General features: G+C 32.5%; 4 protein-coding genes and 2 long non-coding RNA genes across 6 annotated transcripts in view; 4 read left to right on the top strand and 2 right to left on the bottom strand.

Moving 5' to 3' along the window:
* Window positions 1-6,514: 6,514 nt before the first annotated feature.
* Window positions 6,515-7,563, top strand: LOC142528057 (uncharacterized). The gene is made up of 3 exons (XR_012815593.1): window positions 6,515-6,727; window positions 6,801-7,280; window positions 7,360-7,563. It is a non-coding gene; the product is annotated as an uncharacterized LOC142528057 (long non-coding RNA).
* Window positions 7,564-11,831: 4,268 nt separating this feature from the next.
* On the top strand, window positions 11,832-14,308 carry LOC142526955 (uncharacterized). The gene is made up of 3 exons (XM_075631651.1): window positions 11,832-11,938; window positions 12,857-13,005; window positions 13,977-14,308. Exons 1-3 carry the CDS (start codon window positions 11,866-11,868, stop codon window positions 13,992-13,994), a joined length of 240 nt encoding a protein of 79 aa, XP_075487766.1. The 5' UTR covers window positions 11,832-11,865; the 3' UTR covers window positions 13,995-14,308.
* Window positions 14,309-16,576: 2,268 nt separating this feature from the next.
* Window positions 16,577-24,161, bottom strand: LOC142527107 (uncharacterized). The gene is given in 7 exon segments (XM_075631822.1): window positions 16,577-17,226; window positions 17,866-17,946; window positions 18,040-19,426; window positions 20,659-21,242; window positions 21,244-21,749; window positions 22,841-22,941; window positions 22,943-24,161. Coding segments are annotated over 7 exon segments (3,903 nt in total). The 5' UTR covers window positions 23,590-24,161; the 3' UTR covers window positions 16,577-16,629.
* A 17,082-nt stretch (window positions 24,162-41,243) lies between these two features.
* LOC142527350 (uncharacterized) lies at window positions 41,244-43,214 on the top strand. The gene is made up of 2 exons (XR_012815452.1): window positions 41,244-41,389; window positions 42,966-43,214. It is a non-coding gene; the product is annotated as an uncharacterized LOC142527350 (long non-coding RNA).
* Window positions 43,215-53,346: 10,132 nt separating this feature from the next.
* On the bottom strand, window positions 53,347-55,616 carry LOC142526531 (DCD domain-containing protein NRP-B-like). Its single transcript, XM_075631001.1, is given in 6 exon segments — window positions 53,347-53,680; window positions 53,772-53,882; window positions 53,967-54,050; window positions 54,171-54,271; window positions 54,594-54,842; window positions 54,845-55,616. Coding segments are annotated over 6 exon segments (1,146 nt in total). The 5' UTR covers window positions 55,404-55,616; the 3' UTR covers window positions 53,347-53,638.
* Window positions 55,617-71,792: 16,176 nt separating this feature from the next.
* LOC142527046 (auxin response factor 9-like) overlaps window positions 71,793-72,089 on the top strand; it is a 4,632-nt gene continuing 4,335 nt past the window's right edge. Inside the window, exon 1 of the mRNA XM_075631750.1 lies at window positions 71,793-72,089. This exon is cut by the window's right edge and continues 61 nt beyond it. The gene's annotated coding sequence lies outside the window, so the exon portion shown is untranslated.

The raw sequence follows: 72,089 nt of genomic DNA on the forward strand, positions 1-72,089 counted from the left end.
CATACCATGTAATTTCCTTTTCGGTATGTTTTTGTTCTCCCCCTAACATTGGGAAGATTTCCTCATTAAAATGACAATCAGCAAAACGTGCTGTGAACACGTCGCCTGTCTGAGGTTCAAGATATCGAATGATTGATGGACTATCATAACCGATATAAATTCCAACCTTTCTTTGAGGTCACATTTTCTTTCATTGCGGTGGTGCAATAGGCACATACACCATACATCCAAAAATTCTCAGATGAGAAATGTCTGGTTCTTTACCAAATGCAAGCTGCAATGGGGAGTATTTATGATATGCACTTGGTCTGATGCGAATTAATGAAGCAGCGTGTAAAATTGCATGTCCCCATATAGAAATAGGGAGCTTTGTTTTCATAATTATTGGTCTAGCAATCATTTGCAGACGTTTAATCAATGATTCAGCCAATCCATTCTGTGTATGTACATGAACAACATGATGCTCAACAATGATTCCCATGGACATACAATAATCATTGAAAGTTTGGGAAGTAAATTCAGCAGCATTATCAAGTCTAATTTTCTTGATTGTATAATCGGGAAATTGATTCCTCAATTTTATTATTTGAGCAAGTAATCTTGCAAATGCAACATTTCGAGTTGACAATAAACATACATGTGACCATCTGCTGGAGGCATCAATCAATACCATAAAGTATCTGAATGGTCCATATGGTGGATGGATTGGTCCACAAATATCACCCTGAATACGTTCAAGAAACATTGGTGATTCAGTTTGGATTTTGGCTGGCGATGGTCTTATAATAAGTTTTCCAAGAGAACATGCTTTACATTGAAACTTATTATTCTGAAAGATCTTCTGGTCTTTCAGTGGATGACCATGTGTATTTTCTATAATTCTTCGCATCATTGTTGAACCAGGATGTCCTAATCGATCATGCCAATTGGTTAATATTGAAGAATTGTCTACTACCATGTTTGATTCAATGGGACTTATATGTGTATAATGCAATCCAGTAGGGAGCATTGGTAGTTTTTCAATCACATATTTCTTTCCTGATTTATATGTGATAAGACACATATATTTCTCATTCCCTTCATTCATTGTTTGAGTATCATACCCATGGGAATATATATCATTAAAACTCAACAAATTTCTTTTCGATTGTGGTGAATATAAAGCATCATTGATAAAAAAAATTTGTACCATTAGGTAACAAAAACTGTGTTTTACCACATCCTTCAATCAAGTCTACAGGACCTGATATTGTATTCACCGTTGTTTTTGTTGATTTTAGTTCCAAGAAATATCTTTTATCTCGGAGGATAATGTGCGTTGTACCACTATCGGGTATGCAAACTTCAGCTTTGCTCATAGCATTTTCCATATTTGAACTTCAAAAAAAATATGCAATGAAATAAGATTACTGACAATACATATGTAAATATAACACACATCATAATTGTACAATAAAACATTATTATATGAATACATGAAAAATAAATTATTGTACATTTATATTCTACCATTATATTGTTCATTCTCAGAGAAATCATTGAGAAAATCAGTAGCATCAATATTGTTCATTTCTATCCCACCAACATATTGATCATTTCCAGAGAAATCATTCATAAAATCAGCAGCATCAAAATGAGTTGAATCACTCAAACGGTCACTGCATTCAGTGAAGTTGGTCTCTTTTTCTTTCCCCTTTATCGATTCTTTATAGAGCTTGCAAAGGTGCTCAGGGGCTCGACAAATACGAGACCAATGTCCTGGAGTGCCGCATTTGAAACAAGAACTTTCAAATCTTTTCGAGTGATTTTCATTAACACTCATGTTCTCATGATGCCTTTTCTATGGGTGGTTCGTGACGTCCTTTTGAGATGAGTTATAAAAATAACTATCTCTATTGTTTTCAAAACCACGGCCTCGACCACGACCACGGCCAATTCCACGTCCACGACCACGTCCTCGACCTCGACCTCGACCAAAACCTTGTCTTTGAATTTGATTTTGGTTTCCAGGTTTAAATTCATTTTTACTCACAGCATTTACTTCTGGAAATGCTGTTGATCCAGTGGGTCGGGACTGATGATTTCTCATTAATAGCTCATTGTTATTTTCCGCCACAAGAAGACAGGCGATGAGTTCAGAATATCTCGCAAATCCACGCACTCTATATTGTTGCTGTAAAGTTATATTTGATGCGTGAAACGTGGAAAATGTTTTTTCAAGCATTTCCGATTCTGTAACCTCATGTCCACAAAATTTTAGCTGCGAGATTATTCGATACATCGCTGAATTATAATCACTGACTTTCTGAAAATCTTGGAATCTTAACATATTCCATTCATCACGGGCGGTCGGAATTATAACTTCCCTTACATGTTCAAATCTTTCTTTCAATCCTTTCCACAGAGCCATGGGATCTTTTTCGATGAGATATTCACATTTTAAACCTTCATCGAGATGTCGACGCAAAAATATTATAGCTTTTGCTTTTTCTTGTGATGAAGATATACCATTTTCTTTAATGGTCTCGCTTAGACCCAATGACTCAAGATGCATTTCTACATCGAGAGTCCATGTCATATAATTTTTTCCCGTGATGTCGAGCGCAACAAATTCGAGCTTTGTCAAATTTGACATGGTGGTACTAAAAAATTACGATGCATTTTATTAGTTAATGAATATTGCAATACAAAGTAATGAATAAACAACAATTACAAGCATTTGTAAAAATAAAGAAAACACACGAGGAGGATATTCTCTGATAAATAAAAGACTCGTGAGTATGATAACAAAAATAATTAAAAATAACCTTGAGAAAGTCATCTTCTTTTTTCTTCGAAAAATTTGATGAAGAATAATTTTTAGAGAATAGAAGAAAGTTGGAGTGATTGAAAGAGTTTGTGAGATCATATTTATAGGGCAAAAACTATCCGTTTTGTTACCGTTTATGACCATTGGTGTACAAAAAAATAAATGTATGTATTTATATAATTTTATGGTAATAATATGGTGTATATAATATTAGTCATGTTTAAATAATTATGTATATCATATCACATTATTATAATGATGTGTCATAAGTTATTTTGTTTAAAAATCTTATAGGCTTTTATACTTGTCGTATCCCTTACCGGGAGTGTGGGATGTCGTCTTAACATCCTCCCAGGATTTATAACAAGTTTTTGAAAAATTTATTTTTATTATTTCTAATAATAACATTATATTATATATTAAATATGTACACAATAAATAAATAACAGTAAAATAAATATTATCACTTTTGTTACCTTTTTCTTCTGTTTGGAGCTTGGAAAAGTACGAAGGACTTTTAGAGCTTCGTGCTGATAACGTGTTGTGAAAAGTAAATTTATGGTAAAAAGTAAAAATCTCAAACTCTTAAAATTTACCAAACTACACACTTTATAATATTTTTCTCTCTACTCAATTGTGAATTTCTTCACAAATGAGAGATCTATTTATAGGAAATCTTTACAAATAATCCAAAAATAAAATACATCATTACCTACATCATCACACACTAATTTTCAATATTTACAACTCTTATTTTCAAGATTCAAATATTCAATACACACATTTTAAATATTATTTTTCAACATTTAATATATTATTTTCAACAGAGAGAACATATATTTATTGTTAAAAATATATTTTATGTTATATGGTAATTTATTTTAAAGCTAGGTAGTGAAAAACATATCTTTCTTTTAAAAAGACTCGTATGGCCTCACATTCGGTCTGTCGACAGGTCTACATCCCAGCATTAGTAGATACTTTACTATAAAAAGGAAACCCTATCGATGTCCCCTCCATTCGGCAGCTGCCATCCTCCCATCCCCCTGTGCTTTTTGAAAACCTTCCTCTCCCATCAAGAATTTCCGACGTATTTTATTCAGTCCAAGGCTAGAAGTCGATTCAAAGAGTAAGAATATCTCAACCTTGCGAGTAAAAGCAAGTTTAATTTAATTCTTGACCTATCATCCAAGAAATATGTTAGGATCGAAAATGGATTCGGAGGGGGTAAATAAATAATCTCAATAATTCTGAAAATATTTCGGTTGGATTAGTAACAATGAAATGGAATTCTTGTCAGTTGGGTATATAAGTAAGTCGCTAGTTTATTACTGTAGGTAAATAGACTAACTGAAAATGTTTTAACACAAAATGATTCTAGGTAAAAATAAGTTGGGGCTATCAAACGAAAGTAAAAATAGACTACTGAAATGTAAATGACACAAGTATTGTAACATCTACTTTTTTACTACTACTGATTTTTTTTTTACTATGGCCGAAAATATACGTACTCATATACATACATATAAGTCAAACCATACGATTTATAAGGTCATCCAACTACTGAATAAAAATAACTGCAGTTAAAAATCTCAGAGGTGGCTTCACTTATAGGTTATTGTTTAAAAATAAGCACCGACCTACTACTAGAAAATTGTCAACCACCAAAGCATAAAAATCGTGAACACAGTTTTAACCATGTCTCAAAAATAATAATGTGCAGAAGAAAAGCAAGGTTCTCGGGTTTTCACGTGTAACCCCAACTCCGCCTACTCAGTCTTCAGCGTCTCCAGTCTCCACATCCTCATGATCACCTGCATCAATCACACCTAGTGAGTCTAAAGATTCAACACACTTGAACCGTAATAAAAGTACATATACATATCATGCAACAATGAAAAGTACTGTAAACAAACTAAATTTCATGGTCTTCAAAAGCATGAACAAACATATTCATATCAAATCATGTCATATCGTATCATCATATACGTATTCATTTTTCCTTCATTGAATTCAGATCATTAGTTGTGATTTTCATATCGGCTCTAGGTCAATGGATCCATCTACGTATAATCGTGGTACCCGACGTCGGGGATTCTGTGTTGCATCAGTAGTAGTATGGACGATGTTAACATACTAAAACCAACCATGAAGATTTTGATAATTAATAGCTCTGATTACTTGTTTGGTAGTAATAATTCGTGCTGCTTTTTTTTGTTCTAGTTACTGAAACTCCAATTTCAAAAAAGAAGTAAATGCGTATTTTTTTTTAAAAAAAACTCCAATTGCACTAATATTCCAATTAAAGAATTATGCCTACAAGTCTCGAGCATTCTAAGAAATATCCGTTTTTGCATCGGTTGGCTCCCAAAATATTTGTATTATATGATTTTATATTGTAGTATTTGATTATTGACTATGATAATCAGGTTTTATATTCTTTATCTGCTAAGAAGTTTTTAATATAAAAAATTTACTGTTTTGTTAATTATATACATTTAATATTTATTTTGTGCAATTTTTTCATTATTTTTCAGGTTTGATATTAAATATGACAAATAGAAGAATGCGAAAGTTGCTTCAGAATATAAGTGGACGATCTCGTAGAGATGATACGGGTAATAGAGGACACGAAGATGAACCCGAGTCACAAATCACTTCATCATATCCACTATTAGACCCACGAAACAATGCAACTCAAAACAATACAATGGAGTCAAGACAAAACGAGGAACATAATCGAGGAAGTTAAAAATATTTTTTGAGTATGAATTGTTGGTTATGTTTATCGCTTGAAAAAAATAATTATATCTTGAATATTTTTTTAGGTCACAACGAGATCACACATTCATCCCAAAGCCAACGAAAGAAACGTGGGAAAACTATTATGAAGGATGTTCATTCCTTAGCACCCGGTGACCGTTTAGTAGTAACATTTAATGAAAGAGGTCAACCTTATGGAGAAATGCAGTCAACGCTTGCCAATTTTGTGGGAACCATTGCTCGTAATGGAAATATTTTGCCCCTTGATTTTTTAGATTGGAGAAAAATGCCTAAGCATTGCTTGGATGATGCATGAGAACGTTTAACAATAAGTTGATAAATATTATATTTCATACTTAATTCAAAACATTATTATAACTTTTTAAATGTTCACAGGCAAGTTTTGATATCCTCGATCAACATAGAGCTAGTGAGATGCAGATGATGGGAGTTTCATGGAGGCGATGGAAGACCCAAGTTAAAGCTACTTCTTACAATCTCAATATTCCATTAAGGGAACTTGTGTCAATTCGTCCCATTCCCCATGACCTTACGCCAGAAGTATGGCAAGCTTTGTGTCATTACTGGAAGTCTAATGAGGTTGTTCTTATATTGACTGATTTTTTTTATATATTTTTGTTATGGATAAATTTGATATAATTATATTTTTCCAGAGGACTTCAAGAATAAATCGAGAAAATGAGAGTAAAAAAAAAGGATACATGCACAAAGACGGACAAATATTGCATCTTTGGAATATAAGTTTGTAAGTATTAGATCATAAAATCTCTTCACGAATGTTTTCATACTATCAATTTATTATATTGCATGTTTCTTTTAAAAAAAAAACTTTTGGCATGTATATATTAGATATAAGGGAGCTATTGTTGAACGTGGTAGTCAATTTTGTTAAGACATTTTCCATGCTTAGTATTTGAAAATATTATCCAAATTTTATTGTTGTAATGATATCATTCAATACAGGTGAGTCTTGGGCTATTATAACTTTTGCATATTTAATCAAAAATATTTTTTTTCTATGTTTAGCTTCAAGAAAATGGCAGAAAACCAACTCGTATTGAAATATTACATTTGAGTCGACAAAGTAAAAAGAAAGGAGGAGCTCTTGTTGATGATGAAGCAATACGAGTTGAGGTTATAATTGTTTCAACGCTTTGAAATAGCTTCTCAATATTTTTTTATTTTATTGACAAATTTTATTTGTTAGGATTTACTAAATGATGCGGTGCAGCGTCACCTCCAAGACAAGCCCGAAGGAACACAACCAACAGAAGTGCATGAAGAAGCATTTCAGTGATAGTCTATTTAAATTTTATTTTGCTTTTTAAATATAATTATACATTGTACAATACTAATTATATGTATATTTTTCAGTGAAATATTTGGACTAGAGCATTCTGGTCGGGTTCGATGTATAAGAGCTGGTGCATTACCTAGCCAAGTTTTCCCAGATCAGTATAAGTCTAGATTATTTTTAACACAGAATAATCTCCCCACTTCTGATGTTACTAATAAGTTACGAGAAATGAAAGATAAAATGAAAAGTATGGAAGAATAAATGCAAGAAGAAATGGAGCGGATGAGACAGATACATGAACATCAACTCCAAAATTTTACAAGAGTTATTCAAAGTATGATAACTGGAACTGGTGGAGGATCTCATGAGCCTGAATTATTACCTACACAGGTAGCCACATATTGAATACTAATGAATTGATTCTAAAGTACTTATTTATGCATAGTATTAAATTAATTTTTTTTTCTAGATGGCAGCTATCATGGCAGATATTATGCAGCAACAGACAAATACTCCACAAAATACACATGAAAGTCGAAGATCTCCATCAATGTCAGAGTCGGGCACTTCTTAGAAGAAATTTGAAAAACACGTTTATTTTATATATTGAATTTGAAATATTTTGGGTTATTTTATATTAGAAATTGGACTATTATTGGTATTTTCCGTGAATAATAGTGCTTTATTAATTAATGGTAACATATATTTTGTGAATTGAAAGATTAAATATGAAGGTTTTTATTGTTTATTTGATCAATATTTATTTATCTATTTTTATTGGTTGATGAATTGTTTGGAAATAATGTATATTTGTTTTAAATAAAATACAGTAAAAGAGTTTGCTAAATTGGATTTAGGAGCAATTCCAAATAATTTTATTAAAATCATTTTAAATTATCGGCTCAAACATTGCTTCTATCTTTTGTTTTACGAACGATTGAGACAACTCTTAAATTCACTGGTTGAAAACGGTCCTATATTGCTCCAAATTTATCGCCACATAATTGGTTTGAAAGTGTTTTTAAAATTATTAATTTCAAGAATGATTGGAAACCGTTCTAATATTCTTGGCTTCAAGAACGGTTCCAAGAAGTTCCTACATCCAGTATCTTTTCAAAATTGGTTTACAAATGTTCCTAAATTCATTTATTTAGAAATGGTTGAAAACTACTCTCATATCGATAACGTATAGGAACGAAGGAAAACCATTCTTATTGCCAACTGTTTCCAAAGCGGTTTGACACTGGTCCTATATTTATTGCTCCTATATCGATGACATATAGGAGTGATTTGCAACCACTCTTAAAGTTGTGATATGCACGACGTGTATGATCGGTGTCAAACAGCTCTTCAGTTGCTACCATCAATAGCGGTTGCAAAACACTCTTATATTGATGGCGTGTAGGATCGGTGAATGACCGTTCTTAAACCTCACTCTTTTTTGAAGGCTTTGAAGTGGCTTCTAAATGCACAGCTATAGGATCGGTCCAAAACCGTTGTAATATTCACAATTTGTACAATTAGTTTCAAACCACTCTTTAATTGACAACATCAATAGCGGGTGCAAATCGCTCTTATATCCTTGGCATGTAGGAGCGGTGTAAGACTGTACTTACACTTCACGTCTTTTAGAACACTTTGAAACTGTTCCTAAATATACAACTACAAAAAAGGTTCGAAACTGTTGTAAATATGCGTGATGGGTACAACCATTATCAAACCGCACCTAAAATAAACAATAGAAGCGCTTCAACTTGTACCACCGGTTGAAAAAACCGTTTCTATAAGATATAAGGGCATCAATAAGAGGAGCGCTTTTGCAACCGGTGGTACAAATGCTAGAGCGGTTAAAAACCGATCTTAAAATTGAAAAAAATCGCTTCTCTAAGAGTTTTTTTTTGTGGTGTTGGTCGATGACGAATCAAATATCATCGTATTGTGCAGTTAAGTGAGCCTGCATTTTGATCTTCCAATCATCAAAATCTTCTTTGGAAAACATTGAAATCTTATTGAATGATGCCATGATGAATTTTTGTTTAGGGACAAGAATGAACAGCTCTGATACCACTTGTCAGGATCGAGATAGGAAATTTAGAGGAGGTGAATATATTTTCTTCCAATAGTTTCGATTGTTTTACCAAAACTGAATTTTCTTCTTGTCAATACAGTTTTCAGGAAGTCTATCAGTATCAATTGTACGAAGAAGACTTCCTAAAACCTTTTTGAACAAAAGCCTCTTCAGTTGGGTGGTTAATAGAATGTAGACTGAAAGATAAATGAACACAGAAATATTTATGGATGTTCGGAGAATTAAATACTACTACGTCACTCATTCTTCCACAAAAAAGGTTTGTACTAAAAGTATTTGGTAATTACAAGTGATTTGGAATTATCCACTCCAGTTAGGATTTAACACTGCCAATTTGAAATTCGTAGTGAAACTTAAAACTTAGACAACTAGAGTTCCTTGCTCACAATTTATCAAATTTATGCAGATGAATTTGTGCACAAATATGGTTCTTTAAATGACCAGATAGATAATTAATAAGTTTGTGCTTATTTTATCTGATTGTGATATATCTAAAAAATATTCTTGGCTTTTTCTTTTAAGTAAAAAAAACTTCTTATGGCTGTTTCAACTGATATTATATATAGTCTCAATTTTCAACGGTAACATGTACAAAAAAAAAAAAAAACATGTTCATGACTACATATGTATTTGTTGTCTATTCATCTTTTTTATGGTATCAGTTGACTGCTGACAGAAACTGTGACTATGATCGTTACGACTAATTGGTATAATAAAAAACTGTTTGACTTCAGGTTCTGATCATTAATCAATGATCGAAAAAGGTCTTTGAATCTGTCTTGAAACAAGTGATAGCCTGTCGGTTTGAATTAACTTAGAAGTCTCTTAATCAATTTGAGCTAGCGATAAGTTAAACTATCTGATTTTAGTTTCTGCTTGGTTGGTGATAAGCTAGGTTATCTTTTATCTATCAAACACCAAAATTATATGTTCCAACAAGGACACATTTGTTTTTTAGATGAAAATCGGTACAAAATATTGAAAATATAATACAAATATATATATTTGAATACCAATTGTTTCAGATTTGATATTAATATATGATTTTGTAATATCCAACCATGTATATCAAATGCTGATATTAATAAATTTATTCTTATTATATACTCAAAATAGTATCTTTTGTAACAAGTCTAAAATAATTTATACTCAAATATTCATATATTATTATCATATTTTCAATGATTTGTATCAATTTTCATCCGAAAAGACAAATTTTTCATTAATACAAATATTTGTTATACATGTTTTGATAATATCGAGTGTAATTTGCAATAAAGTTAAATAAACTTTCCATTGCAGAGTTTAACAAAATAACATTTTTCAAATTAAGAAAGTCACGAAAAACTTAGGGGGGTGTATTCATTCTATACTTTCAAAGATTTTTAATGACTTTTTTTAAATGATGGACTTTTGTGGAGTTGATAGATTTTTATTGACTTTTATGGAATCTCATAGAATTGTAAAACAAATTTCATAGACTCTTATAGACTTTTTTTCAAGATTTTTGTAGACTTTTATAAACTTTTTCATAGAATTATGTGAATTTTGTAGTTTATAATTGTGATTTATTTTTATTAATTTTTTTAAAATAATTATTGGACATAGATAACCTCTTCAATTTTAAATTATTTTTTTTATTTATGAATTTAAATGAATTTTACTTACTTAAAAGTTAAATCAATTTAATTTGTAAAAAAACGACAAATGAACTATCCAATTTATTGAAATCAAAATTTCAATTCTTTATGTCAATTCAACATATTAATAAATAATATTTTTATAAGTTCATAATAAAATTTTATTAAAAGAACACTCAAAATAATGAGTAGTCTTTTATAAAAAAAATCTAATCATTACTGACAATTTGATCAACATCGTTCTACATTCCATTGGCTATGATATCCCTTCATGCATTAGCATTTGCTCGTTGTTGTTTTTGAGTATTAAATAAATGATCAAAGTCATCACATTCATAAACTTGTGCTGATGAAGACAATTGAGCTTCATTATCTAGTTCAATTTGAAATTCATCAAATTGACACTTCTTTCAAAGAAAATTGTGTAATATAGCACATGTCAATACAAGCCCTGTTAGGGGTGGGAAAAAATACCGAATTTTCGGTATACCGAGATTACCATAACAAAAAAATATTGAATTTACCGAATTTTAAGTATACCGAAGATTTCGATACAGTACGATAACAATGCCGAATTTTTCGGTACGGTAACGATATCCAATTTGAAAATTTTGGTATATACCTGAAATACCGGAAAAATATACAAAATTTTATAATATATAATATTTTAAAACAATAAATTATAAATTTTTTTAAAATGTAAGGTTTTTTTGGTTCGGTATACCGAAAATTTTGGTATAATATCTGTATGAATTTGCTTATACAATAATTTAATATATAGATTAACTAAAATTAAAGAAAATAATTAAAAATAAAATGTTATATAATAATTAATAAAAAATTTAAATTTTAATTATTTTTTAAAAAGTATAAATAAAAGAAAAAATAAATAGATGAGAAAAGAACGAAAGTTTGTATTGAATATGCGAGATTTCTCAATTAAATGTATATCCAAATCTTTAGGTTGAATCAAAGACTTTTGTTGATATTTTATTGTTGTACCTTAGGCTATAATTATTGTACTTAATAGAATTCGTCATTAAAAGTCTATTGACATTTTAAATACCTATAGACTTTTGTAAAGTTTTTAAAAATTCAAGTTTGAATAGCACGTGATTTTTAAAATTCTACCAAAATTTACTTTGAATATCATTTAAACTTTTATGAAATATAGAAAAGCACGTGACCAATGCATCCCGTTAGGCCATTCTTTCACGAGATTCTTCAAAAGCACGCAGATTTCAAAATGGGCGGTGCAGGGCAGGCAATGAAGAGGATTCCGCGCATCAAGTTTCCGCAGCGGCATCCCAAAGTTTCTGGTAATGCTCATGCCACCTGAATCTGTTTCTTTTTTTTGGTGAAATAGATGTTTGTGATGTGATTAAGATTTGCTTCATCGTTAATCTATGTTCTTATGTGGTCATCCCCTGATGTAATTGTCCCTATGTGTGTTCTTTAATTTGAAGAATACCCTAAATTCTCTAGTCCATATCACAGAGATGCCTGTAATTTTGATTTCGTCAATCGCTTCCTCCTTACGTAGCTGCCACCAATAGTTTTGGTTAGATGACTGGCTAATATATGAAATGATTCATCATCTAAACTTTAGTTGAACCATTTCACATGTTGCATACAGTAATGGTGTTCAGTTTATGTTTGATAGCACCTGATATGGTATTGAGTAGTAAGGAAGCTTGTGCAGACTTGGGAAGCAAAAATTGTTAGCTTTTTTCGATTTTTAATATACAAAGGAATCCTTGCACTGTTATGATCGTGCCCTGTCTTATGGATAAGTCTGTTGATTGGCCTTATGTATAAACATGCAATTTCTCTATTTTGGTTATTCAAGTTTTCCAGAAAATATTGATAAACGTTAAAGTGGATATCCTAGAAATGTCTTACTCCGAAATCACGAGAAAATTACCAAAAAAGTAGTGTATGTAAGTCTAGACTTCATATCAGTCCAACATCGAATGATATTGAGCAATGCTAACGTGGTAATTACTTGTATATTTTATATCCAACTGATAGTAGGTTGAATGACATGCTCTTTTTGTCATCTAACAAATAGGCATTAATTTGTGATACTTTCGAGTAAGGTGAGTTGATGTTAACAATCTGTTAAACAAATTTCTTATCATGGGTGGGTTTGTTTTACTTGTTTGAATATTAATTGATGCCTAGCAATTGATTGTTCGACTTTTTTCAAACATTCTTGATTCATCCTATCTAAATAGCAACATCCCAGCATAAAGAGATGGCTACAAATGAAGCTGTTGGGCAGGCATTTTTTTCGAGGTCTCCGTTCAACATGTCTCTGGGAGGAAAGGCTTCTGATCAACCAAAAAGAACGCCGGTGTCTCAAGAGGAGATTGAAGCTATCATGGTATGTAAGAACATGTGATTTGAAAATTGAAGTTGATGAATTTATTTTTTGTCTGAAATTCTTTATGAGGCTAGTGGCTGCTATTATGAAGTTTTTCCTATACCTTCCTATACCTCGAATCATTTAATAGTCCGTTAGAGTCCACTATCAATTTATTTTCTTATGTATATTATATCTCAATGTGTTGTTTGACATTCTTTTAAATCTTTGTAATTATATTAAAACTGTTTTGAAGTGTTGCATATGTTTAAGGTCCTATATGAGCATAGCTTAACTACTTGTGTGAGATTACTTTAGAGCCTTTTGAAATGGAAAAAACCAATCATTTTTTTCTGCCGTAGTATCATAATCATTAGTAGCCAACAAGGTTTGCAAATAGGCTCAAACTTTGCACGTAGATGCAAACCAAGCACGAGCTTTGCTCCGAAGCGCCTTTAAAGTGCATGTTAAATGTAGTGATGGTGGCTTTAAGTTGAAAAATAGGTAATAATTGTTCGTTTTTGCTTATACAATGATGAATAGATGTCATTCAAGCCTGTATGTATTGCATATGCTGGATGATATGTGGTGAAATTTGCTATAAATATTTAAATTTTAATATTTTTTTCTTTAGTGTTTTTCACTTGGATAAGGTGTTACGTCGCCTAATATCTTGTGCCTAGACCTGACAGTACCTAGGCATTTTAATGTGCCTCACATCTCTAATAACTGTGATCACTATGCTACAAAGTACAAAATGCCAAATTTTTGGTGGGTTATCGTTGCTGTCTGTGAATAAATGATAACTGAGAGATGCACAAAGAAAAGAATTCCCCACGGGTACCTCTTTCACTGAGCAAGTGTTATATCGGTCGTGATGACCAATAAATGATGTTTTGGTCATCTTTTCTCAAATAAAATGTGTTTTTGAGACTTTGGAATCGTCTGTGTTTTTCCAGCAATTGTTAATTGGTTGTTCTCTCTTTGGACAGTTGGGTGGCTGTATCTGACCCTCGAGAAGAACATTGTTGATACTGATACAGGGATACTCATGGATTATTTTCAACAGCCATCGTTGACTTTGAATGAAGTTCATTTTTCCCCCATATCAACTGAAAGTAAATATTTTGAATTGTCTTGCATCTTAGTTGGACTCACTCTCAACGCAACACATTGTGTCGTCCAAATATGAATTGACGGTGCTGAAATTTGTGTGTGTTTCTTTCTTTGTTTTTTATCATTGTATTTACTTTGAGCCGCAATACATATGTATTCCTCCGAAGACAAGGCTACATTAATGTGGTTTTAAATCAGTTTTTTATAACCTGGTGTATGTTTTATTTGGTTTAGTTTAAGCACGAGAATGCAAGTCGAAGACAGGCCGGGAGGGTAAATAGTTGAGGTAGGAGTTTTAACTTTTCTTCTTTTTTTTTTCCTTGTGTTGGGGTAAGAGATTGTTAATTGGGCTTTTTAACTCGAGATCTCGTCTCAAATTTCAGACTTTGATGTCAGATAGACTACAAACCATCAGCTGGAGTTTAACTTTGAAACCTTATAAGTTGGCATTTGTGAAGGATGTTGGAGAATGGCAGATTAAAAATTGACTCGAATTTTGCCAAGTAGGTTTGAGTGAAATACCAAGACTTGAGCGGAAACAAAAATGAATATAATCACTTACTGTTATTATTTTAAAAAAATAATATTTTCATAACCCCTTAAACAATGGTTCACACGCGCCGACGATTGAATAGACTGTGAGATCAAAAAACTGTTATATTATATAAAATAATAATATAATATAGTAAATAATATATTTTAAATTTTAAATATATTAAATGTATATATATTAATCATGTTTAAAATTTAAACAATATACATATAATCAAATATAATTAAATATATATTTTTAAAAATTAAATAAATTAAAATAATGTCTAATATTACTAAAATAATATTTTGAACAAAGTTTAAAATTAAAATAATCATATACATATAACAAAAAATAAAATTTTAAATATAAAAAATTAAGGAAAATTTTTTTTTGAAAAAAAATTTTATGTACGAACTGGTCGGACCTGTTCTTGACCATTTTTGGTCGGTTCTTGCTAGTTTTAACCGATCATGAATATAAAAAATGATAAAAAAAAAACATTTCTTAAAAAAATGATTAAAAAAAAGTGAAAATCAGTTTATTTTATCGATAAGAACCGAATTCATGGAAATAAACCAAAGAATCAGGATTTCAAATTTTGGCAAAATGAGTGCCACATTTAACCAATCTACCACTCACAATATTTTCACCACCCAATTTAAGTACTTAAAGAAGAAATTAAGAGGATGTTTGACTAACTTTTTTTTAAAACAACTTATAAGCTCTTACATTTTATAAGTTGTTTTAGAAGCTTATAAAATATAATATATTATTTTAAAAATAAGTTGTTAAAGTGTTTGGATGAATTTATTTTAAAAAAAACTTGAAGAAGATAATGTGTTTAGTATCATAAGATCTTTTAATTGTCAAAATCACAAAAAATTATATAATATTATGAGTTAATGTAAGTAGTTATATAATATATATGAAAATAATTTTATAAATTTAATATTTTAAAAAATAAATATATTTTAAACTTATATTTACAAAATTTTGTTATTTGGAGGAAAAAATTTATTATTATTTTTAATTTGTGTAAATAAAATATTGATTTAAAAAATTTACTCATAAAATATTAACACTTGTTTTTTATATCTTAATAAAATGATAAAAGAAAATCGTATTTTAAATTTGATAGAAAAAATAAAGTAATAAAATTAAGATTTAAGAAGTTAGGATAAAATGTATATTTAATCATATATTTAAGGAAGGGTATTTTAGATAAATAGAATTTAAAATTAAGATTTTTTTTAAAAGTGGGTATCCCAATTTTTTTAATCTTATAAACTGTCAAACAACTTGACTAATAAGATGTTTGCAACTTTTTTGTACTAAACAAACTATGACAACTTATAAAATTTAAAATAACTTATAAACTCTAACTTGCACCTTCTAATTTGTCTTTCGATCAAAAGGCTTAAAAGATGTTTGCTATGAGAGTTTATAAACTTTAAAACAGTTTATAAGCTCCATCACACTCTAATTTATCTTTCGATCAAAAGATTTGCATATGAACAAATGAGCTAATCACACTAAATGAAAAAAAAAAAAAACATTTTAAATATGAATAAAAAGATTAAAATTTGAATTCCAAAATATCTGAACAAAATCACAAATATAAGAAAAATTGAATAATGAATTTGAAATTTCTTGATTTGAAATCTACTAACTAAACATGAACATCATTTCAGATGAACAAATACGCTGATTGTAGTATGTTTTTAAAATTTTCCCCGTATTCTTAATGAGTTTTTCCCCTAACAAGTTGATGACTCGGTTGGTGACATTCAGCAGATATTGTTTTGGTTTCCAGTCCAAGTAAAAAATGCGAAACCAAAAGGAATTGGTTTCCCTTCTAGCCAGAGAAACTTTGAGAAAACAACAGTACAGAACATGAAAGTTATATATATTAGAGTACATAAGCAACAAGCAAAGAGAATATATGATAAGAAAATAGGATACGCATTTTAAAAAACATAAGAATATAAATCGTCTCAATGTGTACTTTCTGGAGAATGATGTATCCGACTTAAATTTACTGACCCAGACACCAAAGACTCCGGCATCATTGCCTCAGATACATCTGAAAACAAATCAGAATTAAGTAAGGTAACACATTCAGTACCATCCAAATTCAGTTCTTCAATGATACCTTCATTTTTCATGTTTGCAGGTAAACTAGTATCAAATCCTTTGTTGCATTCCACAGACAGATGCTTCTCTTCAACAATATGGTCCTGCTGAACAATGTTAGATGCCAAATCAATCTGCATGTTAGACAGCTCTAAAGTGGATACTGGCTCTTCGGGTTTCACTATTGCGAGGGCAACTTGTAGAATGGGCTTTTCATGGGTGGTTTCAGTGCAACCTTCCGCCTTTAGGAAAGTATTCATAGGATTAACCTCTAATTTAGGGTTGGCAAGGGCAGGGGCTTCCTCGGCACTTAAGATATCACCGGTAGAAGATTGTTTCTCAGCTGTATTGTCTTCTGCGCCCAGATCCTCTCGATGGGACTCGGGTTTTGAGAATTTTTCCCCAGCCACAACTTTACCAAAGTTATCCTTTTGCCTTTCATACAGAGACATTGCTCTCTGGAACACGAGGGACGAAATCAGTAAAATAATGAAGGAAACAAAACAATAATGAGATCATGTGTGCTCCACTTTATATCAACCAACTTGCCCGAACAAGGAAAATAAATCTTAGAAAAAAATGAATCTGGCTTAAAAATTGAAAAATTAAAAAAGGGGGAGATGGATCATACGAAGACAACCAATAGAATAAATGTGAGAACAAATATCCCTAACGAGGTACCACAAACAGTTGCTTTTGTCCCAGCTTGTCAGTAACAGAATTCGTGACTACATTATTTTATGTAGAACCAAAACCAGTTCAACGAAATTAATGATTATGCTCAGTTATTGGTCTTTCTTTCTGTGGACATATACTAGCAGATGAGGATGAAAGCACCTGACGTGATTTATAGAAAACATAATTACATGCATTAGTTAGTAATTAAATATGCACACAAATTTGTCACCAAACCTACAGTTTTATTACAGTGATAAACTTGCACAAGATCGACTCCACCTTTCTGCACTAACTAAGGATGGATCATCAATGCATGCGCGAAATGAATTTTTTTATATGCGTATCATATAATGAGCTTCTGTGGATAAGATATTATGCGCACATTTTTCATCATCAATAACAAATGCACCAAACTATACCATGAAAACAGAATCGTCCTTTGGGGTTGAAAGAAAATATCTTAAAATTTGGTGAGATTCCACTTTAGTTTCTCCAGATTCCTGTCATACAAAAAGGAAAATATATCAAATTTCAGATTTCAAAATCCCGGCAGAACACTAAGATGAAGTTCATAACTGGATATTCAATTTTACCTCAACATATAATATTTTAGAATCATGTATATTAGAAACTATGATCTGGTCCATCTTACAAAATCCTGAGCACTGATTCAATAAACCAGGTTCAGTAAGATCAGCAGAAATGTCAAGCTTGGAAAGGTAAACATGGCAAAGCAGAGCATCATCCTTCTTTGATGTTTTAGCGGCATCACTAGTGTCCTCAGGGATTTGGGGAGCCTTAACAGCTTTATTTCCAGAGCCAAAGTTTGATTGATTGACATCACTGCTCTCTGCCTGCTGGCCAGGAAAATTTTGTTCATTCCAAATCGTTTGAATGGACTGAGAAGCCGATACTTCGTCTGCATTCTGTGCAAATTTATTCTCTTTCTCAGAAGATGACATATCCAAACTCGCAGTTCTATTCGGCCCCTTCCACGAATCTCCAGTCGTATTCCAGCCTCGGCCATCAGGCAGGTTTCTAGAATGGTCCCAACCTGGCCTTCCATAAATGTGAGATTCATCCCTCAATGAAGCATTACTTGCATCCCAAGCATGCAACGGAGGACAGGGGTCATCAACAGGATTATGCCATCCCATTGAGCGTCCAGGGCCAGAATATCTGTCAGCATTTGGTATATGGTAAGGAGCAGGATGGTTCATGTCCACTGATGGTCTAATGCCAAACATTGGCGTAAACGGCTGCATCACCGAATGAAAATTAACAAGAGGAGGAGCATGACGGAAAGGCATGAAGCCATTCACAACAGGAGAAGGCCAGCTTGGAACACCTCTCCAAGCATTTCCGTGAACTCTTCCCATGTTAGGGTCACCACTCCTTCTGCGATGACTGTTTGACTTAAATCTACTGTCGTCTTCAGCAGAACCTATCAATGGGCTCTCCACCCCTGTCCGAAAGTTAGGAGGAGTTGGAAAAGACTTGGAACTCCCAGATAAATGGTTGTTTCTCGTAAAAGGAGAAGACACGGACAGAGTATCAGCATCAGCTAGTGAAAGTCCATTGCCAGGAAACATATCAATGACCGAATCATGCCGTCCCCTACCTTCCTTACCAGAGTATTCATTCACATCTCGAGAACCACCACTCCTCTGAGTTGATTCTTCAACATCAAAACTCCGCCTGACATCAGACATACTAAATTGTCTCCGATCAATGCTGGTTGGTGGAGATTTTTCTGTAAGTTGCGTGGGTGATGAGCCACTATCGGATTTCAAACGCCTTTCAGCAAAATCTCCCAAATGGCCATCTTCTTTTTGATCTTGTTTCTCCATTGACCAGGATAAAGAAGTTTTCTCAGATCCTCCAACAGTACTAATATAATCTCTAGTAGAAGTTAAATGGTGCCGATGTCTCTCTTCATAACCATAATCCCCGTACTTGGACTCATCTTGCTTTGAGAGTCTGAGCAAAAGAATAAGGATGTCTAAACACGTGTTTGATCAGAACAGTATAGATAATGACATCCTTTTTTCAAGAGATGTATAGGCTACAACAAAGCCGGAAAAAGATATAATAGCAATTTCAAATGACAAGAACTATAAAAACCAGAAATTTCTAAATTGGTAGGGTTAAAAAAATGGGTAGTTAACGTCAAAATGCCAAGTTGGGAATCAAGGATGTGAAGGGTAGCATTACGGCCATTGGTCCAAAGAACAATATTAATACCAAATACAGAAGCAATTCAATGCCTCACTAACCCACCCATAAAATTTCACAAAGAAGAGTAAAAACACCACTGTTCTAACAATAACATGAACCTTGCATGTACAAAAAAGACACCAAAACTTTTTCCTCATTTAATAAATACAGTTAAGAATCATATGACAGCAGAAGAGACACTGCAACTAGGAGCGTAGAGAAGGCTCAGTAATAGGTAAGTATCAGGACAATAAAAACCAAAACAAATACCCCATTATTAGATTACATTTATAACCTTATATTGAAACAACATAAGAGAAGCATCATGAGATTTGATTCAGCTAACATAGGCATCAGAGAAAACAACGGAAAGCCAATATATTAGGATGGACAAAGTGAAACAAGTAGCAGAATCTGATCCTTTAAAATCTTCCATCCATTCATATTATTCCTTTAAAGGCTTCCAAATTATTGTGGTTGGTTGCTGCTTTAAACATTCATTACAATTTATACATGATAACAAATTTGTAGAATCCTTAAAAGTTCCAAAAAAAAAAAAAAAAAGAGCAGCACACACAAACAATAACAGGTTTAAAAATCTATTGTTTTTTGCCAATATTTCTTTTAGAACATAATGATTTAATCAGCGGAGAAACAGATTTTGCATGTCAACTTAAATCAATTTCCCTATTCATTAACTTATGATTATCCTCAAGTTCTTGATCAAAGTATTATCTTGATCACTAAAACCATCTTTTCTCCATATCATGCAACTCAAAAATTTCAAAGGCAGCATCTTCTACTGCTAGCATCCTACCTCATTCAAAGAGGACAACAAACATTATAATCCAGTCCATTCAAGATAACAGACATCATAATTATTAAAGTTCAAAGAATGCATTAGAATTATTCATGCTCGTTACTCGTTCAGAGTTGTGTCAATGTGTTAGATAAATTTATTCAAAAATATCATTCAAAAAGTTGATATTGCATACCTATGCCGATCCCTTGGAGCTAGAGAACTTGACCTTGGTGAACTGCGCCGTCTACTATGGCTGGAATTAATCTCTACATCAGCATTCCTAGATGTAGACCGCCCCCTATTAGGGGTTGAATGTATTCTTGCACCACTTCCACCTTTTTCTGCATCGAATCTTTGATCGTTGGTACTTTGGGATCTAATACCATTATAATCCCCTTTTTCATTAGGCCTTCTCATGCCTTGATCATCTCTGTTCCTAGCTGTTCGTTCATCATGGGATGGACTATAACTGTATGCACTTGATTTTCTAGAATGATAATCAGCAGCATAACCATCATCAATTGAATGCCTAAGGTCAGATTTATCAACAAAACGATCCCCAGTGGCTCTTTCATCCCTGTACTTTGATTCTCTAAGGCTCTTCCCTCTATCAAAATCACTTCCTTGCTTACCATCGTTACGCAGACTCTCTCTTTCAACATCTTCTCGGTGCTTTTCTTCCTTGTGTCTGATATCTCTATTGGCATATTCTTTATGATTGTTGCTCCCACGTCTATCTTTGTCACCATCTTCATAATATCTTTCATCCCCACGTCTTACCATTTTTTATACCATCTTCATGATATCGATCATCCCTGCGTCTGCGATCCCTGTCACCATCTTCATGGCATCTAGCATCCCTATTTCGACTGTCTCTTTCAGTGCCCTCCCTGTACTTGTCATATGTCCACTTGGTACCTCTCTCTCCATCTTCCCGATGCTTTTCATCTTTAGTTCTATTTTCTCTATCATCATCTTCACGTTGTCTATCGTCTCTACGTCTGGCATCTTTCTCACCGTCTATTCTATGCTTGTCATCACGATATTTATTATCTTTGCTGGTTTCTTTGTGGCATTTTTCATCCCTTTGCCTGTCATCTTTGTAGTCATCTTCATCCTTGTGTTTGTCAAGGTCATTTCTTGATGTGAATCCTCTCTCCTCACCATCTTTAAAGACATCATGATGTTTACCCCCATCACTGGAACCTTCTCTTCTCCTTCGTGTCCTCTTCTCGACTTCTTTCTCAAATTCAGAATTTCGTGACTCGTCTTGTGCAGGAAAATCTGCCGAAGGAAAAAACATAAACAATTACAATGCTGCCAACTCCTTTCCAGGGTTAGTACTGCTACAAAAAAACAACTCCTTTCCAGGGTTAGTGCTGCTAAAAAAAATTAGTCACCAGGGCCCTCAAATAATCATTTTTGCATTACTCTATGACTGATGATCCTAAAATATATACTAAAAAAATTGGAAGAGATTTTCTCGAGCCTCAGAACAAGTCATTATAAATAAGTCGACTGGTTATAAGGTCCCTTCCCCAAAAAAAAGGCCACAATCAGGAAAAATAAGAAAGAAAAATCCCCTGCCATGAAATGTGCATATATAAAAGGAGAAATTGTGACAAGAACAAAACATGCCTTTCAATCGAGAGCAAAGATCCACCATTAAGCAAAACTTAAAATGTTTTTGACCAAAATGAAATCAAAGCTAAAAGTAAAGTCCAGAGAAGCAATTTTCAAAAGTGCAAAAAAATGAACAATCGAGCAAGAAGAGTTTCACAACTATAGAAGAGCATCGATTTTGGAAACCATATCAAACTTTTTTCTCATGCTTCCAGTTCATCAATTTAACATTTTCATCCTATATCAACTTAATGTTAGGTATCCAACATGCAGCACTTGACCGACCCCAAAGGGAAGTCACAAAAAAGGGGCTTTTGAGATCTTCAGAAGCTAAAGGGCCCAAAAAGTACCAAGCAATGTCAACTAGAATCACCCGGCTATAAGAGAAAATAACCTCAATTATCAAGGGAAAAACAGTGTACCTCGTTTACAAAGAAATTCTAAATTCACTAGGCTCATCTATGATAAGGACTTGGATTGGACCAAATACATGCTCCAGAAACTCAAAAGTACAAACACGAGCTCAAAAAGCCCACTCGTTCAAGACAAAGAACAAATGACCAAACATATCTTCTAAATTGAACGGTGGTTGAATTTATAATGTCGTTAATCGACGAAAAAGGATAGAATGAAAAATCAAAGCTCCAATCATGTTCCGACTTAATGTTATCACGAGAATTAAGCATATATACAGGGAATGGGACACCAACAATCAGAGTTTTCATTCACATGTTCATGCCACCACACCTTACCAGAGTTTTCTCGGCCCCGTTTAAACTGTCTCTCTACAATAAGATCCACCTGTTGCAACCCCATTCGCTTGGCAACATCGACATCTGCTATTTTTGCCTTCATCCCCTCGGTTACTCTCCGGACCCTTCTCCTTCTCCTTCTCCTTCTCCTTCTCCTTCTCCTGCCTGTGATCCTTGTCCTTACTTTCCTTTCCTTCTTTTCGAACAGAATAATCCCTCTCCGACTTCCTTTTGGACTCAGTTTTACTCTTGTCCTCCACAACTACGGAAGACAAACTCTCGTTTTTCTCTCCCGCACTTCCACTCTCATACTTTTTACTCTTGTTCCTCAAACTTTCACCTTTATTGCTGAATTCTTTTGATTTAGATTCCACTTTAAAGCCTTCCCCTTTGATCGTTTCATTTTCCATAACCCTGTCACTCTTCCCCATCTCGTCATCACCCCCATTCCACCTGTCACCGCCAACACCAACACCAAAATCAGAATTCTCTTTTCGGCGTTTGGATGAAAAATAATTTTCAGAGGCCCCACCATTCTCATGCTCGATCATATATTTAACTTCCCTCCCTTCTCTAACCTGGGATGAACTTTTGCGCTTCTCGCCATATGCTGAATCCCGGTTAACCTTAACCAAGTTCTCATCTTTACTGCTTTTGTCTTTCATCTTTACATCCTCTTCAGAATCAGAATAATCCCTCGAACTGTGTTTACTCTGTCTATGAGATTTGTGCCTCGTACTCCTGGGCATAACTGTAACTTCCTTCGCCTATCACAAAATTCAAAATTCAAACTCCCAAGCCCTAGCTTTCCCTCACACTTTCGCCAAGTAACAACAAAACCACCCAAAATTTATAGCAGGATACTTTACCGACAAAGTAAAATCAAGCGGATACCAGTGATGAGAGTAAATTCGCCACACAACTGCAAAGGAAGAAAAAGGATTACAACAATTTCCCACCAGTCGAATCTAATCAGAGAAAGACACCGCCTTTGAAATTCTAATCAGAACCTGAGTTCCCGGCGCCTGAAAATAGAACTCTTGACAATCAAAATACTTTGAGCCCCCACCCGGATCGCCCAATTCAGCCGGAGAAAACGGGAAACCTATCCGAAAATACACCAATCACTAGCAAAAAAATGCATTTTCCAGCATGTAAACTGGAAATCAATTACATGGAAAAGGAATCGTACAAGAGGACAGTAAGCGCGAAGAACAAATTGGAAAATTATAGAAGACGGGGAGATCGGAGGCCAAGTCTCGTGTTCGGTAAAACGAAACGTGAACGGTATTGGGGTACCGCAGATCGTAATTAATATTATATAATAACCCTGAAATGTACGACCCGAGATATGTACCCACGTCCGGACAAAATCCTCTCAATACATTTGAACCTTGCTCGACTTTATTCCAATAAGAGTAAGTACGATATTAAGAATTTATATTTGTTAGATACGCCAATCTTACTGAAATTTACGATAAAAATAATATTCAGTTTGATATATAGGATAAGAAAAAATTGATAAATAATCCTCCTTATCTTATATTTGATACATTTTTTAAAAGCTCATGATAAAGCCCATGACTTGATAAATAATATTTTAAAAGATAAAATGTCACTTCTATTAAGTGTGATAATTTTAATTTAATGATAAAATACACTACAAATGACTTAATTGTCCTCAATTTATAAATGATTTTTATAAATCTATGCTAATAGGTAGAAATTAAAATCAAATAAATATTTTTATTTATTTTTATATATTATATATTATGATAATTATATAAATGAATTCGAGATAATTATATAAATAATTTTTATAAATATCAATAAAATTAGTATCAATCAACTAACCTTAAAAATTGATATTTGGCTTGACTCACAAAATCAAGGGCTCAATTATCATATTATATAATATATAAAATTAGGTAAAAAATCATGTAAACACTATCGGCGCATGAACAGATAAAAAATATGAACTCAAGTAACAACTTTGAAATTATAAAATTTATTATGATAAGGTTAATGTTGTCATTACAATCTAATATATAAATTTAATCACTCTTATTAAAACCATACCAAACATTAAATATAATATCCTACATATTATTTATCCTTAACTTATCCTTATATTATATATCACATGATTATCCTATCATGTGTACCAAATTACGCCTTAGTATAAAAATTAATATTTTTCATGGATGACTCAAATAAGATATTCGTCTCATAAAATACGATTTGTGAGACCGTCTCACACAAGTTTTTGTCTTCAATAATCCTCATTCTAAAAATTATGTAGTAAAAAATTAAAATATTTAATTTATCCATTTTTCAAAATAAATCGACAATAAATTATATCACAAATATTTTAAATGATTAAAACAATATAATGATAATTTTTAAATTACAAAAATAGATTAATAAAATGTTTTGTATTTGATTTATTTTATTTTTTTGTATGTATGATGTTTAGTACATTTATTTTTTATTAATTTTTGTAAAAAAACTCATTTGAAAAAAAATATAACACGATTTAAAATACCAAATATAACGTAAAATTTTGTCTCTCTTTACTCTGTTGTGGAATGAGTCGGGGGAGGGGAGCACTGAGCCGCACTTGTTTGGTGAAATACAAAACTCTAGCGAATTTTTTATTAGGAACTACCGTCATGTTCATTATATATTATATATAAATAACATATTTATAATTTTTAGATAATTAGTTTAGTTATGATTTTATATTAAAAAAATCTCAAATAACTAACTTAATTGTAATTTATTGTGATTTTTACATCTAAAGTAATATATAAATTATTGAAAAGTTATTTATCATATTTATAACAGTTTGTTGATAAAAATATGGAAAAAAAATACTTAGAATTACTAATATATAGATAAAATCAAATTTATATATCTATATAATATACGGATTATCTTGGAAAATTTTGTGTTTATCCAATGTGATCAACTATTATGCACACTATAATTTTTTCGAGGACATTATACATAGGGGTGTATAATTTTATCTATATACATAAAACTGAACCGATTTAAAATCTCTTAGTTCAGCATATTTCAAATAAAAAATATTTGATTTCTTTTAAAATGTAATACAAACTATATTGTTTTATATTTTTGTTAGAATCGATGGAGATGCTTTAGAGAAAGGTGAATAAAAATCTCACAGATTTCTTCTGATTCCAAATAATTGGTGACTTCTACTTATGTTAATAGGAGAAGTTTGATCTGGACCTTTAAATATTAATAGACGATTGATGTGCAATGCGTAATGAGTCTACTGAAAATCTGTGAACAAATGTAAAAGCGATGAAGCTATAAATAAGATACGATGATTATTTCTAAAAGTTCGAATAATAAAAACCTTCTACATCTCTCGTTCTTATGTTTTCAGAATATATCCATTAAAATACTTTGATATTTACAGCCTCTCTAAACACGCACTTCAGTATGATGTAACACTGACTACTGAAACTCTTACTATCAGCTTCTTCAAAACTTTTAAATAAACTTGACCAGAAATTCTTTTTCTGTTAGTTACAAAACTCACTCAAATGATAATACAAATAAAGATTACAATGAATATAAATAACACTAAATGATCTTTGAAAAGATCTGATAAAAATTTTATAAGTGTGTTCTGAATATTTTTCAGCAAAGCTCTCACTAAGAAGTTGATGATAAATTGTGTAAGTGTGTAGAGTCTAAATGCCAAAGAGGTTGTTGGGCTATTATAAATTATCTATAACATTCGGAAATGAAGAACTATAAATAAATCGTAATAAGGTCATTAATTCAATCATACAATTAAAATAGAATGCGACAATAAATGATTATGACACGACAATCAAAGAGTTAGAATATATTTTCATAAATAGAATGTTTAACATTCTCTAAATATGTCTGGTTTGCTGGAGTTATGCTTTATTAAATGAGGTAGCAAATCTGATATGATAACGATTGTTGACATTTTTACTGGTATGAAAATAATCAGTAAAGCTTGTCGAGTCAGTTTGATAGATCTTGTAAACAATCGGATAATGAATTTAAATGGTCTGCTGAACTTATTAGCTACTGAATTTCTCGGTGTGCTGAATTTTAGTACGATCGAATTTATTTCTTAAGGTTTACACATCACCAAAACTTAAACGTTCCAACAAATATTTCCTTTTTGGTGATATCAAAATTCATCACCAAATGTTATTCAAATGCTTCAATTATATAGATTAGAATTAATCAATCAAATACAGAGAGCATCGACCATCTAAAAATAATTCAACAGTTCTGGGTTTGGGTGAATGTCTATAGTTCCAACATTTCCAGCATTTGAACTTTTTGGCATTTCTTCCCCTTTTTTTGGGCATCAACATCTTTTACATATGCAAAAATTTCAGACAACTGAGAGATGAGAGAGGCCCGCACATGATTGGTCTTATCAGAAAGTTCTCGTTGACTCTATTGCTGGTAATATGACATGATGTTCTGCTTAGCCACAATAAATCCGTGAGATTTGATCGATTTTTCCTTGAAATGGACAAAGTACCATTGAATTGCTATAATTTCATCTACATCATTTCCATCTGAATCACTATCCTAGTTTTGAAATTTTCTAAGTCGGTGTGAGTGTCAGTAAACCCGTACTTACTATCCTTAATAATTAATTCAATCATCTTCCTCGGGGATATGTCTTCAAGTTTAGCTTCTACTGAGAATAGAGAATCAGGTTCAAGAGTGAGAGCTGCAAGATGCTCATTTCTCTCAAACCTTTATCGGCTCTCCTGAATTCGAGTGGCGTGAGCTTCTGATGTTTCTTGGGGAAAAATGAATAAAATATCGAGATCAATATAAGGATATGCGGTAGCCACAATCACTTCCAATGCCAAAAGGAGATTATCTTCCAAAATAGTAGAGGACTGAGGAACACTGGTAATTATAGTCAATAATTGAGTAGTGTTTGGGGTGTCCTCAGCCATATCGTCAACTTCAACTTGAACATTTGCAATTTGCTGGTTTGGATATGTTCAGTAGTCGCAAAGTCAGTAGCAGGTATTGTTTCGAACATATGTGATGGATGTTGGTCCCACGTACGGAATTTGAGATAATAAAACCCGAAAATAAAGAATAAATTGGACACCGAGATTTACGTGGAAAACCCCTAAAAATTATTAGGGTAAAAACCACGGGCAAGATGAAAAGAATTCCACTATAATATTTTGTGGTGTACAACTCACTCACTGTATTTCCAAAGAGAACACACACTCTCTTAATACAGGAGAACAAACACCTCACAAATATTATAGAACTAAGCACTCAAATGCTTATAGGATGAGAGAAAACTCGAAGAAGGGATGATTTCAGAATGAAGGGGGAGCTCTATTTATAGAGCCTTCTGTCAGTGTGAAGACGCGTTTTTCTGAAAACAAAACGAAATTTCCTTCTGCATCACCCATGTTTTTTTTTTCATTCTTTTAATTGGTCTCCCCAACTTAAATGATTGCCGACATTTCTCCCACTTGGAGAATTGATTGAAAATCAAACGCATCTCTACACATCCTTTCAATCTTGCCATTCCCTGCTGCTTACGTTTCCGCTAGACCACTTGAGGATCTAAACCACTCAAACTTATCAGTGTTCACTGGCTTGGTCAGAAAATCAGCTATGTTGTCCTTCGTATGGATCGTCTGCATATCCACGCTTCCTTCTTCTACTACTTCTCGTACAAAGTGAAATTGTACTCCAATGTGTTTAGTCCTGGAATGAAAGGCTGGATTCCTTGCGATGTGCAAGGAACTCTGACTGTCGCAAAACAAAGAAATATTATCTTGTTTGTGCCCGATCTCCTCCAATAACCTTTTAATCCATATTGTCTCCTTGCAAGCTTGAGTAGCTGCATGTATTCTGCCTCTGTTGTAGATAATGCCACAACTGTCTGCAGTTTTGAAACCCAGCTTACTGCTCCCCTCGCAAATGTAAACACATAACCAGTAGTAGATTTCCTCTTATCAGGATCACCTGCATAATCTGAATTGACAAAGCCTCTGAGTGTAAAATCCGATCCTCCATAACATAATGCAGCATTCGAGGTACCCTTAATGTATCTAAGGATCCTCTTAACAGTGCTCCAATGCTCTCGTCCAGGATTCTCCATATACCGACTAACTGCTCCCACTGCTTGAGCAATGTCCGGTCTTGTACATATCATGGCGAACATCAAACTTCCCACTGCTGATGCATACGGTACTCGAGACATCTCCATCCTCTCTGCTTCACTGCTAGGACACATCTCGGAGGATAACTTGAAGTTAAAAGGAAGAGGGGTCGAAATTGGCTTACTATCTTGCATGTTGAAGCGTTGCAAGACTTTCTTCAAATAATTTTTCTGGGAAAGCCAAATCTTTCTGTTATTTCTGTCTCGGTGAACTTGCATCCCTAGAATCTTGTTTGCTGGTCCCAAGTCCTTCATATCAAATTCCCTAGCCAACTGTGCCTTCAATCCTTGGACATGATCTATGTTGGGGCCTGCTACCAACATGTCGTCCACATACAACAGCAAAATAATATAATCATCACCAGACCTCTTGAAATACGTACAAGGGTCTGCATTCAATCTGTTGTATCCAAGGCTCATGATATAGGAATCAAATCTCTTATACCAACATCTCGGCGCGTGTTTGAGACCGTACAGAGATTTATTCAACCTGCAAACCAAGTTCTCTTTGCCTTTTTCCGCAAAACCTTCTGGCTGGAGCATATAGATTTCTTCTTCAAGATCTCCATGAAGAAATGCCGTTTTCACATCTAGCTGTTCTAGATGTAGGTCAAACACCGCACACAATGCCAACACCACTCTGACTGTTGTAAGCCGAACCACAGGAGAAAATATCTCATTGAAGTCAATGCCATCTTTCTGAGCATACCCTTTTACCACCAATCTAGCACGATACCGCTCCACTTGGTTATTGCCATCACGCTTGATCTTATAGACCCATCTGTTTCTAATGGCTTTCTTTCCTCGTGGTAGTGTAACAAGATCCCAAGTTTTATTCCCGTCTAATGCCTCCAACTCTTCTTGCATTGCTATCATCCACAGGAATATATCCGAGCTTTGAGTAGCCTCGTGGAAACTCGATGGCTCACCATCATCTGATAATAGACAATATGCAATATTGCTTTCAGTGACATAATCTGAAAGCCAACCTGGTGGTCTTCTGTCTCGAGTTGACTGCCTTACATTGGAAACCTCAGACTCAACATGTTCCTTGTTCTTCGTGCTCTGGTACTGTTTCACAAGAAACTTGACCTTCGTCCGTCTTATTTTCCACCTGAAAAATAGTAGTTTCTGAATTCAGTGTGTCTTTGTCTCCCTTTACTTTATCTTCCTCGAAGATAACATCCCTGCTGATGACAAGCTTGTGAACAGTAGGATCCCACAAGCGAAATCCCTTTACTCCATCAGCATAACCGAAGAAGATACATTTTCTAGATTTCGAATCAAACTTTGATCTTTCTTGCTCATTGTACAGAACGTACACCGGACTTCCAAATGTATGCAAATGAGAATAATCTGTCGGCTTCCCAGTCCACATCTCCATCGGAGTCTTCAGATCAATCGACACTGAAGGAGAACGATTGATAATATAACAAGCGGTTTTGACTGCTTCCGCCCAAAATGACTTTTCTAGACCCGCACTCCTCAACATAGCTCTTGTTCTGTCCAACAAGGTCATGTTCATCCGCTCCGCCACTCCATTCTGTTGAGGTGTGTAAGCCGCCGTGAACTGTCTCTTGATGCCCTCATGTTGACAAAATGCATCAAACTCGTCACTGGTATATCCTCCTCCATTGTCAGTCCTCAGACACTTGATTTTCTTTTCAGAATCAAGTTCAACCCGCGCTTTGAAATCTTTGAAGACTTGAAGAACATCTGATTTTTTCTTGATTGGATACACCCAACATCTCCTAAAGAAATCATCAATGAACGAGACAAAGTATCTCGCTCCTCCTAGGGATACAACCGGTGCTTGCCAAACATCCGAATGAATCAGCTCTAATATGCTTTTGCTCCTGGCAGTAGAAGTGCCAAACTTTAATCTGTGTTGTTTACTGATAACACAGTGCTCACAAAAGGGTAGTGACACTTTTGTAAGTCCCGGCAGCAGCTTCCGTTCTGAGAGAATTTTCAACCCTCGTTCTGACATATGCCCGAGCTTTCTATGCCATAACACTGTTAATTCTTCTCCTGAACCAATTGATGCAACAGCTAGTTCTGCCTCTTTGTGTGTTTCTCCCAAAAGCACATACAGATTTGCAGCAACTTTTCCGCCTTCATAACCACAAGCGCTCCCTTCACAATTTTCATGATCCCGTTCTCGATCCGAGTTTTGCACCCGATATCATCCAATTGCCCCAAGGACAAAAGATTTTTTGTCAGTCCCTTCACATGTCGTACCTCCTGTATGGTGCGAATGGTGCCATCAAACATTTTAATTTTGATAGTACCGACCCCAGCGATTTCCAAGGCATGATCATTTCCCATGAATACAGATCCTCCTGAGACTGGTTCATAATGATCAAACCATTCTCTCCGAGACGTCATGTGCCACGTCGCTCCTGAATCCATAATCCATGTATCACAAAATTTGTGTCTGCCTTCTGCAACAGTTGTTGCTTCGCTGAATAATATTTCACCACTGCCTGAAGTACTGGCCACATTTCCTTGAGAGCTTTTATCGATACTCGTACACTTTTTCTTGAAGTGCCCTTTACCGTCACATTTAAAGCAGTAAATATTTTTCTTCTTACTTTTCGACTTTGATCTACCTCGCCTTTGGCTCCCACTGGAGTCACGGTCCATAAATCTTCCTCTTATCATCGGTAACGCCTCTGCCTACTTCGATGTTACCAATCTATCTTCCTTATTCTTGTGCCGGCTTTCTTCTCCGAGAACCGCAGTTAAGACATCGTCGAATCTTAGAAAGCCCATAAGAATATTGTTGGTAATGTTGATGATAAGTTGGTCATATGAATCTGGTAGACTTTGAAGTAGAAGCTCCGCACGTTCATTTTCCTCTATTTTATGCCCCATGGAAGTGAGTTGGGCAAATAGAGTATTTAGTGTGTTGATATGGTCGGTCATCGATGAAGATTCCGCCATCCGAAGAGTATAAAGCCTTCTCTTTAGGAAAATCATGTTGTGTAGCGACTTGACCCCGTACATCTTTGTCAGAGTATCCCAGATAACTTTGGCTTGTTTTTATCTCAGAGATACTTGACAAAACTTCGTCTGCTATAGCCAAGTGTAAATTGGCAACAGCATTATCATTCATCTCATTCCACTTTCCATCATCTGTAATCTTCACCGGTCTATCTCCAATAGCCGCCAAGCAATTTTCCTTTCTTAAAACTGCTTGTATCTTTATTTTCCACAGAATAAAATTGCTTCCATTGAACTTTGCTATCTCGTACCTTCCCGCCATTATGTCTACAACAATTTTAGTAGACTTGACAAAATAATCCCGCCTTAAATAAAAAATCTCAAAAAATCTTTTCTGATGTGGAAGATCAGTCTAGGCTGCAACCACAGAGCATACTCAGAATTTTAAGAAATTTTAAACCAAGGCTCTGATACCACTTGTTGGTCCCACGTACGGAATTTGAGATAATAAAACCCGAAAATAAAGAATAAATTGGACACCGAGATTTACGTGGAAAACCCCTAAAAATTATTAGGGTAAAAACCACGGGCAAGATGAAAAGAATTCCACTATAATATTTTGTGGTGTACAACTCACTCACTGTGTTTCCAAAGAGAACACACACTCTCTTAATACAGGAGAACAAACATCTCACAAATATTATAGAACTAAGCACTCAAATGCTTATAGGATGAGAGAAAACTCGAAGAATGGATGATTTCAGAATGAAGGGGGCGCTCTATTTATAGAGCCTTCTGTCAGTGTGACGCGTCTTCTGAAAACAAAACGAAATTTCCTTCTGCATCACCCACGTTTTTTTTTTTCATTCTTTTAATTGGTCCCCCCAACTTAAATGATTGCCGACAATGGAGATAGATACTATTGGAACAACCGACACATCAGCATTCTCTTGAAGCGGAACCAAAATTTGATTTTTTGAGGAGTGCGAGAAGGGGACTGAACAACTGGAGCATTAGGGGCTGGTTCCTGCATAGTATGAAAGGTGTACGTAAATCTAGGAAAAATAGAAAATAACTAACTAAATTATTTTAATTATATTTATTAAATTTGATAGGTATTTTTACATGTTTAAAAATATAGTTTTCTATTAGTATGCATAAAGCTGTGTTTTTAAGGGTTATTCGAGACGCGATCGAGAAACGGTGACCGGAGACCGTAAAGGAAAATATTTTTATTAAATGATTATTTTTAATTATTTAATATATGATATATTTTATATGTTATTTTCGAAAATGATAACTTTTTAAGTGTTTTTACACGCCGAGTCGTATTTCATACTGGTAATCGATTTTTGACGAAAATATGGACTTTTTGAGAACTCGGCTAATTTTTCAAAAACTTCCCTAAATGAAATAATTTTCCTACTTTCTAATGGGCCCAATGGATCTATTATACCAAGATTATTGGCCTAAACTCCTATCCAATTATTCATATCAAAACAAGGATTTCTAAACCCTAACTTACAACACAAAACACACGCACACCAAGCTTCAAAAACACTAGGAATCTCTCCCTAACACACACGGCCACACACACACCCCTCATTTTCAATGAATTATCATCAATTTTGAAGAATAAAAACTCAGCAAGGTTCCCCCGTCTCTCCACCAACGTTCTTCGCATCTCAAATTTTTTTCGTTCGTGAAACACGCAAAGGCACACCTTAATCTTCCTTCACTCATCGTTCATACCATATTATACATGTTTGCATGAGAATATGATACCCTTTTTTTATTTTCGTTTTTATGGCAATACATGATCAAAACTTGAGTTTTTATCCTTTAAATTCATGTTTTTGTTGCACAAATGGGCTGCCATGATAGGGCTATGGGATGGGACGTTTTTCAGCATGATTAAGTGTCTATAGAGGCTTGGCTAAGGGCTGTATAAAGAGGGAAATAGTCTGCACATTTTTGGGTTCAAAAACAAGCTAGGGTTTTTGGTTTTAGGGTTCTTGAACGGGCAAGCTGTGGGCTGCTGTTGGGTCACGTCTAGGGGTCCTAATGGGGTCTAGTCATGGTCTTAGATGGCTGGTACTGTACCTGGTGCGAGGAGAGGGGCTATAGGCGTGGATATGGGTCGCGCGAGTCTTGTGATGCACAGGTTGAGGGCTGTTCGTGTAGGGCCTGTAGGGCTTGGTCCAACAACAAGTTAGGGATTCGGTCTAGGTCCGAGGAGGTCTCTTAGGGTGTGGACATGATGGTTAAGGGCTAGGCTCGATGAAGTTGATGTTGGTTAGGGCTAGGGTGCGAACAAGGGTAGGGAAAATTCAGTAGATTTTCTAGGTTTGTTCAAGGGTCTTAAATGATTTGATTTAGGTTGAACAGGGTATGATTAGGTGTTAATAAGCTATACTTAAAGTTTGGTTAAGTTTCGAGTTGATTCAGGTTGAAACCAGGACGTAGGTTCAAATATTTAACTTAATTGTAATTAACTTTGATTTTTTACATCTAAAATAATATATAAATTAATTGAAAAGTTATTTATTATATTTATAACTGTTTGTTGAAAAAAAATATGGAAAAAAAATACTTAGAATTACTAATATATACATAAAATCAAATTTACATATCTATATTATATAAGGGTAATCTTGGAAAAATTGGTGTTTATTTGATATGATCAACTATTATGTATAGTATAATTTTTTGGAGAACATTATACTTCGACAGGGGTGCTAATTCGACCAATAACTGAATTTTCAATAACCAAATCGGACAATTTTTTTAAGAATCGAAACCGAAGTAGTTTATACATAACCGATTAAAAATGAACTGATTAAAAATCGGTTAGCTGATTTTTAAAATAAAAAATATATGATTTCTTTTAAAATGTAATACAAAATATATTGTTTATATTTTTGTTAGAATCGATGGAGGTATTTTAGAAGAAGGTGAATAAAAACCTCACAAATTTCTTCTGATTCCAAGTAATTGGTGACTTCTACTTATGTTAATAGCAGATGTTTGATCTCAACCTTCAAATATCAATAGATAATTGATATGCAATGCGGAATGAGTCTACTGAAAATCTGTGAAATAGATGTAAAAGCGAAAAGTTATAAATAAGAGACGATGATTGTTTCTGGAAGTTCGAAAGATAAAAACCTTCTACATCTCTCCTTCTTCTGTTTTGAGAAGCTATCCACTAAAATACTTTGATATCTACAACTTCTGTAAACACCCACTTCAGTATGACGTAACACTCCCTATTGGATCTCTTAATATCAGCTTTTTCACAACTTTTAAATAAACTTTTGACCAGAAATTTTTTTTTCTGTTAGTTACAAAACACACTCAAAACTTACTCAAATGATAATACAAATAAAGATTAGAGTGAGTATAAACAACACTAAATGATTTCTGAAAAAATCTTATAAAAACTTTGTAATGCCCGAGATTTTTATTATTGTAATCTGAAATGATAAATTGATAATTGATGTGATTATAGACGGAAAGGATCAGACCGGGAAAGACAAAAGAAGACTTGAGATATGTGCGAGGACAGAACCCCTCGCACATATGCGCGACCAAGAGGCGCGCATATGCGCGAAATAGGCAGAGAACCTCGCGCATATGCGCGACACGAGCCGCGCATATGCGCGAGCATGGAAGAGAACCTCGTGCATATGCGCGAAGAGAGGACGCGCGAGCTGAGGAAATGAAGAATGCCGAGACCAGTATGTCTCGCGCATATGCGCCGGGGGAGGTCGCGCATATGCGCGAGACGTGCGGCCTAAAGAGATGAGCCACATGGCTTGGACATGCAATATATATGTAAACTTTACAATTCCCATTCAGATTCAACAGCAAGAACCGAGAGAGCTTCATGGTTTCCTCAGATTTTAGATTTGTGATTGTACAAAATCCAGTCATCTGATTTTCAATCCGAGTTCAGTACTGTGTTCCTCTCGACAAAGGCTTCACACGGACGTAAGTTCTATTATGTTTCATTATGATTTGAAAATATGATATAGAAGAAATCCTGATATGACTGATATTATCTGTTCCTGAGTTTGTTGTCATCGTATAATCGAAATCGGATCGAAGAACAGACACTGTATGAAATTGTTATCATTTTCAGAGTATATTTGATTGAGATTATACAGATTTGGTATCAGATTGTGTTTATTGATTGATTACGAGTTATGATTCGTATCTGCTGATATTGTGTTGCTGGGTATATCGAGATTGTGCGATCTTATGCCGTCTAAACAGAATTAGATTGATTTCTGATTATATCCAGTATTGATTTGAGTTGTATATTGATATTGTACTCCTCAATATTGTCATTTCCAGATTGAGTATTGACATATTCGAATTCAGGACTTCGATTTCGTCAGATTGACAAGAGAAAGGTATAAATCAATGTTGAACCGAGAAGATACGACTCGAGTTAGATCTGACTTGAGTTTCCCAAAACCACATACTTTATTTTATTGCATTGATATTTGCAATTCATAAGATTGATATGCTTAGTCTATTGATTGATAGTAAAGCATGTATAGAGTCTTGGGCAGATGTGCCTAGTCTTTGGCAGAGCCGCCAAGACACTGGACTTTTGGTGTATGCTTAGGAGTAGATCGACTTCTATTGCCGAGATTCGATACAGAATGCCAAAGTATGAGAATAAGAACGTACGACCATCTAGTTGGGAGAGTAGGTGGGGAGACTGTTGCGTTCTTATTCGACCGGGATCTCTAGATTAGGAAAGAGTCGAGTCAGAGATTATGAGTCAAGAGTTTGATTTACAGTTTTATATTGATTCATGTCTTTTCAGATTATGATACATGTTATTGATATATGTTCCATGCTTTTATATTGGTTTATATGATTGCATGTATACGTTGTTTATACTGGGATATATTTTTTACCGGAGTTATCCGGCTGTTGTTGTGTTTGTATGTGTGCATGACAACAGGTGGGACATGATCAGGTCAAGAAGAGGATGATAGATTGAAGTTTGCGTGGAGATTCGGACCTAGAAGTAGATTTGCTTTCATTACCTGATATGTAGTTAATAGACAGTAGTTTATTATGATTTACTTTTGTACAAGACTTGTACTTTGGATCTAGATGTTGATCTTGTAAATGAAATAAGATTTATTTCATATGTTGCGCACTCATGTATTTAAAAAAAATTATGACCCAGTTTACTTAATTGTTACATTTGATCCTAATAATGATTAAGAAGATGAATTAGTGTCCGGGTCCCCACAACCTTGATAAGTGTGTTCTGAGTATTTTTCAGCAAAGCTCTTAGTAAGAAGATGATGATAAATTATGTAAGTGTGTAGATTCTGAATGCCAAAGAGGTTGTTGGGCTTTTACAAATTATCTCTAACATTCGGAAATTAACCATTAAAAATAAATCTTAATAAGGCCATTAATTCAATCATACAACTTGTCGCTTGTCATTTGTTTTGATCCAAAATTAGAAGGCGACAATAAATGCTTATGATACGACAATCAAAAAGTTGGGATATATTTTCCATAAATAGAATGTTGAACATTCTCTGAATATGTCTTATTTGTTGGAGTTATGCTTTATTAAATGGGGTAGCAAATCTGATATCATAAACGACTCTTGACATTTTTAGTGGTCTGAATATAATCAGTAAAGCTTGTCCAATCAGTTCGCTACACTTGTGGTTGGTGATCAACCTAAGATGGGCACATTCCTCTGGCCTTAAATAAGGAAATCCTCAAAGATAGTGTTGATTCATCGGTCATCATGTCAAGTATTTCCCATTATATCTCGAGTTTCCTTACTTTGCAGTTGAAAATATTATATTGATATCCCGATCTTTCCAACCCCAAAAATTATTCTTCTCCTTTCATGAAATTTTTCTTCAAGTATTATTTCATCATCTTCACTATTTTGCTCAATAATATTTTTATCATGTTTGGTCATACTTTCTCTAATTCTGCACTTTCTGTCCTTAATTTTTGTTGTCTTCTGCAGCAATAACCTTCTCTTTTGAATTTTAGTGAGTGATATTGGAAATTTATGGTGTTCAACCACTTGGTACTCTTTTTTTTTATTATTGATTTAGAAGGAAATACGAATTTTGTGCTCCTTGAATTGATCATTTGAGTAGGAGATTGTTAATCCCTTAAGTACTGACTTGAGAATGCTTTTGAAGTTCCAACCTATATCGTGTTGAGGTTCAAGCTTAGACATGAGTTGATTCCCTTGACCTTTGAAAGATGATGATTTGATGCATTTTTATTTATAATCTTTGAGGTCAAGATACCCCACCATAATATATTATCACCGGTCTTCCAAGCTTTGATCCCCCAAAATATTCTTGGCTCTTTGGTTTTATGGTTGATCATCCTCGATGGTATTCTTGGTTTCTTGAGGCCATGGATCTCCTGACATTTATTGAATTCCTCTTACCATTTATTGCATATATCTTCTCATAAAAATGATTCTATATGCTTCAACTTCTTATGCACATATCATTCACCTCAAAATCTTATTTTTTAGCACCCAACACTCTTTCATGGATTTCATGAGGAAATTATTTCTTTTCCACTTTGAACATGAGTTTTTCACATCAAATATCATTTCTTTGGTAATCAAATATATTTTCTTGAAATTCCACTTCCCTTTTTTGTCTCTGTTGTAAATTTTTTTCCTCTTGATTAAACAATGTATCGTTTTATCCTTTTTCCCTTCCCCGAGGTATCCACATCACTCAGTAAAGTCTTGGGAACATAAAACTCTTCATCCTAATTTATTATAACATCTTTATTAGCAAAATATTTTTTCATATGATTATTATCTGGATTTTGGATATTCTCATCTACATTTGTGCCACCTAGAAGTGAATTCATAAAACAATGTTTATCACCTTAATGAAAATCTCCTGATGATTCCTTTTCCTCGATGTTTTGTTTTTGGACACTGTTCTAGCATTCCTTGGCCAAAATCCTGCTGATATTGAACAGCTTTTTCCAATCGACTCATTGTGGTTGGCATATTCTTTCGCACCTTTCTGTCATGCAACTCATGGTTTCTTTTATATGTTTCATGACACTTGATATAATCAAATCCAATTTCTCGAGTTTTTTTTTTTTACACTCCAGGTCTGAAGCAACATGAAGAACTAAGGGTCCCTTGAAAATTTCTTTGGGTTGCTCATTTTGATATGGAAGAATCCTTGAGCTAATTATTCTGGTTTATTCATATACTTGCTCTAGCCCTTCACATGAAACACATGTTCGTTCTTCTGAAACATAATCATATGTATCTGAAAAATTAGAAATCATGTATTCTTCGATGTGAAACAATGTATGTAATTCTTGTGGATGCATCTTTCTGCTATATCTTTAATCTAAATTTCTCATTTCATCTGTAAAGGAGACTTGAGGAATATCATTTCATCTCCAGAAAACAACCAGATAAACATGAAGAATTAGGATTATCATATTCTCCATGATGCCAAAGATTTGTTTGTGTATTTAGTTGATGCAGTGAACTCCCCCAATAGTATTCATAATCTAATTCCTTCAGAATTTTCTCGGCCAAAGCGGTATGAGAAATTCATGTTTCATTCAGTGAAAATTAATAATATAAATCAGGAAAATTATCATTCATAAATCCTTCATTCCAAGTATGCACAGAAAAATTGCGTAGGTGTGTCAGACACAAAATTATGCCAAAGTTTTGAACTCCGACTTCTACTATCAAACGACTTGGATCCCAATTTGGTTGTTAGTTCTAACTCCCTCGGTAAGACACAAAGATAAGAATTTAAATGAATAATCTGATAAAAATTACAACAAAAATTCATCAACAACATCAAATTTAATTATACTATTAGGAATTGAAATAACATTTTACAACTAGAATTGGAAAAGAAAAAGGAGTATGCTGAAACGAAGGAAATTTCGATAATGAAAACTGGAAGTAAACGAATAATTATTCGATTTGTTGATGATGAGTGGTGTAGACCTTCTTTCTTTTGTTCCCATTCCTCCAACTTCTTAGTCCATCCCACGATAATCCATCGTGTCGTAACTTTCTCGATGTGCAGCGGACGTTTGGCTCAAATTCTCCAACCAATCAATTCTTCACCTAATGGGTTTTAATGTAAGGGCTTAGATTTTGGGCTTATCATTTTATTTTTGGTCCAACAATTTGAATTAAATCATCTCTAATCCACTAATCAAACATTTCAAAATCTTAGACAACTAGTTGGATGAACAAAATTCAAATGAATTTCAAATCAACTCTATATTAAATTAAATAGTTTTTAATATTATTTTGTTGTGTCTTTTCAAACACACTAAAGTTGGATGTTGTTTAAAATTTATTTATCAATTTATTTCACAAGTAGAACCTTTTCTCGGAAACTAAACTTTTTAGCAACAAGGTAGCTTGTTAAAAATGTACTAAAAAATTTTGATATACATATTTTAATTATGAGTATTAAATGATTTGAATTAAAAGGGAAATATTATTTTACCATTACGATACACTGAAGATGAAAAAAATTTAAACCGAAGGGTGTGAATTTTTTAGTTAGGCCAAACCGTGCATGAAGTAAATATGTAACGTCCCGAAAATTTGAAAGTCCACGTGACCCACATGCATGCAAGTTATTAAATTTCTTTGGTATTTTATTAAATTCTTTTAAAGCATAAAATGCATGTTTATTTTATTAATTTTTGTTTAGTTATTTTTATGCATTTTATGATAATAATTGTATGATAGAATTTATTTCATGAAATTTTAAAAGTTCATGTATTAGAGTTTCTAGATGCACTTCGCGCTCGAACGAGGAACAGAGACCAGGAAAATTATTTTTATTGCATGATTAATTTTTATTAATTATTATAAGGTTTTTTAAAAGTATTTTTCAAGAAATGGGCTTTGTTGGGTATTTTTATCCGTCAAAACATAATTTTTTACGGTGCTTAAATTTTATCTAATTGGGGGATTTTTTGAGGTTTCGGCTAATATTTTCAAAATCTTTCCTAACTCGAAATATTTTTCGGGAGTGTGTTTAGATTTAATAGGCCTACTTTTAAACTTACTGAGATTAAATATCTGTTTAAAACCTTTAAATAACAATTACGGCCCATTAGTTTGTTTGTTAACCATTTATATAATATATAATTTAACCTAATCCTAATTAGCAATGCATTAGCCGACACTTCCCCTACCTCCTCCAATCAATCATTCCCTTCGTGAGTGCTACAGCAAAGAATTTCGGTTTTCTTCCTTTCCTTCAACCTCAAGCTCCTTCTGACCTTCCACGTCCGGGGTTCCTTCGAGCATTTGTACATCAAAAACTCATCAGGCACGCTCTGTAACATCCTTTTTGCATCACCCACGTTATATTACTGATGTATGTGTATTCATGTAAGAAAACTTTCGATCCAAGCATGAGTAAGAATGGCTTTCGGTTTTTTCACGTATTTGTGCATTCCATGCTTTGACACTCACGATTTCTGATCCTGTGCAAGGGGCTGCCGATCTCTGTTCATTAAGTGACTGCACATGATGGTTTGAGGGAGTTAAGAAGGTAGTGAGAGAGGTTAGACGTCGTGGAGTGGAGATCGAGAGGTGTTGTCTCTAAGATGGCTCGGTGGGAAGGAGATCGCGTGGAAGGGAGGGACCGGCGGTGCGATGATCTACCCAAGGCCTAGACCAAATCATGGAAGGTCTGAGTCATGGCTAAGGAGGGTGTGAACGCTGCTGGAACCACCTTGGAAGCCGATCGATGAGGAGGGAGGAAAAGCCGAGGGTTGGCTCATCTTGTGGTTTAGCGATCGGGAGGGAAGGGTGTAGTACATGGGAGTGTAGGCGTGAGTTCCTTGAGTCCAGAGGTGTCCTAGGATGGTCTAGGGAAGGTAGATTCATTGCTGGTCCAGCTGGGTTTGAGATAGGGACGTAAATTGGTAGTGGTGCAACTAGAGTTCAAGTGAGTTCTTTTGGAAAAATTTTCCAGCAGTATATGGTTCATGGCCGAGGGGTGTAGAGGTCTTGTTTGGATGTTTTTAGAGCCTTTTTTATGTTTATTAGGTGTAGGAGAAAGTTGGGAAAAAATTGGCTGAGTTTCGATTCGATTCGGGTTAAAACCAGGACTCCGATGCAAGTTTTAAAATAACTCGTTTAAGTTATGAAATGAGCTCAAGTTTACGTCTAGGAATGCTTATAAATATGTTTCGGGATATTTTAAGGAGTTTGGTATGCTTCGGGTCAATTTTAGAGGTCCAGGGTAAAACGGTAATTTTTGGGTTTCCAGGGGCATAATGATCATTTTGCACCCAGGATAAGGTTTTGGTCCTGGCAGCGCCCTGAGCACAAATATATGATATTTTAAAAGTTTATGCTTCATTTTTACGATTTTACGCAATTATGATAAATACGTTGCATGTTTGGTTTAAATGAAAAGTTACGCATATGCATGCTTTTATTAAGTGATGAAAATGATATATTTTTGAAGGATGTGATTTGGTTGTGACTGACGATGTATATGTATACGATGACATGAGATATGATGAGCTGAGGCCCGGGCTCAGTGGGTGGGTAATGCTGTCGCTGATGTCCTCTGCCGCCGGGTACCACGGTTTATAGATGGATCCATCGAATAGAGCTGATACGAAAGTCACAACTAATGAACCGAATTCAATTAAAAGAAAATGTTTAAGTTTATGATGACACGATGAGCTGTTTTGACACGTACGTGATGATATGAGATGATATGATTTGACACGAGATGATTTTACATGACACATTTATGTTATACTTTTAAGTTCATGAAAGATATGTTGAATATGATAAGTTTCACTGTTGTGTGCCATGTATATGTACTTGTTATTTCTGGTATAGGTTTGTTAAGTCTTTAGACTCACTAGGCGTGTGTGATGCAGGTGAGCTAAACGATGAGGAGACTGGAGGTGACGAACTCTGAGTAGGCAGACCTGGTGCGGTGACACGACCCGAGGACCGCATGTTTCCGCACTTTGATTATGAGATTTGATAGGAGATGAATATTTTCATACGTTGACGATTTTTACGATTTTAATTCGTTTATGTTCACATATGATTTTTGGATAAGTTTGATTAATTTAAACTGCATTGTTTTTACTGTCAAATAATTACGATTATTTTAAATGTTATTTGATATGTGAGCTTATAAAAAAAATTATTTATGCACTTTTAAAATGAGTAGACGTTTCAAAATAGAATAATCAAGCTTCGTTTGCAAAAAAATAGATTATTTCATCATTGAGATGGTATATTTTAAAATAAGATTTTATAAAAATCAAGTAATACAATTTAAATTGGTGAGAAAATCAATTCATTTTTTTTATATTCCTAAGGATATTTTTGAACCGATGATATTGTTATCACAGTTATTTTTTGGTAGAATTTTGGAGTTATTTTTCTAATGGTATATTAAGTATATAATTAAAATCTTTTTAGTTATGGAAAATAAAAATATGTAAACATAACTATTAAAAAATATATTTATTCTTAAAATCTAATAAAAAAAATTATTTTTGACTCTCATGCCATGTTTTAGAAAAAAAAAACATATATCTAAAAAGTGAAATGAATTTTAGTAAAAATGACATTTAATACATGATATAGATAATAAAATTACGTAATTAGTAAATATTATTATGTATAATATTAAATTTTAGTGATTTATTTTTGAAAAAAAAAATTGGTTTCAAACTTTCAAAAATCTATTTCAAAGATTTGAGTTATTTTATTTTATATGTGTCAAATTAATAATACATAATTGTTCCTACTCGACTTTTAGTTTTATAAAAATTAAAATGGTTGATGAATGTATCAAAAATTATTTGATGAAAATATTGCTCTAAAAGTGCATATATTTATTTATCATAATTAACAAGTACTATTAAAGAGAGTTTTGTCCATTTTTAATATAAAAGTCAAAATAAAAAATTTATTTAACTATTTATGAAGTGTAAATATCATATCTCATTTTTTCACATTTAAACGTATTAACATTAAGATGTGTGAAATAACACTTGAGTAAGTTAATAAAACTATCTAATTGTTAATATGTTTAAAATGAGATATGATATTTACACTTCATAAATAGTTAAATAAATTTTTTATTTTGACTTTTATATTAAAAATGGACAAAACTCTCTTTAATAGTACTTTTTAATTATGATAAATAAATATATGCACTTTTAGAGCAATATTTTCATCAAATAATTTTTTATACATTCATCAACCATTTTAATTTTTATAAAACTAAAAGTCGAGTAGGAACAATTATGTATTATTAATTTGACACATATAAAATAAAAATACTCAAATCTTCGAAATGGATATTTGAAAGTTTGAAACCAATTTTTTTAAAAAAATAGAAAAACTTTAATATTATACATAATAATATTTAATAATTACGTAATTTTATACTCTATATCTTGTATTAAATGTCATTTTTACTAAAATTCATATCACTCTTTAGATATATTTTTTTAAAATGGCATGAGAATAAAAAATAATTTTTTTATTAGATTTTAAGAATAAAGATATTTGTTATATTTATGCTTACATAATTTTATTTTCATAACTAAAAGATTTTAATTTTATACGTAATATATCACTAGCAAAATAATTCCAAATTCTACCAAATTAGATTTTGAGAAGCAAAAAGTTCTTCATTATCCCTAATGCACCCTTCTTTATATAGATGTTGATACAACGTTCTTAAATATGATTAATACATCATAATACTCAAATTTACTGGATTCCATACAATCTTGCAGAGAATATCATGTGTCATTATCATCTTCCCAAATATAGTACTGTGAAATCAAATTTCTTTGGACACTAGCTAAAAGAGGCAACAGACAAATGTTTTATTCTGTTACAAATAGAAAATACGTCCTTGTTGATTGAATAAATACTCGGAGATAATTGACTGTTACATTCAAAGAATGTTTTCGGATTAGTCAAATAATCAACACAATTTCTCTAGACTTATCTGATTATGCTTAATATATATTGAACTGTTGAGTACCATTAGATTAGTACATCACTGTTGTAGCATTGTCAAATTAGCTTCTTGATTCAAATCAATTCAGTTTAGCAAATCTCATTCCGTCAGTTTAGGTTGTCCAATTCTGTCATTTCGATTTAGTTGCTTGCATTAATAAAATTTTGTTGAATTAGTTTAGTTTTATAATCACCAAAACTTATGTCCAAATTTTATCTTAATAATTTTATACTTTTTGTGATGTTAAAACTTAGCAGTATTTGCAAATATTAAGAGAAACTTACAATAATATAAAAATTTAAGGATGAATGAATAGAGCTAAAATGAAACAAAATAAAATCTATCTCCTGAATGATTGGTGAGATGAGTGGTTTGGTCTGTAACTACTGCTTGAACCGCTGTACCCACCACTGCTAGGTGGTTTCTTGTACTGAGAGGAGGGGTGCGAAGGAGCACACGATTTAGAATTTTCACTTTTTTTTTTTTTTAGGTTTCTCTGGCTTCTTTGACTTTTCTCTCTTTTTGGAATCACCGTGATTTGGTTGAAGTAATGCCACGACCTCGGACAGCTGATTCCCAAGATTTGCAGTGTGATTGGCAAGAACATTCTCTGTTTATCTATGCGGTAGGTTAGAACAACAGTAGAGCGCATGTTGGTTGCCTTAAGATTAGAATTTGTCCAAATAGACTTTTGTATTGAACAACTCAAGATCTAGAGTAGAAGTCATTTGATCAGCACCAAGTTCGGCTACTTAATTATGTATATTTGTCAATGATTGATTTACTATCATCAAATTTTGCAGTGTATCCATTATCACATAATTGACTTATGTTAATCAGATTATAATGTAGAATCTCTACCAAAATTATGTCCTTAATGATAATATTATCATGGATAATCTTATCCATACCCACAATTTTGCTTTTTGAGTCATGTCCGAATGTGATTTTTGGACCTTGATAGTCAATGATTTCAGATAGAAACTTGACATTTCCTGTCATGTATCTTGAACATTTATAGTCTAAGTACCAGGTGGATTTATTAAACTGTTCAGTCTGACTTACCTAAAATCACATATCAAAGATAACTTTTGGTACCCATATTTCATCTGGGTCTCTAACGGATTAGTCATTTCGAAACCCACAATTGAATTATGCGACCAAATTTTCCATTGGGTGTCTCTGATAGGGTGTGTGATTGTGCTGAAATCTTAAAAGCGTTGTATTGTGTGTGCCTTAAAAAAGTCACTTTGGGCCTTTCTTTCGTATTAGAAGCCATATATCTCTTCTGAACTGTTATATATATATATATATATATATATATATATATTATAATTAATAAAGCAAAAAAAAAGAGCAATGATAAATCGACAGCTAGAAATAATGTGTCATAAAGTTTGACCACAAGTTACGCACAGCTAGTACCATTGATAATTGATGGAAAAACGTCATAAAATTACGAACAAAGCGTGTACAAAATCCAAAATTAAAACAAAATATGATATAAATATAAAATATACTTTTGAAAAATAAGCATGAATTCATTATCGATTGGAGAAAGCATAAAATTATAAAATAATTGAATGATCGACAAGCATTGAACGAAAAAACGAACCAAGATCCTGACTCGACCCCTGCTTATCAAGCCAATTAATATGAATTTAGTACACTTCATGTTATCGATTTAAATTTCTTGATAATTTAACTTAAGATCATTGGCTTCAGACGATGGTTTGCATCTCAGTCAATTTCAACAGTAACTAAATAAAACAAACGAGGAATCCCACATCGGTTATTCGCTCAAGTCTTGGAGCTTCTCTTGTAACGAGAATGGATACCATCAAAAAATTTATAGCCTTTTTGGCACCTTTTTTTCTTGTTTTTTCCCCGTTGGCTTCTGTTTCAATTCGTTCAAATTTGTGATTCCTGATTCATATGTATATATATAGAGGTACAGAACCATTAATCATGCCCGTTACTTACACACACACACACATAAATACATATATATTATAAAACCTTGGACTAAGAACAGTGAAATAAATCTCTTATGATAAGTGATGTTCATGATGATAAGTGGAGACTAAAATACAAATTTTTTTTGAAGAATTTCACATCTTATAAATATTTCTTAATGAAAAGAAAATAGAAATAGGTAAAATAGAACGAGAGTTAATTTCCTTGGCCACGAGCTGGTGCCTCGCTGGAGGCGGCTTGACTTAAAGCCCACCGGGATCCCTTTTCTCTTCGAGGAGTTGAAATCGCAGCAAGGCGCATTTGCTCTATCAATGCTTCAATATTCACTTGCTTTGACATAATCTCTTCCAAGTCCTTGGGATCGATCACCAACTTCACTCTCCAGACACCCTTCTTAGGAGGCAACACTTTAACAGATATACGGCTTCCATCTAGGCGAAACTGGTCGGAATCTGGTGTAATCTTTATCGATTCGAGCTCATGTGCTACGTCTGCGACTACTTTGAGGATGCAGTTTCCCATGTTGATGTTGTGTGTGTGTTAAATTCTTCATGTGAGCTAGTGCATGCCTAGGCATGTTTTGTATTTATGCATGGGAAATATTTGAAGGGGTCACGGGTTTGGAATGAAAGGGTGCATTTTATGTGAGATTTCATTAATTTGAAACATAACTGCAGTCATAAATGTAAAAATCTTGAGGTATTGTTTCCAGTTCCCGAAGAAGAAAAACCAGAAGTGTAATTTATCCATCTTATCAAAATTGCATCTGTGGATTAAACCACAGGCGATTGTTGGAGAAAATTGGGTCAATAAATATCCTACCCAAATTTATATTTTCAAAAAAATGATCTTCATATTTTCAATCTCAACCTCGGTACGATATGAGTTTTTCATTAAAAAAAATCAAGGTCAAGCCGCAGTTTGTGAGATGAAAAGTCAGTACTAGATAATGAGTAGGTCTCTTGTGAGACGATCTCACGAATCTTTATTTGTGAGACGAGTTAATCCTACCGATATTCACAATAAAAAGTAATATTCTTAGCATAAAAAGTAATATTTTTTCATGCATGGATGACTCAAATAAGAGATCTGTATCACAAAATATGACCCGTGAGACCGTCTTACACAAGTTTTTGCCATAGATAATTATAGTTTTTTAAAAATATATGTATATGTGCAAGAATAGTATGGATAATATACAACAAGCATATAAAGTAAGGAAAAACACATATTTGTGTGGATGACTCTTAATGGGTAAAAAATATCTGAGCACAAAAAATAATTCACTCTATCAAACCTGAGTATATGTCACCCAAAAAAATCTCGTAAGTAAGATTGCACTGGAAACTTTTTAAGCCAGGCTCGACTTCTTGTGCTTCCAGCTTCTATCTATTTATCCATCTCTCTCTTTTATATTTTTATGTACGTACATATACAAAGGTTTGAAATGCGGTCACGGACTCATGCTTGACAATGAAATTTACGTGCATGTTCCTCTTTCAAGTACCATGGCAGTATCATGATTCCCAATCAGGACCTTGTCTTCCTTTTCAGCAAGTTCATAGTTTTTGAACAAACTTTTTTCATTGCAAACATAAATAGTTGCACTAGAATCATAGCACCAATTAGCAGATTTTTCATTTGTTGTCATGTTGTATTCTGTTATTTATGCTGAGATCAGCCCCCATAACAACAATATCAGGACTTGATGAACGTTCAACAAGATTTACATTATTTTGTCGAGCATTTTCTCTCCACCTTAAGTTTCTTGTAGAACCTCCACTCTTCTTGAAATGGCCTATCTTTCCACAAAAGTAACATATCTTGTTTTTCTTTTTGTCGCTTGAAGTTTCAACAAACTTTCTTTTCTTTCCAAAATATCCGACTTTCTTGAGTGCTAGACTCAACATTATTAACTTTAGAACCAAACTCTAAAGCAAATTTATTTTCGTGAATGTGAGTTTCCTCTTCAATTCAAACATGCTTTATGACTTGGTCTATAATGAAATCTTCAGAAGTGTGCAACAATTTCTTTCTATAGACGTGTGGTGGTCAATTTTGCAATTACAGCAGCCACTTACAATTGCTCATACACTTCTATTTTCAAATCTCTGAGTTTAAAAACTAAGACAAGAAGTTCATCGAGTTAATCCACAACAGACTTATCATCACACTGCCTAAGCTAAAATTCTTAGTGATCATTTTATAAGACATGAATGTTTAAGAACCTTTGATTCATCAGACAACACAACAAAATAACAAAGACCCAACGGTCAGCTTTGTAAGAGCTTGACTTGGTTGAGTAGTACAGATTGATCATTGAGATATGATGTGATCTTATAAGCGTATTCTTTGGTTGAGCAGTCCAAAATGTAGGAGGTTAAATCTGTTCAATTGATCTGAAAATATTCACATCTAGAATTTTCAATTCAGCTGTTGTGAACACTTTGATTGTTCATAATTTTGGTAGTCTTCGCTTTGAATAGTCTGCATATATATAGCTGAAAAGCTTCAATGGTGAGATTTGTTTTTCATTGATCATTTATATTGTTTTTCAACAATATGGAAAAGTCTGCTCCAATCGTCGTACGTATCATCAAATGCATTTTAATGTTCTTCTACCTTTTCCGAATTTTAGTCCATGCTTTTCAAAAAACTGACAGACCGTAGGCCAAATAGGCAACTTTCTGTCACTTCGAAGGTTGGTAGGATACTTTGCACTCTTTTTGGTTTCGGCTTTCGTCTGAGTGGCTTGACTTGAAATATCCTCCTTGTGGAATGTGATGATTTGAACTTTTGAACTTCATTAAATTTTCGGACCGGTAAGTTTTGTCAGATGATCTCTTGCAGCTGGATTTCAATAAATACAACGGTTTGATTTTTCGTCATAACGGCTTGAACTCCTGAACGGATTGAAATACCTGATTTGATCCTGCTGTCTGAAGAACATGTTATACAAACATAATAGTGGCTTGATCCCAAAACAGTTCAATGATATTTATTTTGTCAATCACCAAACTCAAGGATAATAGACATATTCTAACAATTTTCTCCTTTTTTGTGATGATATTACTTGGTTGATATAATGAAGATCGAGAAGCTTACAAGCATCTGCTCTGAACAGAGACAAAACTACGTTCCATCATGCCCTACCACCTTTGATGTATTGCAGTGATAAATCAGTTGGATATGGATATTGTTTCCTTGTAGCTCAAGGTAAAGAACCGAGAGAATGATCAACAATTGATCATGCCAACTGAATCAGTTCCAAATGATGACCAAGTTCCAGAGAATCCAATTCAGCTAGAGTCATCTTCTGGTCAGCAAGACTCCTCCGACCAACTGAATCAATCTTCAGGAAATGTGTCTATTCAACAACCCTCCACTTCAGTTCAAGAACCACTTTTATAAGTTCCACTACAATCGGCTATTGAGACTTCTATTGCCACCCCTTCCACCGAACCAATTTCAGTTCCTCTGCAACATCAGGCCATTTCCTCTCCTCCAGTCAGAGACATCTCACTGGCCAGTGTAGATGAAGTTGTGCAATCTATAGCACAACAACACTCTACCGAAAATGCATATTATTTTTTCGAAACCAAGTGTATATGATAATGGTGTAATTTTTACTGTTAACATTATAAATGACGTAATTAATCGAGCCCACCTTCATTTTATTAAATAGTAGATCTCTTGTGAAACGGTCTCACGAATGTTTATCTGTGAGACGGGTCAACCCTACATATATTCGCAATAAAAAAATAATAATCTTAGCCTAAAAAGTAATATTTTTTCATGCATGACCCAAATAAGAGATCTGTCTCACAAAATACGACCCGTAAGACCGTCTCACACAGGTTTTTACCATTATTGAAATAATATAAAAAATATGGTATTATTTTTCATAATCACAAATAATTTGAATATTTTATTATAATATTTAAATAAGCGACGTGTCAGTTATAAAGATCTTGATTTGGTTCATTGGTCCATTGCCAACACCAAATTAATTTAAAATAAATTATATTATTATTTCCCAAGTACACCTGTTTCGGGAAGCACTGCGATAAGGATTAAAATCTCTCATCAATTTTGAAATTAATATATTAAAATTTGTTTAATTAGGGATCTTTTAATTAACAATTGAATTTTTATTAAATGTTCGTCCCATTTCTTCAAGATCGTCTTTATTTTTGACATTTTAAACATATTAAATATGTATTGTTTTCAATTTTTTAATAATTTAATACAGATAAATTATATTTTAATGTTATAAAGTATATTTAATAATAATCAATTATTTTTAATCAAATTTTTCTACTATTCACTTAAGAATAAAAAATATATCCGTAGACAATGGGAAGCCCATTTTATTACATAATTCTTGTAAACATTTATTTTAATTGTAATATTTGATAAAAGATTCTAATTAAAATATAAGAAAGTGCAATTTGATTGATTTAATTTGATTTGAGAGTTGTATCTGTCAAAAAATAATAATTCAGGGGTGGAATGTGCCAAAATGATTAAATTAAAGGGTGCAATATGCCAAAACCCATTTAGAAAATTTATAAAAACAACCAAAAAATCACATTGCAATTAAAATTGATGTATTCTAGATATATAATTTAAGGAAATTATTTTCGTCTTGTAAATATATAATAATTGAAAATAAAAGCCTAGTGTTTTGAAAAAATTATATATTATTTTAAATTCACACAAATGTATAATATATTACCAAACAAAAAGGCGAGGAAAATTTCTCCATATTGGGTTGATGACTACTTCTTTAGTTTCAAAAAACGAAGACTTGGTATAATTATTGGATTTGGTGTGAAAATTAATGGGGGTTGGTTAGAATATAATTGGCTTTCTTGTATGAAACTTGATAACATTATTGACTAGGTTAAAAATAATTAAATGAGCTCCCAATTAAAAAAATTAACTGACAATACTATATTGGGTATATAAAACATAATTTGTAATGTGAAAATTTATATATTAACGTATTATTGAATGTTTTCTGTTTTATCAAAGATATAATTGGTGATAATGTGTACCTGTAATATTTTAAATTGTACAGTAGCTCAAGCACATATTTATATTGTTCTACCAAGCACAGACAATTATTGTGTCACGACAATATTTTTCCCAATAATTGCACTATTTGCAATACATGATAATCAAAATGTGATATTGACTATGATATCAATTGTAAGACCAAACACTCATCATTTACCAGAAGTTATAACTTGTGATAAAATTTCAACTCTAATCTTTTAAATTACATAATATATGAAACATCACGTTTCGATTGTTCTTATGTTAAGCTGAGATAATTTTTGTACCACAAAAATTAATATAAGTATAAATTGAAACGTAAAGAATTGTAGACTTTCATAATTTGAAATGAAATCAGCCTTGATTCTTTGTAATAATTTTCTCTGACCAAGTCTATGAATCATCTTTACGTTGTGATAATTAATCCCTCTCTTTTAATTTTGTTGACCTACTCCTATTCTACGTTCTTGTACAGACAAATATTTAATTTAATAATAAAAAACCACTAAAAAAAACCACATCAAGAAGTTGGTAATATGATTAGGTGTCCGAAGAATTCCCAATTTCAAATGTCGAACATGACTATATCATATTATTTTATTTTTCTTGATAGATGGTAAGCAACAATACGTGCCACCAAACACGTCCTTATCGATATTGAGGACCAACCACCTCCTCCACTCTCATTTAATTTTTCCCGTTGAATTCATCTCACACACAGAATATTACCGTCAAAAAAGAAAATTTGTAACGTGACAAATTGTAAGTAAAAATTTGTTTGAAACGGATCTTTTATTTTATTTACGTCATCAATAAAAAATTATTATTTTTATGCTAAGAGTATTATTTTTTATTGTTAATATCGATAATGTTATCCATATCACAAATAAAGATTCGTGACATCGTCACAATAAATCTACTTTAGATTGTCAGACCTTTACTTCAGTTGTACTTCAGTTGTTCTACCAACATCTGTATACTGCAATTCGATATAAGTATTTATCAAAATCCTTTTCTTTCCTACCTAACATTTTGAAAATTGTTAAGATCTTAACCACTTTGTCGCAATAAAAACTTCAACCTCACTCGTACAACGTTTTTCTTTCCGTCTGAGAGTGTTATAATTGAGTCTCGAACTTAGATACATTCAATTGAATGAAGTGATTAAAAAAGCTTGATCCCGAAACCAAATCGATATCCAAGAAGCCGTTTTAGTCCATATAACATGGGCAAAAGTTATTCATTGATTACCATACACAAAGTATTAAATCATGTATTACAAAAGAAATATAAAAAATTACATTCGTTACACAAATATAACTTAATTCAGTTTCCTTAATATTCGTTATATTACAATAGGGGAGTTGTGTGTCATTCCAATCCCCAAACTCCTCAGATTGCAACATTGTGTTTATATTTACAGAAACCGCGGTATCCTACTAGCTCGTCTCGCATTCTATGAGCAAACTTCGCCGCCCGATCTTCGTTTATTTTCGTGTTTCCAGTCACCTTGAACTCTCAAGCATTGCTTTCTGCAAAAATGTCCAAAAGGGACAGCGCCTGCACGTTCGAAACATGTGAATATTAGGCCAATTTATATAAACTTGTGGAAAAATATTTCACTCGTTTTGAAAGGCAGAAGTATATTCACCTCGGGTACGGTCAGTTCAAGACGGAACTTAGGACCATCGTAATGGTGGAGGATTGGCCTGAATGAATCCTCCTCCAAAGGCTCGCAAATCTTCCTCGTGATGACTCGGACCTGAAAGTAAATATAATGATGAATTTTGTCGAGACAAAAATGCTTTGCTATGTTTCTTTAACATGGCATGTCGAAGGAACGAACCTGAGCGGGAAAACGTGATTCGCCTGGGTTCTTCTTGTCCTCCCAAGCTGTTGGGTCGATGTTAGATCCACCAAACGTCGCGGCCTGCAAGATTAATCCATAAGTCCGGGGATAATAAACAAGAAAACCCATCTAAGTGGATCCAGACTCGATATCAATAATCAATAAGAGAAGAAATTAAAATGAAATCTCTCCAACACGAACCTCAAAGATTCCATGGAGTTGATGGGTCGAGTAATTGTACAGGAAGAGAGGTAATCCAGGTGTTATCGCACGGACCGAGTCACGGTAACGGGGAGGCAAACCTGAAAACAAGATCGTCTGGCACATTTAGAGAAGCAAGAACAATATTGCAACTTGCAAACAAATATCCCACTGCTGATTGCCCACAATAATCAAGAAACTTAATCAAATTCCAAACATCTTTTTGTCTGAATCTCTCATAAAAATCCGAGTCATCACTCGCATGAAACACATTGAAATTTCACCCTAGAATCATTCCCACAATAAGCAACTTAAATATTTGACCATATGGTTAGTTTTACAATCCAAGCAAACGGAAAATCTCAAAATTCTGCAAATCTAACTTAAAGCAATAATAATAAATCGTTTTCGTTTTTAACATACCAAAGAGTTGCCTTTTCAGATTCTCAGCCATGGTATCGTTGTTGCACACAAAGATGTACCCTCCGATGGTTTCATTTCTCGACAAAGCCTCCGCCGGTGGCAGAGTCTTGAATCTCTTGTCCACGCCATTTTTGTTTTCCCCGTTTCCATTGTTCTCCTTATTACCTTTGTTCTTCTTCCCAATTTTTCCGGCGCCGCCGTAAGCCATCTCCTCTTCGTTCTTCCCGCCGCCCTTATTCACCTTCCCGTTACCACAACGTTGTTGATAAAGTGACCTTTCCCTTTGCCGTAATAACTCTTGATATTCAGAGACGGGGTGGTCAGGTAACTCCCTTTGCTGAACCCGCCGTTCATACCGGGTTTGGATCCGAACCCGGAAACGTCGTCGTTGAGAGGCCCTTTCCACACATCGTTGCTGAACCCGTACCCGGAAATGGAGTCGTTGAACCCGAACCGGGGAAGATCGGCGTTGGTCGTGGATTTCCAGTCATCGTTCGTGAAGCCATAGTTGTTTCTAGGAGCTCCAAAGCCGGGAACGTTGTCCTTAACCGGAGCCGGAGCCTTCCACCCCTCGTTAATGAACCCAAGATTCAACCTTTCAAGATCCGATTCAATATCGTTGACCAGCTCCAAAGGAGAGCTTACCGACCCCACGTCACCGCCGTTGCGGAAATCAAAGTTCCGGCGCTCCACGGCGGGGCGCTTAGCTCCATAATTACTACCCCAAATCGAATCATTCAGCGACAGATTATCAGTCTGAAGACGAAGATTATCGCTGAACTGCCAGAAGGAAGACTGATTACTCTCCATTCCCAAAAAAATCACAAAACTCGGAATCAAAATCAATCAATTAATTAAACACAGAAAGAAGCTAACTTTACGAACTGGGATTGATGGGAAAACCAAGAAATAGGAGGGTAGGTATATATGGAGAAGAAAAACTGGAAATTTCGAGGAAAAAGAGACGACGTGTAGAATTGTCAAGAGTAGAGGTAAAATGGTGACAACATAAACGCGGTTTCGTAGAGTGAGGAAGTGAAAGTGAAGTGGTAGTGGGTTTTTTATTAAATAAAAAATGGAAATCTAGAGGGTGGGGTGGGGGGGGGTTATCCTTTGTTTTCACACACTGGTTTTCTTAAGGATTAAGGCTGTTAATGGCGTAACACGCGGCAACCTAGACGAATATGCCCTGCCTCAAATTTTATCCCTTCGTAAATATACATACATAAAAAAATTTATATAACCACGACGGCTGCATTATGTCTAAAGTTTTCTTTTCTGCATCATTAAATTCAAAAATAATTGTCAAATTTCTTTAAAAATGATATTGTTATTGGTAGTATATTGTGTTTCATGAGAAACAATTTATCAAACATATTTAGTATTATATTCATTATAAATATGTTCAAATATTAAACAATGAGATAGATGGAACTGTTTCTTTTAACCATCTAATTTAAGTTTAAGATCTTAAATAAAAACACATAAAATATTTCAGAAATTTCTAAAAAAATATGTTTCTCATTTTGTTTTCGTTACATAAATACATTAAACTAAAGTATAATCACTAGATTTAATATGTTAACTAAAAATACATGCAATAATGAAATAATGTGTTAAAACTAAATGAGAAGTAAGATAATAAACACCGGATAATTCGTCATTAGCATCATTCAACACTTTTAAAATTTCACAAATACTAGTGAATATGTTCAATTGATTCAAAAATAAATAAATATCATTATCTTGAAGATGTTGATGAAAAAATATACATAATAAATCATTGTATTCAAAAGAAGATAAAAATAAATTATATGTTGAATTTTCAAAATAGTAGAAAGGTTTCGTGCACATCATTTAAGCCTCTTGCCATTGATTTTGCAAAAAAATTCTCAGTTGTTTCATAGCTTGGGGATATGTCAATAGATAATGAATTACGGTCCTGATTGATTTAATATATGATTGTAAATTTTTTTAGTTCCATCTTAAACACATAAATTTAAAATATGACATGTACACCTAATATGAAAAATTTATCACCTAGTAATGATTTATATATTTTAATAAGTATAATAATAATATATTTGTACTAGTATTATCAAAAGAAATTGAAAACGCGTGTAATCAGTACACAATATTTTCTCAATGAAATAAAAGTTCTCTTTTTAGTTCTTCTAAATCTAAGTTCGATACTCTTCGTGTTTGTTTGTCTCGCCAGCTCTCACGAATACTACTAAATCATGTAAGTTTTTATGAATTATAAATTAGATTATATGACATCCTTCATTTAATTATAGCATGCTTAATGAAGTTAGCTATTTAAAAAAACAAAATAAATCTACAAGTGATCGTATCTCTTTTGATGAAAATCAACTTAAAGATCCAGAAATAAATCCAATATTCAAAAGTTAGTTTATTATTTAAAATCTGAAAAGATTAAAGAATTCTTTAAAAGCCTTTGAAAAACAAAGTTCAATACTCGCTGCCTAAGTAGTATCAGAGCCTATTTATGGAAGAAATTCTTCTAAATTAAAGAGATTATATTCTCTTGTTCTAAAGAAATAAAGTAGCTGTATACAGGATAAATCTTTAAGTCAGGTATCTGTAAAACATGTAAGGCCTAAGGGTCAGGTTGGAATAAATCATTGACATTATCTATTCAAATCCTAATGGACAAGATAATACGATCATTTATTAAGAAGAAATATAATACTAAAAATAAAGAAGTAATCATCTCTGAAAATTTGAAAAAAATATTCAAAATTGGAAATTACCAGCATATTCTAATATGAAAATATATAGATCTGATGGTTTTATTTTTGGATATGATTATATCATAAAAACAATAGAAAAACAATTCATCTAAAAAGAAGACATGATTCATTTAGTTTGTTATCACAAAAACTTATTAATATTCACAAGCAATCTTATAAATTTATGCACTTGTGAATGATTCAACTAGGCTTAAAGTTTCTTACAATATAAGATTAAATAATTCAGCCTTAATCATAATTAGATATCAAAGGTATAATAAATTTGAAGATTCCTTATTAGGAATAATAGAGTCCTTATGTGAAGGACATGTACATTTTATTTGTTTCCCTAATTTTTCTATTTCACTTTATGATCCAAACATCATAAAAGCACTCACTTTTAAATATAAATACGGAGGATTTTGATATGATAGATGGAATAGAAAATGTTGTTCTATTATAAAGAATTTGTTATAAAGTTATGAATTCAAACATTTCTAATTTTAGAATTGATTCTAATCAAATTAGTTCTAAGAGAGAAGAAACTACTCTTTTCATAACTAACATAATAAAAGTAATATTATGATTCCTAAAATAATTAATTGAAATCAAGTTACTCTTCCAGAAATCTGGAAAATAGAGAATATTAATTCTTTTCTTACAGAAGAAAATAGAAAATTAGAAAGTATTGTTCAGTATGTATATAGCGATATTGAAATAAAATTCTCATCTCAGATACATCTACATCTTAAATTACTCGAAGAAAATAGAAATTACACTTCTTCCATATCTACAATTGATTTTAAAAAAATAAGTATATCTGATGTTCAAAAACCAATGAATCATTTCTCAATCTGAATATAAGGTTGATTTTCCTGAAACTAGTAGTTCAAGATTTAAAAAAAAATTTATTCTGTCACTAACAGAACTTTTATTTCCTCTACATTTTCTGATATGAGTTATAATGTTATGATCATCAGTAATGACTCTCTTATTCAAAAAAGTTTAAATAAAACTAGAAATCAAAATAAGAAAATATAGTTTTTAAGTAACTTAAAACTAAAATAACAATCGTTATATTTGTTTAAATATAAATAATGTATAGAAAAAACTAAATCAAATTTAGTTTTTTTTAAAATGGATATCTTGAAAGAAATTTTTAGTGCTTTTCTATTATAAAATATTTTATTATTTGTCACTGATAAATGTAATTCAATTATTTAAATCATACAAAAACTCAATTAGTACATATCGACTGCTCTTCTAACATAAACAATTATTAGATACCGACAATCCTATTCCCAGTTATTAAATATTCCTCGTAATCTATTATATCGAGCACTTACTTTTTTACCAAATGTTATAATAAGTAATAATGATGTAATTATAATATTTTAAGCCCCAAACATTATGTAATGCCACCATCTTCTTAATGGGCCAAACTCTATTGATTGTCCAATTTTAAAAATATATCCATATTATAATCCATTATTTTGATAATTTTATGAAGCCCAAATTTTATTTAAGAGCCGGTACGAATAGCCCATAGCCCTTTAAATATTTGTTGGTGTCTTAAAAGTTAAAATCCACGTGCATAAATTAATAATGATGAATCGATTTTCCACAAACTAATAAAAGTAGATTTATAAAAAGTCAAATTAAACAAAGCACATAAAAAAAATTACCTTTATTTATTGAACACCTTCAATGCATATGCAGCCACTGAACTACTAAATTCGAAATTAGAACAAATCAAAATTATTAGAAGAACCACAAAATAAATATAGTGCATTGTCTGATTTGATCAATGATACAAAACTCAAGTAATAAATACTTTTTATTACACAAAATTATTGTTAGTTGCTCAATTATAAGAAAAGATTATCATGATCCATGACTATGGATACAAAAGGCCAAAACGAATAAATTTCAACGAAGCAGCGAAGAGACAAACACCTTAGCGTACCTTTGAGTACATGATCAGCCGAGGGAGCGGCTTGCGACGGTGGCGGTAAGAGAGATGTGCGGAGGCGGAGAGAGCTGGACAAAATAACTTAGTGTAACTTAGAGGACACAATCTCTGAAAATATGACAGGGAAGGCAAAACGTTATTCCGACATGCTACCCACTGGGTTGGCCGGTTAGATGTTCTGCATATGTGTATGTATGTACAAAACACTTTGATATGTCGCACACATATCGTACTCGTCTATTGATTATGAAAAAACATATCCAAATTGCACATTCAATAGATTAGTGATATCTTGTTGGTGGGTCAAGAGATGTACATAGTAGAGTAACATATCAAAACTACGTCTGTACGTATATATGTATGTTTGTATATAAAAAGTGGCCATTTGCTATTATCTGAAAAAATAAAATTATTTTATATATGAAATCCGAAGCCAAGATGTTCTAAATTGGGAATATCTCATTATATAATTGGCGGAAATAGGAGGGTGATACTACGAGGAAAAAATTATAATTTAATGGAGTCGTAGATTTTGAGAGAACAAATACGTTTTTGAAACGGTTGAGCTCCTCATAAGCTGTTTCTGTCAAATATGATATTTTGTAAAAATTATACATTCGATTCTTTTGATTCAAGGATGAAATCTCGAGTTTCACTTTTTTCACTAAATATAATTTTTGATAAAGCCTCAAACACATAATTCTATTTGTATCTGAGCTAAGACCACATCCTTGATTCCTATATTATGAGAACATGACATTTTAATTTAGAAGTGTAAAAAAATCGAGTTGGTTCAAAAAATATTTGATTTGTATTCGAGGTTATCGAATTTGAGCCAAACTTGAACATGTTCGAAATTTTTTTCAAGCCGAACTCGAGCCCAAATTATTTTGTTCGATAGTTTGTAAGCACTTACGAGCTTAATATTTTATTGATATAATAATATATTAAATAAATATATATCAATTATTTATTTTCGAGTGTTTTGCAAATATATTCGAATATTTCAAGCTGGACTAAATTTGAGCTTTGGTTTGAACCAGATTCGAGACGAAAATGATAGACTCATAATAGTTTGTATTTTTTTAATCACAATTTCCAGTATTTTCACTTCCGACATGCTTACTGGATACACTTTCGTGTTTTTTGTTGTAAGAAAAAATTTTATGGTCTTGGAGCAAATTTGAGCTAAAGAGGTGATTTTTATCACATTTAAATTTGATAAGATAAAACGGTGAAAGAAAGACAAAAAAAAAAAGAAATCCTAAAATAAAGCGTGATCATGCCTTGTGACTATATATTTTTGGAATATTTTTAACGTTAGGTTTCTATTGATTAATGGGCTTTTCTCTTAGACCCACTTAATCAACACACATGAAAAGCAAGGAAGCACAACAAAAAAAAAAAGAAGGAGAATCCAACCATATACATATGAAAGACCAGGAAAGAAGGAGGCGCGTGATTATCTCTCCATTTCTCTCTAGAGGATTCTAGTACTTTTCTTTTATGTATTTTATTGATCTATTTTTATGGAGATTGTAAACCGAGACATGCTTGACTAAGGTTTTATTTCTGATTCAGTTACTTCGATTTTATCACTATTATGTCTTGTATTTAATTTAATATTTTTGTCTGTTTCAAGTATTTGTGGATTTATATTTAATTTAATGAAACTTATTTATCGATTAACATGACAATTTAATTCAATATATAATTTTTTAACTGTTATTCATGAATTCATTGATCCGTAATTGTCATGAATGATTGAAATATGAGTAGCGGTAGGTTATGTATGTTATGTTATCATAGTATATTTAATCTAAATAAATTAACGAAACTCGATCTATCAGTTGCAGCTCTCTCGGTAATTATATTTTATGATTAACTGTTTTCACATAGTGAAAATACTATTTTTAATTAATAACGAACACTATCATGCCAAGTTAGTTATCAATAAATTTTGACAGGATGCTAGGTTTAATCAATTAAATTAGGAAATACAATGATTATTTTAATGGCTATCCATATAACCCTAATGTTAATTGTTTGAAAATACATTAATAAATCAAATGTTAACCAATGAACAATGATATAATCGAATATTGGAACCTCATTGAATCAAAATTTGCTCATATTGAATTCTTCATTGAATTTCATTTACCTTGATTGATTATATTCTCACTATAAATTTATTATTCTCCTAGCTTGCCAATTTTAATCTTAGTGTTCTATTTAATCTATATTACAAATCCCATTTTTATTTGTTTTTATTCTTAAAAAAATAAATATCTCGTTCCATGTGGATTCAACTATACTCACAATTACACTCGTTATTTTTGGAAGCAGGAATTTAAGTTTAGTAGTTCAACGACAGCACAACAAAAACATTAAAATTTTCGATTTTTGAATTGAACTCGACGTTGAATACATATCTTTTGAAAAGAATTTGAGCCTTAATTTTTTTTTTCCATATTCGGCATGGTTTATTTATACCTCTATTTGAATTTTTGCACGTTTTAAAATAAGTAAATGTAACTTTTGATAAAGTGATAAGTTTTTTTTATCACAAATATTGTATCAATAGTTTAGAAAAGAATTTATAATTAGTTTCAATAAGAAAATTGTTATCTTATATATACAATTTTATCGCTAAATCTTATTATTGTAATACTTGACAATATTATTTTCACACTTTACTTTCTTACATATAAAATTGTGATCGATCCTTCAAACGTAGTATTTTGTTATGTAACTATATAAATTATTATTTTAAAAATCTATGCTATTTCATTTCAGTTTATTAATATTTTCGAACTAAGCAAATAAATTGAATCGATTTCTGGGAAAAAAAATTTGTGTTTTGCTTCGCAGGTTCGTGATGAGTTATATTTTGTTTCAGTTCGTATTTTTTTTCCTTTCCAAAATACATTTATTTTATTTTATTTTATTTTCAAAATATTTAATCAATTTAATGTTGTAAATAAATTCAACTAATTTTCCATAACTTGAATTAATTGGTTGTTGGCTACAGATTGCGATATACATCATACTTGAAGGCTGAACCAGCGAACCGAAGCGAATATTAAAAATTCAATTCATTTTTTATTAAAAAAGTATTAATAAAAATAATCTTATTCTAAATTTTGTAATAGAATTATACTTTTTATAGTAAATATTATTGTCATTCACTAAATAATAACGTTAGTTCTGCAATGAAAAGAGTACATATATAAATTGATGCAACAAACTTAAAATTTTATATTTAATTTTTTAATGATTATATCATATGTATATTTTGCAACCGTATACATAATTTAGGTGGTTTTTTTTTTTTTTTAGATGAGGGGATTCTGATCTTGTCTCATATTAGACACTTGATTGAACCGATTTACTTTAAAAATAGATCAACTGATCGATCGATTGAACCGACGGTCGGACCGAAAAAATCGTTATATTATATAAAATAATATATTTTAAATTTTAAATATCTTAAAGGTTGTTTATATATAAATAATAAAAAGATATATTTATTTAAGTTTAAAATATAAACAATATATACAAATATATTATATATATTTAAAAAATAAATAAATCAAAATAAAGTATAATATTGCTAAAATAATATTTTTAATAAATTTCAAAATCAAAATATTCATATATATAATAAAAAAATAAAATTTTAAATTTTAAATTAAAAAATAATTTTTTAAAAGAAAAATAAAAATTAATTTTTTTTAAAATAAATAAAGATCCAGTCGGAACAATTCTTGATTGATTTTGATCGGTTCTGACCGGTCCAACCGTTTCTGATTGGTTTGACCAGTCAAATGGTTTTTTTTTTTATCACTTTTTGGATCGGACCCCTAACTGATTCTCGATCGAATAGATAGAAATGGCCGATCCGGTCCGTTCAAGTTTTGGAAATACTATTATATTCATTAATTTACATGATATATATTCCTTTGTCAAAATATAAAATAAAATAGGAAAATATGTAGGATTTAATTTTTTAAACGGATATGTTTGTGCCAAAAACCTAAGAAATATGTATATGATCCGTTATAGAATAAATAAATAATAAAAAGTGGGTGTTTTGTAATAATACTTTTGTGAGGTCCTTAGCTCCTAATCGTTATTACAATGCACTTTGATTAGGGTTAACTAATTACAGCGAAAAACGGGTTTAAAATTTTCTTTACAATGAGCCGAAATCATTTTATTTGAATACTAAATATAGTATTTCATCTCACATTATAAACATGGCCACACATAATCAAAACCAATCATATATCAACAACTCATATTCTCGGGACATGCCCCGGTATATAGATACATATACATATATACTGGGAACAAGACATAAACATAAAACCTCAGCCCAAGCTGTGGCTCCCTCCAGAAGTACCCTTCTCCGGTCTCCTGATATCCTGGAGTACCTGCCATTGTCCACACACAAAGACAACAACAGCCCCCCTTGGGGGTGAGCAAAGCTCCGTATGTAACAACCATCATATATACCACAAGTATCTAAACAATGATATATGGTATGCAATGCATGTATGTCGTGGAGGTATCAGGTCAAATGCCTATCCACTGAGCACATGTCAGAATCAAACGAATCGCTATCAAATCAATGCTCGAGCTGGCACACCGGCCTCAATAAGGGATACTCGTATGATAGCGTCGACGAAGCGCCATCAAATCCCAAATCTCATATCAATCGTCGAGGCCACAAATGTCTATGCTTTAAGGGTCATCTAATACCAAACATAGCATTGTGTTCACAAACCCCAGAATCCAATCAAATCATATCAGGGTATCCAAGGATCATAGCTCAACGTGCATGTCATGTATCGATGTATGCATCAAACGATGTGTGTTAACAAAATATTTATTTTATACATCGATATTCAAATCTCAATGTCATGTATGCCACATAAACTCAACAATTAAGGCATATAGACACATATTCTCAATCCAATTAGTCCAATCAATCCAACATATATCATATAATACAGATACCTGTCGTATGTTACCCGATCGCAACATACCTCAATTCTTCGTTTCCAGTTGATGTAGCCTAAGATATCGGTATAATACTTTATCTACATCAATAACATACTCATTCCAATCAATAACATAATCCAAAATCATTAATATGAGTTTCAAATATCTTTTGAAACTTCAAAAATTCATATCAAATCATAATCATATCATAATTCAATTCCGACTTCGAATATGAGTTTATTGTCGGTTATTCTACTACATATAGTAAATTCAACTTCAAATACATGCTATTCCAGCACTTTGATATTTCAATCTGCTGGAACCAGAAGAAAATTACCTCAGACAGAAGCCCTCGACGCGAAGATCACGAATATATAATTTGTTTCGCGTTTAGGAAGCGTTTCGAAGTCGATTCGGACGAAAGAAATTAAAATCTCTCGAAGTCCCTCGAACTCTCTGAAAGAAAATGGCGAAGAAAAGAAGAAAAGAAAGCATTCTTATCCTCCACCGCTTCGGCGCTCGGGCGGTAGAATTCTCGCGCCCGAGCGCGACACATTCTGCCCCCGGCTAACAATTGCACCGCGCTCGGGCGGTCACAAATTACCGCTCGGGCGCGGCATGTTCTGCCCGAACTATACATTTCATATATCCTGGCGCTCGGGCGGTCATTTTCTACCGCCCGGGCGCCACACGTTCTGTACAAATATTTATTTTTGTACTATATTGGCGTCCGAATTCTCCATTCGAGCTCTTACAACGTCAGTTCATATCCAATATTCATTTTCTCAATTTCATTGTCACGATATAAATCAAATACATAATAACATGACAATTTCATAAATTATCGATAATCACACATGATTTACGATAATACGATACACGATCCTTACAACTTTCCTTTTAAAATTCCAATTATTTAAACAAAAAAATATTGATGGTTTAAGTTGTTCTTACCAACAATAATAATCATAATAATAATAATAATAATAAATATAGTGACATAAAAGATTCGAGTGTGGTACAAACACAGTCTTGGATTTTTGCCTATGAATGGGAAGCAAGAAAAAGCATTGGAAATCATCGTGAAAAAATAAATAAAAATGAGAGCAACCTTTGGGAGAATAAATTTTAGGACAGGCCATGTCACATGGTCTGTGTCCTCGTACAACATGTAGTTGTCCGTCTAATCCCTTTGCAGACAGACAGCAGAAGCAAGTTGACAAGATGCGGGTCCCTTCTGCCACGTGGCGTCATTTGATATCTTGTACTCCCCATGGACCACTGAACTCCCCGGATCACAAAAACCCCAACCCCTGGGTAACACACTACCACCGTGGCACCCACACAGTGGTATTTCCGTATCTCTTATTAAAACCTTTTTTTTATTTTTATTTTTAATTTTTTTTAAGTGAATATCCACTGTTGCCCTTTGAATTCTTAAAGACAAATAAAATAATTAAGGTCATTACAGTAATTACAAGGTGTTAAAAATATCTTCCCATGTAACTTTTATAAATTTCTGTCGGTTACCTTTTCACCATTTTCCTCGTGACAAAAACTTGTCTGATACGGTCTCACATATCGAATTTTGTGAGACAGATATCTTATTTAGATCATCTATGAAAAAATATTTATTTTTATGCTAAGAAGTATTACTTTTTATTGTGAATATCGATAGAGTTGACCCGATTCACAGATAAAGATTCGTAAGACCGTCTCACAAGATATCTATTCTTTTTCGGTTGACCAACAAACCGCATTTCACATCATGATAATTATCTTCTTTTTCTTCTTCTATTTTCTATGTTTCAAAATTTTTAATTCAGTTTTCAAAATAAAAAAAAAAATCTTTATAAATGTAAATTAATTATTATAATTATACATATTTTACATATTTATTATTAGGGATGTTTTTTAAAAAAATTTAAGTTAAGTTTATTACAAGAATTATTAATAAGATTATTTGTAATATTTTATTGAATTTTATAATTATTATATTTTGAAGAAAAAACACTATTATCGTAAATTAATTAGCGTACAAAATTATTTCAATGTTATTTGAGTTTAAACTGGTCATGTCACTTGTCATCCAAAATTATTATACAATATTATAAAAATACTATAAAAACTTCTGTATAAATTTCATTTTAATACAATCACTGAATTTTTTAAAGAAATATTATCTATTTTTCAATGAGTATTTAATATCTTAATTTTAACAATTTTAATTAAATTTTCATCCATTTCTTCAAAATAAGTATTTATATTTATTTTTAGTTTTTTAGACATATATAATTTATATAATAAGAAGAAGAAACAAAAAAGATAAAAAAAAATAAGTAAAACTATCATGGCTTGCAAACGAATCCCATGATGATACATTTCGGATAAAACTAAATAATATATTGAGAAAAAAATTGCTATTAATTAATGAAAATTTTTAAAAAAGCATTAAGATATTATGTTTTTTTTTTTGAGATAATGACGATGATAATAATAATATATAGTTCGAATAACATTTAATGCTTCCGAAACATAATTGTGCAATGACAAATACGAATCATATAGAGATTTTAATATTTTGTTGTATTTGTGTTTATCTGATATTTTATTTCTTATTTTGTGCTTATTATTTAGTTTTATATTGTTTATGGGTTTAAACAAAGTGTGAAAAGAACTTCAATTTGGTAATAAAGTAAAACAATTTAATGCCACATAGAAAAAATATGGAAGGAGCAAACTAGTAAAGACTTTAGATAATTAAGAAAATAATTGGTTTAGTTTTTTTCTTCTTTTTCTAGATGATTTTATAAAAATTCAAAGGAAACGAATTACTACAAGAAAGATATAAAAGTAAATTTTTAGTTGAATTTTTTGTCAATCACGACGGTAGCGATGATTTTTGGAAGGATAAATTTTTCAAAATTTTGACACATTAACATGAGTACTCAACTTCTAGGGAACTTTGTAAATACATATTGGATTCTAGGTTTGTAAGTTTTAAGGGAATCTTGGCAACTTGGCCATTCACATGAGATATACATTGGAGATTGATGAAGAATTGACAATTAAAACATCATAAGAGGCAGAAGCTTTCTTTGAGAAGGAGGCTGGGATTTGAAAAGTTAGAGGAATTTTTCAATATTCTCAAGAGCATGTTCCTAAATTGTCGAGATTTTTTTAAAATTATTCTTTAATAGGATTTAAGATTAGCGAACAAGTTATGCAATTCGAGTTTGTTAAGATCATTGGACTCCCTCATTGACGCCATCTTTACGCCCCATTATCTGAGCAACACTTTCATAACCTTATAGGTTAGTTCAATAACAATGTGGGGACCCGGACGCTAATCATCTTCTTAATCGTTCTTTGGGAATAATTAGATCAATTAATTAAACAAGGTCTAATTTTTTTTAATTGGGTCCTGTATAAACAAGTGTACAAATCTATACAACAAGTTATATTTCATTTTATTTAAATACACGATCAGTGCAATATCTAAATCATGATCTAAAGTACAAAATCTGTTCAAAGTACAATCATAAACAAACTAGTGTCATCTCAATCACATAACCAGTGATAAACTACTAGTTCTACGTCTAAGTCCGGAATCACCACTTTAATCATCATCTCATATTCTCTTCTTGACCCTGATCTTGTCCCACCTGTTGTCATGCACACATACAAACACAACAACAGCCGGATAACTCCGGTGAGAATAAAATTCTCAGTATAAACAATGTATACATACAATGTATAAAATCATAAACATTTATTAAAAGCATGAATCATAATCTGAAACATAAATCGATACAAACATGTAACATAATCTATGAAACATAATCGATACAAGTCTGTAAATCAAGCTCTGACTCTTATTCTTTGACTCGACTCAATCTGGCCTAGTCTAGGATCCCGGTTGAATAAGAACGCAACAATTCACCTACTATCCTCAGCTAAATGGTGATACATTCTTATTCCCAGACCTTGGCACACTATATCGAATATCTGCAATAGAAGTTGATCTGCATTCTAAGCAACATCGATATAAACCAAACGTCAGTGACCTGACACCTCTGCCAATAACTCTGTCACGACTTGACACATCTGCCAAAGACTCTCTATCTCAAATCAATCGTCTAATCCATGCTTTCTATAAATCAATAGAACAAGCATATATAAATGCAATGAATTTAAATATCTGAAAACAATAGCAAATAAGTATGTGGTTTTGGGAAACTCAAGTTCTATCTCACTCGAGTCAGTCTCCCGGTTCAACATTGATTTATACATTTTTTTTCGTAGTCTCGGTCTGAAGAAATGGAAGTTCTGAATTCAAAGTTGTCAATACAATCTGAAATGACATATTCGACAGGTACAATATCAATATACCATCCAAATCAAATCTGTTCTGATCCATCTTAATCTAATTCAAAATCAACGGCATAACGGCACTAGAATGATGTCCTCAGTAACTCAACAATACAAGATATCAATTACAATTCATAACCAATAGCCAATACAATCCATAATTAATCAATAATCGCAATTTCAATACAAAATCTGTATATCTCAATCATATCAATTCTGAAAATCATAACAATTGTATAAACAGTCTGTTCTTCTATCTGACTTTGAATATACGATTACTGATATCACCAGAACACATAATAATAATCAAATCACAATTCCTCCAAAATCATAATTTCAAATCATATCAGAAATCAATAAAACTTACGTCCTGTAGTAGCTGTCGACGAGAGAATCACAGAACTGTGTTCAGATCAAAATTCTGATGGCCGGATCTTGCACAACCAAATTTTTAATAGAGAAATAAGCTTGAGGGAATTTTCATGGAAGCTCTCGATTTCCTTTTTGGAATTGTTGAAGAATGAATGAGAGTTTTATATATCCAAATGCATGGTGAAGACAAGTGTCCCACTCAAATCCCATTAATTGCACTTTAGCCCCTGAAATCTTCACTATTTGCAATTTGGTCCTCACAACTCTTTTAATTCAATTTCAATCCTATGGAATTGTAAAACCATGGAATATGACTCAACATTCCAAAATTCATAAATTAAATAATCTTGGATTAAAATGATAAAATCTCGGGCCTTACAAACAACACTACTAAATCATTCATCAACCTCATTAAGAGTCTCGTCGGGCTTCATCTTGGCATTATCGAACTTCTGGATTGCAATAATTAGGTTGTTCTCATTGGTTTGAACGTTGTCTTCACAAAGCTGAGTCAACTTCTCCAAAATTTCTTCGGCGGTTGTACAAATATTTATCTTGCTGAACATGTTCATGTCTAGGGTCTTGTACATAATATCTTTGACCACATTGTCGAGATTGACCTTATTTTTATTCTCTACTGTCCATCCAGAGCGGTGTTTCTCAACCATATGTGGAGTACCATCAGATACTGAAACTATTGTATTGGTTTTTAGTATCTTCATTGAATCATCGTTGATGACATACTACATGTCATCATCTTGTACTGCTATATATGTCTGCATTTGAATTTTTCATTCATTATAATCTTCTTTGGAAAACGTTAAAATCTTGTTAAAAGATGTCATTTTAAACTATAATTATCAGAGTCCAAGAAAAACCTGCAGTTACACTGCTCGTTGGTATTAAATTAGAGTTTAGAGGGATGTGAATTAACTCTTCTAAAATTTTCTAAACTTTGAATCATTCTTAATAATTTTTTGACTTTTAAGAAATATTATTGAATGGATAATTTTGTTCGACCATCGAAAAATAGATCATTGTAGAAGTAGTCCGGCTTTACCAGCAATAAACTACATAAAACAGTTTGACAGTTTAACAAAAAACAACTTGAAAAATAATGTGTAAATATAAAGTACGTAGTGAAATAATACAAGAATTTTTATGGATGTTCGGATATGACACTTCTATGTCGCCCCTTCTTACACTTAGGAAGGTTTTCACTAAAAAATTTTTGTTTTACAATGTCTTGTAACAACCCACTTTAACTGAAACTTATCACTTCTTAAAGCTGAAAATCTTAGTCATCATTTTACAAATCTGTATATTAAGAATCATCGATTCATCAGAAAACGACCAGACGGTTTGAGTTGTTTATATAGCACAAAATGATCCTTAATGATCTGATATAAACTGATAAAAGTGGGCAATGCAAGCAGCCTGAGATTGAAAGCTTGAGAGTGCTCGAAGTTCTTAGAAAATATACTAGGCTTGAGATAAATTCGTTGAATGAGTTGTTTTTGGCAATTCTGTTTCTGTTTCTTCTGTTTGAAATCTACATATTTATAGTCGAAAAACTCCAGCGGTCGAATATGTTTTTCAACGATCATCTTTACTATTATCCCACATAATGAACATGTCACTTTCAGTCGTCATACATATCATTGAATGTTTATTTAATGTTCTTTATGTTTTTGCAACTTTAAGCTCTTGCTTTTCATAAAGTTGACACACCATATCCAAAATATGTAACTTTATGTCATTCGGGAGTTGGTAGGATATTGTGTAATTATCATTTTTGAAATAACTCATTTATGACCAGTGACAATGCAGTTGGATTTTCAATTGTTTGAACGCGTATACTGCCAGTCAATTTGATAGATGAAACTTTGAAGCTAGACTTTATGCAATCTATAGCTTGATTTTCTTGCCAGAACCGTTTGATCTTCTGACGCTCTGGTCTGAACGACTTGAACTGATCCAACGGCCTGAAAATATGAAAAATAAAAGAACGGCTAGATATGAATCAAATAGTTGGTGTTATTTTTTCAGTCACCAAAACTTTATAGTAATAGAAATATTCTAACACATTACATCAATTAACATACAGTAAAATTGATTAGGAATACATTTGATTTCTATATGCGATTTTAGATTGAAAAACTAAAATTTCATGTTGATTTATTATTGTTAAATGTAATTAAATTCAATTAATTAGAGAATTGCACCACATGTTTCAAAAAAATTTCGATCAAACAAATTTGAATCTTACATGAGAATGCATAGTTGAATTATTTCGCCTTTTAATTATACGTAATTTTTAATTACACGTAATTGTATTTTTTAATTATGTTTTAAATTTTAACTATGTGTAATTTATTTTTTTCAGTTATGTACAATTATAATTTTTTTTCAATCATATGCAATTTTATTGTGTTTTTTAAATACAAAATTAATAAATAAAATAAAAAATTAATATTTTAATATCATCCCACCAACATCATTACACACTGTAAAAACAATATAATAATGAAATTATAACGCCGACATTGTAACAACATATGCCCCAACCCAAAGCTGAATATCACGACCCCACAAATTTTCCTCCACCAAAAAAGTTCGTCCTCTACGAACAGCCTAACTCTGGTTGAATCTTCAACCATGGTTAGTTAGGTTGTACACACGCACTGTGTGTGTAGTGAAAAAGGAGACAACAGAACCAATGGTCCGATACATTTATTGGAGTGAAAAAATGAACACAGAGAAAAGAAAAGGAAGAAAGCAAGAAATGAAGGCGTATATTAAGCTGTTTCTTGGATTCTATTTCTTTACTTTCCACCGATGAATTTCATTTCTTGGCTGTGAAAATCTTCGGTAAAGTTTATACAAATATTTTTAGTCAAATATTACGGCTGATTTTGTGATATATATTTATTAATATCACGCAATATATGCACGTTCTGGGGTGAATTCTTTTGATTTCGATATAAAAGATCGGATATTTTTGCAAAAAAAGAGGGAATT

The sequence above is a fragment of the Primulina tabacum genome, chromosome 15 (assembly GCF_025594145.1).
Source record: "Primulina tabacum isolate GXHZ01 chromosome 15, ASM2559414v2, whole genome shotgun sequence".
Taxonomy (NCBI): domain Eukaryota; kingdom Viridiplantae; phylum Streptophyta; class Magnoliopsida; order Lamiales; family Gesneriaceae; genus Primulina; species Primulina tabacum.

What these genes read in the sequence shown, in the direction of transcription:
- LOC142526955 (XM_075631651.1), top strand. Translation starts at nt 11,866, where the DNA reads ATGGGCGGTGCAGGGCAGGCAATGAAGAGGATTCCGCGCATCAAGTTT. An exon ending in GCGGCATCCCAAAGTTTCTG is followed by an intron (nt 11,939 to 12,856) that starts GTAATGCTCATG and finishes CTATCTAAATAG; the next exon opens with CAACATCCCAGCATAAAGAG.